Genomic DNA, 72,089 nt, shown 5'->3' with positions numbered 1-72,089 from the left:
TTCCCATGGCTTGAAAAATGAAGATGAGCTTTAGATTTTGGCAAAGTTTTATCCAGTTGTGCTACTTTGTCCAAATATCAGTGTCTCCCATTAATTATATACAGGCAGCAAAATTATGTAATCTTTCAGAACTTCAGTTTCCATGTTTGTTAGATGGGCATCAATTCCAACTAGAGGAAGAATTAAGAAATTACAGGGGACATCATATACCAATGTAAATGAGAAGGGTGCCTAATAAGAAGAAAGTGCTCAAAAAGTATTCCTTTTATCCTTACTTCAGAGATTTCTGAGATAACACATGAAAATGATCCTAACATGTCCCAAGCAAAGCAATCTTCTAGATGCAGCCAACACCACCCGGCAGGTGCGGGGTACTGCCTTCTAAACACTGAATCTATCTTCTAGTCCTTCAAAATATGCAAATATTCCTCTTGAAATTCCATTCACTGCTTCTGAACTCAGCAATGCATCACCTTACTTGGCACACATTTTCTCATGATATGCCTTGAAAAGTGCAATATTTTAACTTCTACTTCACCCATTGTTATGCTATTACATTTTATAATACCCTCTTAAGTGCCCCATTGAAAAAGATTATAATCACTAGGCCCTGAATGTTGCAACACTGCTTAGCAATTCCTCACTCCTACTCCATTTCCCCACACCAGCATCCACAATAGTCTCTGCAACCCTATTATTTAGAAAAGCGTGAAGCACTGTATCAGTACAGGCACAGACAGCTGTTTCTCAGGACCCTTTTCAGCTTATTCCAGTGCATGCAGTAACTGAAATCTTGCACAATTACAATTCTAACTACCTACATATACTTACAAAGACCAATCTTTGCTTCACTTTCTGACAAAGGCCTCAGTTGGTACAACACAGATCAATGACTTAATTATACCATTGTTAAATTGAAACAGGGAGGCCAAACATTTTTCAGGTTTATTGCCATTGGTATCACAAGGAAGTGAAGGATATTCAAATGAACTACAAACCACATTTTTATGCTTCCTTTGTATTTGTGTTCAATTTCTCATGTTTCAAATACCATGAGAGGGTATAGAAGTGACTTTTAAAATATTTTTCAGCTTATTTTCATCCTAGTATCTCAATATATTAAAAATGGGGAAAGGTGACTTAAGACCGAAGTCACAGCACCTTCTGATAGTGAATACAGATTTTTGGAAGCATCTTTATTTTTCTTGGAGAAAGCTTCAGGAGTTGCATCAGATTCTCTATTTATAAAACATCCAAAATATTTTTGGGGAAATCAGTTGACTCTTATAAAGAAGTAGTCCTTTAATCATGATAGTCACTGTTTTGTTTTGTTTTTAATAACTACTGTCTTTCAGAATTCTTGAAGGAAGCACTTCCATGCATTGTTACTGAGAATGAAATCTTGTTTATTTTTTTCTTGAACTTTTTAAAAAAGATTTTATTTATTTGACAGAAAGAGAGAGATCACAAGTAGGCACAGAAGCAGGCAGAGGGAGAGAGGAAGCAGGCTCCCTGCTAAGCAGAGAGCCCAATGCCTTCTCCATCCCAGGACCCTGAAATTATGACCTGAGCAGAAGGCAGAGGCTTAATCCACTGAACCACACCGGTGCCCTTTCTTGAACTTTTTAACACTGTTATTAAAAGTTACAGAAATACATATATTTCCTCTCCTTATAGTTTCTTATAGTTTATCCTAATAAAATTATTAGAGATGTAAATAAAACTTTAGCCAAAAGGTTATTCAACACAGCATTCTTATAATAGTAAAAAGTAACAGCAACACACAAAAGAATGGGCCTGGTCCACCTTCTTACATTATACACAAAAATAAACTCAAAATGGATTAAGGACCTAAGAATGAGACCTGAACCATAGAGGAGAGCACAGGCGGTAATTTTCTCTGACATTGGTAGTAGTAACATTCTTCTAGATAGGTCTCCTGAGGCAAGGGCTATAAAAGCAAAAATAAGTCATTGGGACTACATTAAAATAAAAAGCTCTGCACGTTGAAGCAAACAACCAACAAAACTAAAAGACAGCCTACTGAGTGGGAGAAGATATTTGCAAATGACATATCCAAAAAAAGGGTTAGAATGCCCAAGATATAAAGAACTGATACCACAGAACAACACCCAAGACAAACAATCCAATTTTTAAAAATGGGCAGAAGACATGAAAGACATTTCTCCAAAGACATACAGGTGGCCAAAAGACCCATTAAAAGATGCTCAGCATCCAGGTCATGATCCCAGGGTCCTGGGATCGAGTCCTGCATTGGGCTCCCTGCTCTGCAGGAAGCCTGCTTCTTCCTCCCCCACTTCCTCTGCTTGTGTTCCTTCTCTTGCTGTGTCTCCCTCTGTCAAATGAATAAACAAAATCTTAAAAAAAAAAATGCTCAGCATCACTCATCATCAAGGGAAATGCAAATCAAAACCACAGGGAGCCATCAACTCACACCTGTCAGAATGGCTAAAATTAGCAACATGAGAAACAAGTGTTGGTGAAGATGTGGAGAAAAAGGAACCCTCTTACACTGCTGGTTGGAAGGCACACTGGTGCAGCCACTGTGAAAGACAGTATGGAGGTTCCTCAAAAAGTTATAAATAGAACTACCCTATGATCTAGCAATTGCAGTACTGGGTATTTACCCCAAAGAATATAAAAACACTAATTCGAAGTGACTTATGCACTCCTATGTTTATTGCAGCATTATTTACAGTAGTCAAACTATGGAAGCAGCTTGAGTGTCCATCGATATATGAATAGATAAAGAAGAGGTAGTATGTACAAACAATGGAATATTACTCAGCCATTAAGAAGGAATTAGACCTTGCCATTTGCAAAACATGGATGTTTTAGTGAGTATAAGGCTAGGCAAAATATGTCAGTCAGAGAAAGACAAATACCATTTGATTTCACTTTTTTGTGGAATTTAAGAAACAAAATAAACGAATAAAAGGGGGGAAAAAAAGAGACAAACCCAAAACCAAACTTTAACAAGGGTCAAACAGATGGTTACCAGTTGAGAGGTGGGTGGGGGTTGGGTGAAATAGGTGATGGGGATTGAGTGCACTTCTCTTGATGAGCACTGTAATAAAAGTAATATAAGGAAGTGCTGAATCACTAAATTGTACACCCAAAACCAGTATAAAACTGTATTATATTAAAAAAACTATAATTTGGGGTGCTTGGGTGGCTCAATCATTAAGCATCTGCCTTCATCTCGGGTCATGATCTCCGGGGTCCTGGGACTAAACCCCAAGCTCCCTGCTCAGTGGGAGGCCTGCTTCTCCCTCTCCCACTCCTCCTACTTGGGTTCCCTCTCTCTTGCTGTCTCTCTGTCAAATAAATAAAATCTTTAAAATAAATAAACAAATAAATAAATAATAATAGAAAAACAATGTAATTTAATTTTTCTTAAAAAGTAGCAAATTAATTGAAAAATACATCAGGCATAAAATGTAATATTAAGCAGCCACTGATATACTAATAATAGAACATTGTATCTTCCTACTTTAAGATTTAGCAACACGTTTTCTTCTATGCCTAATCTGTCTTTTTTCCAGTTACAATGGAAGTAGTCTGATCTCTTATTTTAGGCCTGTGTTTGTCTCCTTGTTCAGTTGTTCAGATCCTGTCCTACATTACGCCCAATGACAGACAGTTAATTAGTAGAGCTGCAATTCAAACAAGGGATTGTTTGGACTCCAAAGCTCATGTTCTTTTCTCTAAATGCAAATATTCAGAAACTTACTATAATTGCTAAATGTTTGTTTCTCTTCAGGGTGCCTGAGTGGCGCAGTCCTTTAAGTGTCTGACTCTTGATTTCGGCTTAGGTCATGATGTCAGGGCTGTGAGACTGAGCCCTACCTCAGTCTCTGTGCTGGGGGCGTGAAGCCTGCTTAAGATTCTCCTTCTCCGGGTGCGGGGGTGGCTCAGTCTGTTAAGGGTGGGATTCCTGGTTATGGCTCTGGTCCTTGTGGGAGGATCGAGCCCTGCGGGGGACTCTGCACTCAGTGCAGAGTCTGAAGCTTCAGATTCTTCCTCCCTCCTCCCTCCCTCCCTGCCCTTCCCCACTTGAACTGTCTCTTTCTCTCTCTCAAATAAAAAAATAAAATCTTAAAAAAAAGAAAAAAAAAGATTCTCTCATTCTCCCTCTGCCCCCTCCCTTTATCCCCCTTAAAAAAAAAAAAAAAAGTTTGTCTCTCTTCAGTATTTCTTCAAATTGAGATAGGTAAATATCAAAATGAAATCAACAAATCCGTTAATACTCAATTTCTTGTTCTTTTTCGAATGGCATCACTATAGGTATTATCGCTTCTTCTATTTATCAATTTTTCTTGTCAATATGCGACAAAATGAACACCTGTCTTAATCCCAGTATTATTAATTCTGCTATAGCAGGAGTTCTGTGATGCATTTTAAGAGCTGTTCGCACTCCATTCCTTTTCCTCTCACTTCTCTGGAACTCGCTCTGAGTTAGATTCATCTCTACAGCTTTTCCGAACTAACTCTTGTCAAAGTCAACAATAACCTCCAAATCACAACCACCAGTGGCCCTTCTCTGCTTTAAATCTCATTTTGGCTTCTCAGCATTATTTTATACATTTGATTCCCTCCTTCTTGAAATACTATATTCACTTGAGTTTCAGAAAGTAATACCATCCCACTAAATGAAGGAGTTTCATGGGTCAGTCATTGCAGCTTTTCTTTTCCCTCCCTACCTTCAAACTCTAAGCTAGGACTGTCCAGGAAAAATGTCAAACCAGCCACAAATGTGAACCACATTATAATTGTAAAATTTTGTAAAAAGTAAAAAGAGTAGGCAGTCTTAATTTTAATAATTTATTTTATTTAAGACAACATATTAAAACATGATTAAAAATACAATCAGTATAAAAGCATTAGCGAGAGATAGTTTAGATTATTTTTTCACCATATGTTTTCAAAATCCAGGGTATTTTATGCCTACAGTACATCTCAACTCAGACAACTCACAGTTCTCATGTATGAAAGCCCTACATGGCTACGTCTACCATATTGGTCCATATGGCTATAGATGACCTCATTCATGGTTTTAAATGCTATACCTCTGCTGAGTACTGTCAAATTAACATATTCGGAACCATTCCCCTGAAATGCTCTTCTGTAAAAAGCCTATTTGGTATCTCTACTTGGATGTCAAATAGTTACATCAAACTCATGCTCAAAATGATTTCTAGTCCCTACACTCACAAACTGTCATGCCTCCCAAATACACACACACACACACACACACACACACACTTTTTTATATATATATATACAAGCATTTAAGGATCACCTACTATAAAAAGTATACATACACACATATATATACACATATATACAAATAGACACATATACATACATTTATATGTATGTGTGCATATACACATACACTCACACATATACATGGAATTACACTTGAATGTTATTCTTACACCCAGCATTTGATTTGACAGTTAACCCTGTTAGAGCTAGAACTGCTTCAAGGTACCTACGTGGCTCAGTCTGTTGTGTGCCTGACTCTTGGTTGAGTATGGGGTCATGATATCAGAGTCATGGGATTCAGCCCCACATTGGGCTGGGTGTGGATCCTGCTTGGGATTCTCTCCCTCTCCCTGTGCATCCTCCCACTCTCACTATCTTGTGCTCTTTAAAAATATAAACAAAAATCTAGAACTACTTCTATAAAGTGTGTAGAATCTGATCATTCATGTCCTCTACTACAGTATTATTTCCCTGCCACTAGGACCAAGTAGGAGTTGCTATTTTTCATTGTACTTGCACACTTGCTTTTCTACAGTGAAGATTTTTTTTTCTGTTTCTAGAGTGCTATAAACAAATGGAAATAGAAGGACAAATCCACACAGTTGTGTAATTTAATGTTTGCACCTCATCGAACTTATCATTTTTTATTCCCTGCCTGGCCTCTGTAGGCATTTGTGCTTGAAACACTAGATGTGGACCACAACACATGACACACAGGAGGCTTAACATATCTTGACTAGTATCTGCCCTATTTATCACATTAAAGATGTTAGGGATGCTTGCTGGTGTTGTTATTTCTATAAATCATTAAATGAAATAATGATATTTTTTCCTCTTAAGTTCCATAGCTGGATGCTTTCTTTACACTTGAATCTAATAGTATGAGCAACATTTAGGGGACGAATATTTAGGAGAACGTAGACAAATATAATTGAACTATGTTACCCACTACAGTGGTTTCAAACTCAATGATACGTTTTTGATTCCTGAAAAAACAATGTTGAATTACAATATTAAGTGATCATTAGGTCTACTTGAAAATTTTATTTCTGTGAATAAGAAGAGTATTTGTAATGTGTTATTTGTGTTGGGGTCTTATTTGTAATAAACTGAAACTCTTCCTCTTATCTTGCTATTCTGTTATGTAACATAAAAAATAAAATAGCAACAACCACGAAGACAAAAAAAGATGAGTTTTAAAAAGCTCGAAAGGGTTCATTTTCATGTGTATATTTTTTAAATGCCATAATATACAGACAACTTTCAATTTATATGAAATAGAGATGTAGATATGGGTACAAAACTAATCACAAATAAACCATGGAGTTCAATGAATTTGTGGACAAATCAAGTTTTCTTTCAAAGTATTAATTTAAAGTAGTTGAGACCCATGATCTTCTGGTTAAACACATCAGAGCAAAGGGATTTCCACTTCCACTGTCAATTCTGAAATAATCAAAAACAAAGCAGGTAAATATATTTCAGAAACAAACAAAATGTGAAAACACTATTCATTTAAACAAAAAAATTAGGGGATGCCTGGGTGGCTCAGTGGGTTAAGCGTCTACCTTTGGCTCAGGTTGTGATCCCAGAAGTCCTAAGAGCAAGTCCTGCATCAGGCTTCCTGCTCTGTGGGGAGCCTACTTCTCCCTCTCCCTCTGCCGCTCCTCCTGCTTGCACTCACTTTCTCTCTGATGAACAAATAAAATCTTTTTAAAAAATTTAAAAATAAAATTTAAAAATTAAAAAAAATTTAGAAATGGTCACAATACCTATTAACTGGAAAGAATAGTTGTTATAAATCATTAAACCTGGGGTGCCTGGGTGGCTCAGTGGGTTAAAGCCTCTGCCTTTGGCTCAGGTCATGATCCCTGGGTCCTGGGATCGAGCCCCATACCGGGCTCTCTGCTCAGCGGGGAGCCTGCTTCTCCTCTCTCTCTGCCTGCCTCTCTGCCTACTTGTGATTTCTCTCTGTCAAATAAATAAAATATTAAAAAAAAAATCATTAAACCTGAAACTAGTCAAGGACCAATGATAAAGTAGATGAGATAGATGATCAGACTTCACTAGAAGTATCTTTCCCTCTGGGTTATAATTTGATGGTTTGTTCTTCTGGCATTCAGTACAGACAGGGAGGGGCTCAGGTGTGACTGTGCAGAATGTCTCTTTCAGTAAGTTCTGTTTTATCTTCATAGTTTATTACATATTCTGTTAAATGTTTAGTACCAATGGGGGTTTATATCTCATCCTATGGAGAGACAATCTTGTAATTTTCATCATAAATCCATTTTCAGAGTTAAGGATAAGAGCAAATATTTCCATTAGAAAGTTATTTTGTTAATCACTTTTCCTTTTTTTCCTTAGTATTATGCTTGATTAAAGTAATTTGTTGGATTATGGTTAAGATAAGAAAGTATGAAGTTCTACCTGGGTTTAACTATTATGCCAGTAAATATTTCTCCAGTCCTTATGGTGAACTTTTAAATGAAATCTTATATAATAATGATATGGTCCTTGCTAAGTTACATTATATTAGAATAAAATATAATAAGCATAAATGTTTCTTTCAGCCAAGAGTCAAGGACTTGTATTATCAAAATAATTGTGAGAAAGCATTTAATCTGACAAGTAAATATATTTTTAGTGTTGTCCAAAGTAAGCTATGCTATCACATGTGAGAAGGAAGAGGACATTTTCCCAAAGGAATGCCCATTAGACCTTATGATGTCCACATTTCACATGAATGTTAGATGAGTAAGACATTATGACTCTCACTGTTGAATAATTAGTTCAGAGAAGAAATCAGCAATATGCATTCATTAGTTATTTCAGCCAACATTTAATAAGCACCTACCATAAGCCCAGCCCCATTCAGCATCCTAAGTACATAGCAGAGAATAGACAAAGACATATTCTAGAAGGGTGATAGATAATAAGTGCAGAAATAAAGACAGATACAACAATTTTAGGTTCTCTGAAGATAAAGGAAGGCAGAGATGAGAAGAAGGGAGCTGGCTGCTGTTCATGCAGGGGTGAGGGAAGCCTCTCTGTGAGTGGCCATCAAGCAGATGCCTCAGTGGAGAAGGGTGTATATCTAACATACTCGATGAATTGCTTTGAATGCTAAGATTGTGTGAAACCTGCCCACGTTATCAGCATATGGGTTTAGATATTTCATATTCCCAAAATACAAACAGTATTTTGCATCACCATGACCAAAATTGTGAAAGTATGCATTGGCATTGGTAGCAACAACGTAAAAGCAATAGAAAGAAACAATGATGCTACTATCAATTACATTCCCACACTCATGAGAACTTTCATAAGAGAGTATTAATGGTAAAAGAGACGCCAGCCTTTTAATATCCATGTAACAGAAAAACATGCGAAACAGGATTAATTCTCTTAACTTTAATTTACTTAATTCTCTTAATTTTATTGTAACTCCGTTACCTGATTTGTGTAAAGACTTTTTACCATCAAATTCCTTCTTTGAACAATGTATGGGCTTGAACTGACAGATTGCTGGGCACTCAAATTCCTTTGAAATGCAGATTGTTTTGAGGTTCTTGGTTACACAGGGCTCTGTAATTATGCCATAACAACAGGGAATCTCTAACTCCAGAAAAACATTGGACAGCTTCAGTGACTGCGTACAAACGTTTTCTCAAATTTCAGTTCCTAAAACAAACAGAAGTGCACACTGCTCAATGACCTTTATTAGCAGGTTAGCCTCTTAACAATCTCTTTTGGTCTAATTTGGTCTCTTAACAATCTGTCAGTGTTTTATTTAAATCAGCTTTCTAAAAGAAAAAAACTATATATATATATGTTTTATTATATAAATGTATGTATTATATGTATCACATATAATACACGTACGTGTGTGTGTGCATATATATATATATATATATATAATTTAGCCATTTTTAATTCCAGCAAAGATAGTATTTGGCACTTGATCAAGACTATTATTGTATTTCATTTTTCCCTTGCAAAACTATTAACTAATCCTTACAAAAATAGTTATAAAAACATGCATGTAAATACTAAACCTTAATGTACAGTAAGCATACACGTCTTAGAGAGAGTCCCTCTCTATTTATCCTTTTTTCCATCAACCCTGAAGGAATCAGAACTTGTACATAAAACCTCATTAGCCTGGCCTCTCAACCTTGTGTAATGAAGTGGCTCGTTAATTCTAGGAGACAGTCCTGTGGAGTGATTGGAGACAAGGACCCTGGAACATGGGTTCAGATTCTGACTGCCACTAATGAGGTGGGTGGCCATGGACTCGTTACATTTCTGAACTTCAGATTCCTGATGTATAAAATGTGAATGTTAACAGCACGAGCTTCTTAGTGATGCTGAAGTGATAGTGATAAATACATCTGGCTTTAAGAGCGTCACCCGGAAGCGCTCAATGCCTGTTGCTTCCACTTGTTTATGTTCACTGAGGTCCCAGTAGCTATGCTGAGCACAAGCACAGAATATACTCCCCTGTCCAGGAAAATAAAGTGATTCTTCGATATTTGATCAAAGGAGAGATCATCCAATAGTTCTAGCAATTAGGAACATAGGTGAGTGACAGAAAGCTTGACTAATTGGAAGCCGTACATTGCATTCTCACATCACCAGGCTTGGGGAGATACGCTGTTAACTTGTGTAGGTTTAGTTGCACAGTGGTGTTATTTGAGAACCTGGCTGTAGCCTAAGGACTGCAATCATTCACACATGTTCCTAATAACAGATGGACACATCGAGAAAGTCTTCAAGGGAGAAGGGGTATGGGAGTGGAGGCCATCATTTCTGTTCCTTGCTCTTTTATCAGGAAATTAAGATTTTTACAACCTCCCATTAGAATTTTGCTGATGACTTACTGTTATTGTCTGTGTCATATAGTTTATTCTCCGTGGCAAGAAGTACTGAAATAGCAAGCTGGGACCTTGCATTATACAACAAACTTAAGGTTTTATTAATAGGAATGAAGGAGAGAAATACATGTTGGGTAATACTTTAGTGTCTGCCATAATGGCCATCCAGGGAAACATCAGAATTGGGTTAGACTTGCATATATGTATTTTATGGCTTAGTATTTATTGTTTTAATATCCAATTGCCTATGGGAAAGTGATACTATGAACTTTTCATTGCTTAATTCCTCTGAAATTTTAACTTAGCACTCTTATGAAATTTTATTTTGTAACTGAAATGTTTTCATTGTTTTTGTTTGTAGGTTTGTTTTCTTGGAAAACAATCAGCCGTTGGGCAAAGCGCTACTAGAGTTCACTCCGTTCACTTATCACACTTTGGCTACACTGGCTTTCTTTTTATTCCTCAAATATACCAAGGTGAGCCCTACCTCATGGCTTTTCCACTCATTCTTGCTTCAGTTTTGGAATCTTCCAGCCCACACCTGCTCTTATCACTACCATCTTCCCCCATCTGGTTCCTCCTGTAGGTTTGGTTCAAATTTCCCCTCCTCGGAGACTCCTCCAATCAGATGTCCCTTCTTATCAGACTCTATCTCATTAATCCTATATTATTTTACTCATTTTCCAGCTTTAATTTTCTTCCTTTAAAGCTGTCTTACTTTTAATGCACCTATTTGTTAATCTGATGCTTCCAAATTTACTGTAAGTTCCTCTAGCTGAGGAACATTCATCACTGCATTTTCTCAATCAAAAACAGTGCTTAATACATTGCAGCCACTTAATAAATACTTGTAAAACAAATGAAAGCCTTCTTAACATAGGGTTCTTGATTAAAACAAGGGGAGTAATTTAAATATTAAACACTTAAAAATATTTGATAGCAACAGGAGAAAATGGGTTAAGCTCTCCAATCCAACAATTGGAATGTACTTGAGAATAAGTCTTCTTACACCTAAGAGAATCTGAATGGACATGGTAACAGCTCTCATTCATATTACATCATGGCTGAAAAACTTCCTTTAATTGACATAGACTTTCATTATTCAGTCATCTACTCCTGGTCAAATCTTACTGACTTGGGCATCATTGTCTTTGCCTATGTCTATCCTGAGCACTAAATATTAACTTAAAAATACAATTCTCTCTAAAAGATGGGCAAAATATCTGAACAGAAGTCTCACCAGAGAAGATAAAACAGATGACAAATAGACATATGAAAAGATGCTCAACTTTATATGTCACTAGGAAATTGCAAATCGGAGCAATAGTAAGATACCACTACTTACATGTAAGAATGGTGAAAATCCAAAACACTAACAACGCCAAATGCAGATAAGGATGTGGAACCACAGGAATTGTCATACGTGACTGATGGGAATGCAAAATGGTATGCCCACTTTGGAAGACAGGGTAGCAGTGTCTGACAAAACAAAATAATTTCACCATACAATCCAGCAATCAAGTTCCATGGTATTTAACCATATGAGTGGAGAACTTATGTCTCCTCAAAAACCTGTGTGTAAGTATTTATAGCAGGCTCATTCATAACTGCCCAAATGTGGAGGCAACCAAGATGCTCTTCAGTAAATTAATGGAGAAACAAACTTTGGTACATCCACACAATGGAATATTATGCAGCAATAAAAAGGTGAGCTCTCAAGCCCTAAAAAGACATGAGGAACCTTACATGCATATTGTTAAATGAAAGGAGTTGGCGTGATAAGGCTATGTATTGTGTGTGATTCCAACTATTTGACATAATGGAAAAGGCAAAACTATGGAGACAGTAAAAAGATAAATAGATGCCCAGAATTTGAAGGGAAGAGGTTATAAAAACTATATAATGTTCAACATAAAGAGTAAACCTTATTTTACTTTATTTTTTGTACATTATTTAATTTATTTTAAGCTATGGATTTTAGTTAATAACAATGTGTCCATACTCATCGATATTAACAAATATACTACTCTAATGCAAGCTATTAATAATAGCAGAAACTCAGGGCACCTGGGTGGCTCAGTCAGTTAAGCATCTTCCTTTGGCTCATGCCATGTTCTCAGGGTCTTGGGATGGAGCCCTGCTTTGGACTCCCTCCTCTGCAGGGTGTCTGCTTCTTCCTCTCCCCACTGCTTGAGCTCTCACTCTCTCTCTGTCTCTCTCTCTTTCAGATAAATAAATAAAATCTAACAAAAAAAAAATAGAAGAAACTTAAGGAAGGGTGTTGCAGTCCATGGGAACACTTTGTATATTCTAAATTTTTCTATATACCTGAAATTACTAAAATACAAAAAAAACCCCCCAAAAGTAAAGTTTATTTTTTAAGTAATTCTCACAGAGTAATATTTAAATACAGATCACTTGTCTTTAGTGTCTTTGTATTAACAACCTGTAATAAGAAAATTTGAAAGAGTAATTGTCTTGGTCATTCTTATCCACAACAGAATTGATTTGTTCCCTTTCTCCCTTAGGTTAGTTAAATAACTAAAGGCCAAAAACATAACCAAATCCGATTTAATTCTGGGCTCTATGATTCTGTGTTTTTCAAAGTTCTGTCTGGAATAGCTTTTATAAGTATTAACTAAACAAAATGTCAGCCTTTTCAGAGATCAGTATGTCTCAGGAAATGTAATAAAAAATTATTATAATAATTGACTGCATTTTAACCAACAAGTAGATATTTGGTTTTCTTCCTCAAAGAAGAAAAATTTCGGCTTTGAGGAAAAATAAAACTCTCATGTATATTAATAATGTGTACAAAATGAAGTGTCATTTTGTTAGGCAAACAAACTTCAGGCTTACCAGAGCACTAAAATTAAATTAAGATACTTCATTATCTCTTAATGTTTCTGTATTATACGGAACAATATAGCTTATGTTATTCATATATACATGAGAATATTTCTTGTGGGCTTTTGTTTTTTGGCCACAATCAAGGCTGAATCAAGACTTGAAAATCCAAACACATTAAAGAGGATCAGAAATTATTAGTAATCATCATATTATGTAGTTTATCACTGTTACCCAGTAGAGCAGTTTCACAATGGTTTTACTTTCTTTTATTTATTTTTCCTAACAAATATCTACAGTGCAGTAAAGGTTAGAGATCACGAAACTGCCCTGTCATTTACAAAGCCTGAGAGATTCATTGATTGCTGGTCTCTTGACTCACCCTTATAACTAGCTAAAAGGTTATCTTCTCGTTGATGAAAGTCTTTCAGCAGGCAAGACAATAGAATGTATTGATGAAATGTCTAATGGCAAAAAAAAAAAAAATGCAATTGCAATTCTAATTCGAAATCTGCTTTAAGACTTCATAGTTGAGAGATAGTTCCATTTGTTTTCTCCTACTTGTAAGTCAGTGTTTTAGAGAGCTGATTGTTAAAGGAAGCTGCAATGACTTACCCTGAATTACTTTTCTAGTGATCTAATGGCATGATCCAGAAACTAAAAGGTTCTTTCCTGATAATCTTAACTGAAATGTGACTTTTCCCAGGACCACATGCGTTTCCAGCTTTTTTTTTTTTTTTTTAAGATAATGGAAAGTGCTACATATATGAGGACTGCTACTGAGGCTTTAACATAATTTATTTCATGCAACAAGACAGTAACCTTCTGAAATAGACATTACTACCTTGTTGAAAAACTCAAGACCCAGGAATTTAAATAATTTCAAGATTTTGGAGTGCCTGTGTGGCTTAGTTGTATAAGACACCACTCTCGGTTTTGACTCAGGTCAGGATCTCAGGGTCCTGGGAACTGAGCCCGTGTGGAATTCCATGCTCAGCACAGTGTGCAAGATGATTTCTCTCTTTTTCCCTCTACCCCTCTGTCTGTGCTCTCTAATTAAATAAATAAATCTTTTAAAAAAATCCGTTAAAGCTTCCAAAACTAGACAATGACAGCATTTGATTTCTATATCCCTGATTGCATTCCACTGATGTTCCACTCCACTCCCTGTGTACTGCTTCCCTCAGCAGAGGGGAACATGGAAATTCCCTAAGTCACTGTTGCCATTCCCGTTGTCTGTTGCCATATCCTGCTATTTTCATATAGACATACAGTCTTCAAATTCCATGCAATTTTGTTATTCTGCATATCTCTTTATTTTTCATTTTTTAAAAGATTTTACTTATTTTAGAGAGAGAAAGTGAGCTGGGGGAAGAGCAGAGGCGGAGGGACAGACAGACTCTGCACTGAGCTTGGAACCTGCCCCCCAGGGCTCCATCTCACAACCCTGAGATCATGACCTGAGTTAAAACCAAGAGCTGGTCACTCAACTGACAGAGCCCCCCAGGGACCCCAGCATACCTCTTTATTGATATCATTTGCTTGTCTATTGGCTACTTACACCTACTGTGACTTTGACCCTGGACATGGCTGTTTTCAGTATTCCTGTTGTAAACATGTTTTATATTGTCCTCTCAACATTTCTCAATGGCTTGTCCAAGGTCCTTCACATACACTCCAGCAAATCATACTTATGGAGGCATCTGGTCTTTGCTATTGCCCCCAAGTGCTTCATACATGGAACATTAAACTCTGATATCTCTCTTTCACTACTGGCACACGTTCTTACATCTCTCTAAGTCTTAACTATTCTTGCTACCTCATCAATATTCCCATATGCCGACCTCTCAGTCTATTAACTTCCTTGGGTTATCAAGTACTTGTCACTGATGATCCAATAATTGAAGGAGTAAAAGCAACACCATCGATACCGTTTATCACTGTTTAGCAATTATTTGCCACACATCGCAGATAGCACTTTATAGGTTTTGTAAACAGAGTCTCAGAGAAGTAAAGCAGATGACTCAATGCAATAAAGTTAGTAAGTGACATAACTAGGAAAACAGTCTTGCCAATCTCATTCCAAAGGCCCTTTCTTTTTATTAGATGGTGCTGCCTTATTAGCATAGACTCCTCTGACATGCGTCTGCGAGATCACTGTCAGCTCTCTTGTGTGCAAAGCTCTACCTCTGAGTCATCACCGTGCAATTCTGGTGGGTCTCCAAAGCTGCGTAACTATCTTCCTGATGGTAGTCAGCTTCCATTCCTAGCTGCCTCAACTGTGACTGACTATAAACTTCACTTTGCCTTAACTCAAACCCTCTGCTAAACATAAAAGGCTTTACAGAGAAAAAAAATCAGGTTTTCAGGCAAAAGATGTCTCAGCATGTTGTCTCCCCTGAACCCCTTTTCTGAACCTATATTCATCCTGACACCCATCCTTTCTGTCCTAGCAGAAAAGTCATCCTCAGTCTTCTGGCCCAAAACTAATCTCTACCTGGGCTCTTGGAGTCCAACCCCTCAGGGCCTTGTCTCATCAGCATTTTTCTCTTTCATAATTTCATATACTTGTATCTTTTCTAGCTTCTACTGAATTGTATGTGTAATTTTTTTAAGAGTTTTTTGGGTTTTTTTTTTAAAGATTTTATTTATTTATTTGACAGACAGATCAGAAGTAGGCAGAGAGGCAGGCAGAGAGGGGAGGGGGAGAAGCAGGCTCCCTGCTGAGCAGAGAGCCCGATGCGGGACTCGATCCCAGGACTCCGGGATCATGACCTGACCCCAAGGCAGTGGCTTAACCAACTGAGCCACCCAGGCTCCCTGTATGTGTAATTTTTAGGAATGATTTTTGCCTCCAAATAACAGAAACACTTCTACAGATGGCCTAAGAAAGCAGAGGTTACTTTTTTTTTCACAGAGTAGAAAATCTGGAACTAGAATGTTGCTGTCACTGGTTTCATAGCTTAGCAACGGCAGGACAGTATGTTCTTAATTCTCTCAGCTATATCCTGTCCTGTCAATATGCTGCTGTAGTTCCGTGCATCCACCCTTTTAGAAAGCTCCCCAGAAGGCTTCCACTCTGATCATATTGGCTGGAATTTATTGGTCAGGTTGATTTTACAAAGCTACCCCAAATGCTGTAGAGAATGGGAGGGTAGGGGTGTGTGTGTTTGTGTGTGTGTGTGTGTGTGTGTGTGTGTGTGTGTGTGCATGTGTTTTAAGGCTAAATAGTGAAGGCAGGGATGGCTGGGTGGCTCAGTCAGTTGAGCATCTGCCTTCAACTCAGGTCATAATACCAGAGTCCTGGGATCCAGTCCTACATTGGGCTCCCTGCTCAGCAGGAGCCTGCAGCTCCCTTGCTTGTGTGTTCACTCTCTCTCTCAAATAAATCAATAAAATCCTTAAAAATAAATAGTGAAGGTAGGAAAAGAAGAAAGGAGTTGGGAAAACATACTATTTAGGGAACTACAGTGTCTCTCAAAGCCCGCGTGCATATGTCAATGTCTTCTGTCTTTGAAAGAGGAGGGTTATGCAAAAGATAACTGGACAGATCCAGATTTTTCATCTGTGTCCCTGTGTTCCCCTTGTGTCTTGACCCCCTCTGCAGTTCCTGGACTGCTTCAGGCCTAAGCCTCTGCAGGAACTTGTTGACAACCAGTTCCCTAATTTCTAGATCCATCTTCATGAACACTTGGAGCTGCGACCACCTCTGCCCCATAGGAGAGTCCCACTCCTCATCCACTTCTAGTTGAAAACACATGGTGGAGCAATCTTATATGCTCAGTCCTCTTTGAGTTTTCTCTGTAGTTACTAGTTTTTCCTATTTTATTTCTGTAGTATCATTTTAGGACTGCATTTGGAGAGAAATTGAAAAATGTGTTGAAGCTGCCTTCTTTAACTGTGAGCTTTATCTTACTACACTGAGTGATTATTTGTATGTCTATATTGCTACCAGGTTCTGAATTACAGAAATTTGTTTACTTTGTTTCAGTTCCTAGTACCCTGCCTAGTTCTTAAGTACTCGATTATGGATGAATGTGACTAGATAAATTAATTAATTAATCACTAGATGTTCACAAGGATTTGAAAGTCAAATACCAGACTTGGAGGACAGCATTGCCCCTTTACCACCTGCCTGAAGCAGCAAAATTTCGTTTGTATCTCACATCTTCAGCTTCTCAACATTCAAATTAAAGTTAGTTTCTACACTTTGTGTACTTCCTTCATATTCTACCCTAAAGTAAAATCAAGTAGATATAAACATGCTTTGTGAATTATAAAATATCAGAAGTTATTAGTTGACATGTTACTTTTGAGTTATATAGAATCTGATGAAAGGATTAATCAATCCAAAATTAATGTGATGCCAAAACAATGAACACTGTTATGCTGTAAATAAACAAAAAAATTAATGTTCATCAACAATTTATTGAATATTTACTGTGTACCAGTCACTGCTCTTGATACAAGCAACGTAGCGACCGTAAGATCAATTCCTGCTCACATGAAGCATGCTTCCTAGTGTGTGCTGCAAGGCAGGTAGATTCGTTTTCCACTAGCTGCTGTAACAACTCTCCACAGTCTTACTGTTGAAAGCAACAAAACTTGATTCTCTTACATGGCCAAAAGTCTGACAGGTTTCACAGGTTAAAATCCAGATTGGGGGTGCCTGGGTGGCTCAGTTGGTTAAGCTTTTGGCTCAGGTCAGGATCCCGAAGTCCCAGGATCAAGCCCCACATCGGACTCCCAGCTCCACGGGGAGTCTGCTTCTCCCTCTGATCTTCTCTCTCTCATGCCCTCTCTCAGTCTCTCTCTCTCCCTCAAATAAATAAATAAAATCTTAAAAAAAAAAAAAATCCAGATCAAGGCAAAGCTGTTCTCCTTTTTGGAGGCTGGAGAAGAGAATTTGCTTCTTTGTTGCTAACAAACCCCCACTTTTTAACACATTGATCGTGAGAAGCCTGAGTATTCTTTCCCATAAACCATTATGATGGAATGGAAACTGATAAAAAAAAATATATATTAGCATTGGAGTTTTTTTTTTTTCAAAAAAACATTTCTATTCTCCTTTTTTTAATTTCTAAAATGAAATCTCTTTATTTTAAAAGAATTTTATATAAAAAAAGCAGAAGCATCTGGGTGGCTCAGTTGGTTAAGCATCTGCCTTCAGCTCAGTTCATGATCCCAGGATCCCAAGATCATGCCCTGTTTGGAGCTCCCTGATCAGTGGGGAGTCCGCTTCTCCCTCTGCCCCTCCCCCTGCTCATGCTCTCTCTCTCTCTCTCTCTCTCAAATAAATAAATAAAATCTTTTTTTAAAAAAGGAATTATATCTAAAAATTGGTTTACTAAAGTTCCTCTGGGACCAAGTCAAGTAAGGTACATTTATTTCTTCTACAAACCCAAGAAGGTAGTTATAATTATTGTTTCCTCTTAATATATGAGTAAATTAGTAAATGCTCAAAAAATTGTAACTTACACAAGATATGCTACTGGTTAGGGGTTGGCCAGGATCTGGATGGAGGACTTTGGTACCAGCAGACTTTGGTACCAGTTCCGTGGTACATATTATTCAGGCACACCCACTTGCCCAAAGTGTGTGGGCCTTTTCCATGGCATGGAAGAAAATGACACATGTTTAGAAAGAGTAGAAGAAATACCAATTAACACAGAGAATTTACAAACCACACCAGGTTCAAGTTCCTTTTTTTCTAAACTTTCTTTTTGAGAATTTGATAAGATCAAGACCAGATAAGGGGAAGAGCTGGGAAGGCAGATACCATACCATTCTCTTGTGCAATACATCTGTGCAAACAATGGGAATTGCAAAATGTTTCAAAGAGTAAAACCTTAAAAAATGTCACAGACTCAAAAAAGAACAAAAGAGAGAATACTGGAGCTTAAAGCATTCAAGCGTAAGAGTCTTTTTTAACAAATGGCCTGGAGAATCCCAAACCTCAGTGGATTTTGAATTTGATTGCTGGATACAGAACAGAATCTGTGTTGCAAAGATTCGTATGAGATAAACTTCAGAAATGGTTTAAAAAATTCTATCTCACTGGAGAAAACCAAGTCAGAGAATAATGGGGCCACTCAGTGAACCATAAATGCCCATGGGCTATGAAGCTCAGTGGGAATGGAAAGATTTATTCATCACTTCAAATACAGTGTGAGGTCATTGCAAGATATATATTTTGGAATCAGACAAACTCCACTCAAATCCAGACAGGTGTTCTGTGTAATGTTCAACACATCAATGTCTCTCTCTCTCTCTCTCTGAATATCATTGTTCATGTGCCCAAAATAGGAATTAACCAAGATCAAATGCATTTAACCTTCATACATGGTATCATAGATTAAATCTCAACACAGTAAGCCTATTTATTTCATTCATTTGTGGATCATCCGTGAGCACCGGAGAACTCTGCGAAGGAACGATCAGTCCTGGGGATAAAAAACAAGTAATAAGACAATGTATTATGGTACACAGTAATGAATGCTTGGGGTGTACATAGAGGCATCTAGGAAGGGCAACGTTTCATCTTAGATCCCAAGGATGCATAATTGCAGTTCATTCGAGGAGCCTGGAATATATTACAAGACTAGAGAGGAAATTAAGGTCCTGCAACAGCCCAGGAAGGACAGACATGACCAGATCCAGAGATGGGAGCTGCAGAATAAGAAATGTAGAGACCAGAAAGAAAAGACCTGATTAAGGAGCTCATTTTTTTTTTCCTCCTCTATAAAGATCAGTACAGATTAGGAACAATGCACATCTCATTTTTCTCTCTCTCTCTCTTTTAAAAGATTTTATTTATTTACTTAGAGAGAGAACATGAGAGTGGGAGATGGGGTAGAGGGAGAGAGAGAAACTTCAGCAGACCCTTTGCTGAGCATGGAGCCCCAAATGAGGCTCTGCTTCTAAACTCTGAGATCCTAACCTGAGCTGAAATCAAGACTCAGACTTGGGGCGCCTGGGTGGCTCAGTTGGTTAAAGCCTCTGCCTTTCGCTCGGGTCATGATCCCAGGGTCCTGGGATCGAGCCCCGCATCGGGCTCTCTGCTTGGCAGGGAGCCTGCTTCCTCCTCTCTCTCTCTGCCTGCCTCGCTCCCTACTTGTGATCTCTATCTGCCAAATATATAAATAAAATCTTAAAAAAAAAAAAAAAAAAGACTCAGACTTAACTGACTGAGCCACCCAGGCACCCTTCATTTTCTCTTTTACCCTTTTTCTACTTACACAGTTAGGAAAGGTAAAAGTCAAAGATTTATCAAGACACCAGCCTGTTGGAGCAGTAGTTGTCTTGGCAATGGGACAGGGTTCTCCAGGAAAAGAGTAAGAGGGAACATTGACTATTTTTAACTCAAACGGAAGCATAATATCTAATAGCTGGCATGTCCATGCTATGTGTACCATCTGCACTTGAGCTGTGGATCAGGTTAAGCAACTGATAAAATTATCATTTACAGGTTGTTTTTTTTTTTAATGTGAAACTTACTTTGTAACAGGTTAACATCCTCCTCTAACCCGTGTGTGCCCACGCACACATGCAGACACTCTCCAGAACTCCCTTTATCCCAGCTATGAACGATTGGGTCAAATGTGGAAACAAAGCACATTATTTAATTTCATGGAATTAACTGATCAAAAGGTAGTTGATTCTGGCACCATTAAGACAGTGTCATCAATCTAAAATGACCCACAATTCAGAGATGACACCATTAGTATAAGACTTCTCCAGTTTCAAAGCACTTTGACATTATCAAATGTAATACTCACAACACCCCAGTGAGGTAGAGGGAGCAGGAAATAAATCATCTGCAAATGCTCAAGTCAATTTCCACCAGCAGCAATATGACATGGAGCCAAAGAAGCAGGTAGTATCATGATCTATACCTGGAAAATGAGGAAACTGAGACCTAGCAAGATAAAACAGATTGGCTTAAAATAATCTGAGCTACTTCTCAAATTAAAAAAGACAAATGTAGGCAAACATAGAATTTTATTATTAAGGACATTTCACAAGTTTAATTAAAAAGGATTAAGAATGTTAGAATCCAAATGATAGGACTAGTTTTTTTCCTAAAAGCTTTTATATGTAAGCTGTCTGCAATTGCTTAAGATTAAAATTTGGTTTTGGACTCGTTAATTGATGTGTGTCTAGTTAAATCTTCTTTTTCTTAAGACTTATTTAGTTAAATCTTTTTTTAAAAGATTTATTTAGTTAAATCTTAAAATAAAATTTATGAAGCATTTTGATTGGATAGGAGGAATGACACATTTTCCAAATAAGAAAAAAATACTGGAAAATCTGTTGCTTTCTTACCCATAATTGCTCCAAAATATAGTCCAGTTTTTGTTTTTTTTTTTTATAGTCCAGTTTTTGAAAGAGTTACCAGTGATGTAATAGGCTCATCTACACAATTGTGATGTTTTTATATACAGAATGCCAACGTAAAGACAGCATTTCTGAGAGATCAGGGCAAATTTCCTTGGAGGAGTTGGTACCTTGAAGAACGGGCTAAATGAATCCAAGCTCAATTAGCGTCAAAAGCTCTGCTTCCATCTTCTAACACACAGCCTTCAGTTTCAGCAAGCCATTTGCCACAATGAGCCTCAACTTTTCTACAGGATATTTTCTCTCTTGCCTTTTGCCTAGACCACAGTGCAACCTTATCATTTTCAGCCAGAAAAATGAAGATGTTTGTGAACAAATCAAGTATAAAATTGTACTGATTAAGGGAGAATGAATGAAATGAGAATAAAGATATTCCTTTTGGTATCTATTTAAACTTAAATTTAAACTTTATTCTGATTTCTAATACACCCTAAACACAATGCATTCTGGGAGGGATATGTATAGAGGAGACAAAAACATAAATTACATCTAGATCTTAGGGAAATATAACAAAATTAGTCCATTATCTTGAATGATATATTATATTATACAATGTATGTTTATTATATTATACAGTATATTATAATGCATGGTATGGTAGAGAACTGATGAAATGATTTAGGAAGGATCTAAACACATTGCTATAGGATTTCTGACCAGATTAGCCATTCATTTGGCTTAAGTGCCAGAGGTGGGGTAAGTGGCACTAAAAACAGGCGGAGATGGGGAGAAGAAGGCAAAGGATTGCAGATACAATGCACAGTGAAACAATAGGGCAGACATGGGGAAATGCAGGGCAAAGGTCGGCAATCATTTGGCAGGAAGGTTAGGTGGTTAACTTGACAGCGGTGAACTCTGATGTATTGTGGAGACTGTGAAGGACTGTGGGGACTGGATCAAGGAAGGCTTTGAGCATCCTCATTTGGAAAATAACTAACTGGGAGTCAGACAAGTTTTTGGAGGATGGATGGGCGGCATGAGAGAAGCCAAGAGTTTCACTGGGAGAGCAACACCACTGGTTCCCCCCCAAGGCTCACTGAGCGTGAGATACCTGTTAAAACTCTGAATATGTCAAACCTCATAAATGGAATTCTGCTTTTTATTATCACATTTCATTAATTTTCCTAAACAAGAAAACCAGACTCTAAAGTCAAAATGTAGGATTTGAAATAAGTGTCAGATCTGACTGGGGTGAGGGGGAGAACAAAGGCTGGTCAAGGCCAGAAGGCATTGAACAATGGCGGCGTTTGACTTGGATGGATTACTGATGCATGTTTTTAAAAGATGTTATTCTGAAAGGAACAAAGCATTCTGCTGAAAGACTGGCCTCTTTTCTCTCTAATTTTAGTCCCCCTTTTCTATTCTGTTATTGTATTGCTCCAACTTTTAAAAGGAATATTTTACTACCTCTCCTCACACCAGGTAATTCTTTTGCTGCCAGCATATTGAGAAGGTCATTTCTATTGTGCTCTTTTTCAATCACAGAGTGACATCCAGACAAAAGTCTTCCCTCAGCACACTCCCATTGCTCAGTGGCATTGCCCAGGCTGTGCTCAAATGTGTCTCCTGCAACAGTTTACATTTGCAAGAACCTGTCAGGGGCACTAAGCGAGACCAGGAGCAAGGCTTCCTGATATATTCATGGTCATTTATAACATCGGCAGCCATGTCGAGCAATGAGAGCTGAGGTATTTCTAAAACTAAAGAAATCTAAAAACCGTTGCCCTTAAACAGCACGGCTCATGCTTTTGCATGCCTTGTTTTAAGCAAACAATTTCATTCAAGTGCCTTCTATTTCTGACGGTACTCCTCCGGGAGAGTGTTGAAAAATCTAAATCTCAAATCAAGTGTGAAATGTTGCACAATTTCTAATTACCGAGCCCTGTGAAAAGAGTAGATCTGATTGAATGTGACACCAGGAGACTTATGGCATGGTATATTAAGAACACCTGTTGTCAGGCAGAGCGACATTAGAAGTTATTGGCACCATCTCCCATTAAGGTGGTTAATGCTTGCTTAAGGTAAAGCCAGTAAAACTCACAGTAAAACATGCTGTCAGCTGAAAGATAACTGCAGAAATGGGCCTTGCGGGGTGGGGGAGCAGGAGGGAGAGGGGATTGCTGGTTTGTTTTGCTTTTTTCATTTCCTGCCAGCACATGACCACACAGTATATTTTCCCAGTGGCTCCTTGTTCATCAGGTATATTAAAATACAGTCATCCTTTGCTGACCTGGTCTTGAATGAATGCCGGCAGGTGTTTGTTTTTCAGTAAAGGACAATCTGTCTTGAACAACACGTTTCCCAATCTCTTTAGTGAATGTCTTGGAAATAAAGGTTTTTTTAAAAGCTGGTATTGTCATTACTTTTTATGGCACATGGCTCCCGTCTTCTCCCAAGCGCAGACCGCCTTGTAGATGCTAGCGCCTTGGTCTTCACAGTATGGTGCGCAGTCGTCAACGATTCTTCTGGCTTTACAGATGTCAAAACAGACCCGCTGGCAGGTGGTGACTTCGTCAACATCACAGCACAGAACTGAAGCTGCTGTTCTTCCGCGGACCAACTGCTTCACCCATACATTTAAGGAGAAAGGGCGTGAGGCAGTTAGTGAAGAGTCAGAAAAAGAAGATGGGTGTAGCTTTTTTTTTTTAAGATTTTTATTTATTTATTTGACAGAGAGAGAGGTCACAAGTAGGCAGAGAGGCAGGCAGAGAGAGAGGGAGAAACAGGCTCCCCACTGAGCAGAGAGCCCGATGTGGGGCTCGATCCCAAGACCCTGAGATCATGACCTGAGCCGAAGGCAGCGGCTTAATCCACTGAGCCACCCAGGCGCCCCGAAGGGTATGGTTTTTATCACCAACCATAATCTCTATTTTTACAGGCTCATTTAACCTCATTTGTCAGGTGTGCATATGGGAGGACCCAGGGCTTTAAGGGCTTCCACGCCTTATGCATCATCACGAAGCAAATTAAGAGGCAGAGCCGGCTTTTGAACGATGCAGACTCCTAAGACGATTACTGTTGTATTTTAAAGGTAAGTTTGTGATTCCTCACCATAGTTTAGTTTTCTTTATCTGTCAGAGGAGCTGCACAGAAACAACAGCGGGTGCTTAGATAGCTGGGCTATATATGTGTGTAGAGGTAGGGATGAATCCTGGAAAAATGACAGTGACCAGGTCTGGAAAAAGCATGAGGTTCGGGTGTGGACTAATGTGGGCATCAAGTGTGCCTCTGCCCCTCACTCGGTGATAAAATCTTTATCAGGTACTTGAAGTTTGTCTTTCTGTTTTTCCATCTGAAAAGAGGTACAAGCCTTCCTATTTTGAAAAAATTGATATAATAATAGAAGGTAATGTGCTTTTCTAGTACATTTACAAGTTCAAGGAATATCATGATCTCCTGTGTTTCAGATATGTTCATGGATCAAAGAGGGAATGTCACAATTGTGTCTTACAGCCCCAGTGCATGTGAGATCAGGTAATAGGTACGTTAACATATTCTTGGGAAAATATGTTTCGTGTAATTTATTTTAGAAAACATCAATATTGTCATGCATTTCCTGTTCCTAATTTTCTCTTTGCAGTCTTACTTTAGTAAGTCCAACGTTTTGAATTAAAATGACACGTAGAAGATTCAGTTATGGAATTAAATATCCTTTAAGTGGTAATTTATTATGAGAACCAAAGCCAGTGAGAACCCTTGTAAATATGAAGCAGTCAGTGACCATGAAATTTTATCTATCATGAGGTAAAGGTGACAACGAAGCCATTAGAAGTTAAAGTTCCCTTAAAAAGTTCAATAACAGGGGCGCCTGGGTGGCTCAGTGGATTAAGCCGCTGCCTTCGGCTCAGGTCATGATCTCAGGGTCCTGGGATCGAGTCCCGCATCGGGCTCTCTGCTCGGCAGGGAGCCTGCTTCCCTCTCACTCTCTCTGCCTGCCTCTCTGCCTACTTGTGATCTCTCTCTGTCAAATAAAAAAAAAAAAAAAAAAAGTTCAATAACAATGAATTACCTCTTTCTCAATTGAAAGCAAGCCATGGAACAGTAGTATTTGGTGAAGAGATGTATATACATACATATATAAATATATATGTATTTTTTAAAAGATTTTATTTATTTATTTATTTGAGAAGGAGAGAGAGAGAAAGCTTATGCACCATGAGCCAGGGCTAGAGCGAGAAGCAGATTCCTCACTGAGTCTGACGGGCTCGATCCAGGAACCCTGTGAAAACGAGCTGAGGTGAATGTAGACGTTTCATTGACTGAGCCACCCAGGTGCCCAAGATATACATATTTTTATATATAACAGCTTTATTTATAGGAAGATCATCACTTCCACAGCTAAGAAATGGTAAGGCAGAGTGTATGAAGTCCATGACTTCTAAGAATCTTACATGTTGCTAGCTTCTTACGCCTTATTTATTTGAAAGAAGTGGTAAAGTGATACTACCATAAAAATTGTCCAAAAGATTTAATATTTTGTAATGGAATATTGAGTGTCAAAAACACGGAATTGGAGGGTAGGTTTTTTTTTTTTTACTTGTAAATCAAAGAAAAAGACAGGATATTTTTGTTTGTGCATAAACCAAATGATAATATCCTACAGATTAAAAGCATGGTCAAAACACCAAAATGTTGGAAGGTACCCAGTGTTTTTCAAGCCTAATTAGTTCACCTTTGAACACTATAGCTGTCATTTAAAGCCCCAAATTTGTGTCTGAATTAAAAATGTTCAATTTGGGATCAGAGGAACTAAAAAGGTCTTTTTTACAATATCCGTCATAAGCCAATTTGAAATTTTTTAAGGCAATAGGTACAGTTCAGACCAAGCAAGTAAAAGAAATTTTCTATCACTTAGTACTTCTTAGTGGCATAAGGTCCTTAAAAGTGAACTACAATTGTCTACTTAGACTGACTTAGGAAAATCAAACATTTTAGGAAAATCAAACATAAGGTAACCTAAGTAAGAGTTTGAGAAATTAGCCTTCTGGGGGCTTTTAAATTCATTCTGTGCCCTTATTAATTTATGGAATGCTTACTAGAATCTGCCTCAGCATAAACTGAGGTGTTTAAAGTCCAAATCAGGAATTTGAATAGGAAGCTCATAAATTACAGATCATAGAATCATCAATCCACGTGAACTCTAGAGATTATCTTGTCTAGTCCTCTTCAACTGAGAAAGGAGAACATTAAAGAGGTGAAAAACTTCTAAGAGCTCTTGCGTGCATCACTTCATTTGTCCTCACAGCAGATTTGCTACATGGGGCATAGAGAGTGCTCATGTCATTTTACAAATAAGGGAACAACCCACAGAGACTATCTCCTGGTCGGTAGCTGGAGGCCACAGTGACCCCAGGAGACTTAAGAATGCTGCAACTTTGAAGGCATGCACAGAAAATTCAGGAGTGTCTGTAGACGTGAATGGTGATCAGGAATTACCAAAACACCACGGGACCATTTCCAAAGGAGACTCAGGTGGGTTCAGTTGCCTGTAGCACTGTGAGCCCCAGGTTTTGGCAGGGACCGTTTAGCGACTCAGAATGAAATGTGGGCGGAGGACCAAGTTGGTCACGAGTGTCCAGGTAAATTTCAAGTACGGAGAAAGCTGAGCAGCCCTCTTCCCCACCAGCCAAAGGAAGAACCCGAATGATGGGACTGCTTGTTACCGTGTGTCCAGCAGAAGCCCAGGGAGGCTGAAATGCTGTTATTACAAGGAGATGGGAGCCCGACAAACGCAGAAGTGAAGTCAGGCTCTGCCTCTTTCTTTTGACTTTGGACTTGGTGAAAATCACATCTTTCTTTGAGCGTGAGATTTCTGACAATTTTATCTCCAGAGAGTTTGCAGTTCCGATGATATAATTCATGTTCAATGCCTTATTGCAGAGTGCTTAGACCATAAAAGCTTGAAAATAACAAGCTGTTATTATCATTATTGTTGTTGTTTAGAATATACCCCTCCAGTCAAAAAAGTTTGTTTTGCTTTGTTCTGCTTGAATCCCCAGGCCTACAAGTAACATGATGGCATCTCAACGTGGAGTTAGTGGATGGCAAAGGGGTGGAAGAAATTCCTCAAAATGTAAGTGTCTACTCCAAATTATTGGAGAAAGAACAGAAAGCAAGTTTCCTTCCTTCTAAGTCATGCATTTCCCTTTAAATAAGCCCTTAGAGTTTCACAAACTCTTTCTGCGTTTAAAACAAAAACGGCAGTCCCCTTGTTATTCTCAAAGCTCTATTTAAAATAACCCACAAATATGTATTAGAACACTCCTATTTGCTGTTTTTAATTTTATGGAAACCTTACCACTGTTTATGGTGAAGTTGCTAATTTTGTTAAAAAAAAAAAAAGGGAGGGGCGCGCCTGGTGGCTCAGTGGGTTAAGCCTCTGCCTTCGGCTCAGGTCATGGTCCCAAGGTCCTGGGATGGAGCCCCGCATCGGGTTCTCTGCTCGGCAGGGAGCCTGCTTCCTCCTCTCTCTCTCTGCCTGCCTCTCTGCCTACTTGTGATCTCTCTCTCTGTCAAATAAATAAATAAAATCTTAAAAAAAAAAAAAAAAAGGAGGCCCTCATGTCTCTATTTTAATGCTCTGCCTAGTGAGGTCTGTAAACATTCAGGCATGCAGAAGAACCACTCATACTCAATGTTGTTACCTTAAGAGAAAATGCTGAGTCTTCAATTAGGGAAAGTCCCCCCAACCCCTGAAGCAAGCAGTACATTTGACTAAAGCATGAAAGAAAAATCAAGTTTATAAACAGATTTACCAAAGGAAATTCTAAAGATTACTAAAAGCAAAAATTTACTTTGTTGTAACCAATAACACACTAATTTTGGTTTTCCAGCATATATGTCCTGACACCCCTGGTCTTGATAGAGCTTTTTTTCCTACTGATGGCTCATTTGCACATCCTTCCAGAAAACCTACGTTAAGTCTTCAATAAATTAGTTTTGATTGTTCTAGAACTTCAAACAAGTAGAATCATACAACATGTACTTGTTTGTTTCAACTACTTTCATTTAGCACATCTTGTGATATACCCATGCTACTACATGAATAAGCAGTTTTTCCCTTGTTATTCCCAAGTAACACCCCACAATACAGTACGATCAATTTGTTTATCCAGGAACCTCTGGTAGACATTTAATTTGTTTTAGAGTTTTGGGTTATTACAAATTCAGTTTCTCTGGACATTCAGGTCCATGATTTTTTTAAACATACATTTTAATTTTTATTCAGTAGATATCTAGGAGTAGAGGTATTTGGTCATAGGTTTGCTTATGTTTTATAAGAAACACTTAGACCAATGAAATATTAATGAGGTCTCCTAACACTCACTTTCTATTATGATTGTCCAGGTTGCTGTGGACCTAAGTGGGACACAAGTGGAGCTTGGCTCACTTACCAGGCTACACAACATGGTGTGATGCATTGGCAGTAGGAATGGAGTTGAAGGACGATAGGCAGGCATCCTGTGACAAAGACCCTTTGACAACAAAAACGAAGATTAATATGGTAATTATTATGCATAAAGTATTATTCTAAGTACAATACATTTTGTATTATTTACCATGTAGGGTAGCTCTCACTATGCCTATTTGAGAGAGGAGAAAACCATGGCGTGAAATAGGTGAATTAACTTAGCTATATCACCCCAAAGCCAGAGCAGTGTCACCGAGAAACTGGGTTGAGGCATTCCTGCTATTAAATAGTACAATTCTGCCTCTTTTAAAATAGACTATCGATGCACTCCCATGGTCATTGCACAATAGCCGAGACGTGGAAACAACCCAGGTGTCCATCAATGGATGAATAGACTTTTTAGAAATGTAGTATGTGCATGTATATACATGTATGAAATCCAGACATTTATGACAACACGGATGAAACTCATGGGTATTGTTCTAAGTGAAATAAGTCAGACAAAGACAAATTACGGTATAGTCTCACTTATATGTGGAATCTAAAAGAATCAAACTCGGAGACAGAGAATAGATTGACAGCCAGGGACTGGGGGTGGGGACATGAGGAGAAGTAGGTCAAAGAGGATATAATTTTGGTTAGAAGATGAATAAGTTCTGGGGGTCTAGTGTATAGCAGGGTGACTATAGTTAACAACAGCGTATTGTAGACTTAAAATTTGCTAAGAGAGTTCATGTTCTCACCACATACACACAAAAATGGTGACTATGTGAGGTGATGCTATGTTAACTAACTTTATTGTGGTAATCATTTCACAATACATACACATGTCAAATGATTATGTTGTACACCTTACACTTACATGGTGTTATTTGCTAATTATATTTCAATAAAGGTGGACAAAAATGTAAAAATTAAAAAGAAATACACTGTTTATAACAGTGTAAGAAGAACAAAGCCTATAGTAGAGTGAAGAATGAGGAGACAGATGAAAACCAATCTTGCTTGTTGACTAAAAAAAAAAAGTCACATTTTCAGTTGATTATTTAACTGTGAAACATCTTAGTATGAGGCCCGTGCTGGTAGGTACAAACTAGACACAGTTAGCAAATTCTTAATGATGCCAGTTCAAAGTTTGACTTTATTATGTCAGACGAAAAGGAAGGCCAGTAATCAAGAAAGGAGAATGGCCAAGATTTAGCTGCATAAGATTCCATAAAAGCATAATTGGTGCTCTCCTTCATTCTATTATTTTCCCTTTTCCCACTAGGTCAGACCTAGAGACTTGTCCACATATGGTTAGCCTGCACAGATGTTTGCTCCTGCCAACCCCTCCCCCAATATAATTCTGTGAGTGAGTCCAGCCCAGGTTTGTAAATCCTATCATTCCTCTGGGGTTAAGAATGATTTGCCTAATTTGACCATAGTATAAGCAAACACATTCATAAGATATAAGGAAAATACTAGAACTTTTTTATATCTGTAAAATGGGAGTGGTCATGCTGGTATGCTCATTTGTCAGAACTCAGCATTTTGCTAACAAGAACTTTTCAATAAAAATATAGAACAAAATAATGTAATTTGGCATGAAAGTCAATTAGGGAAGCTTATTAAATTCTGTAGATTCGCCAGGAATGCCAAGTATTGAATAATTCATCAGCTGTTTATCACATTTAACCCTCCTCCAATTACTGGAATTTTTTCTTTTCCATTTTAATTTTGTAGCAGGATTACATTTTTTTCAACTGGGAGATGCCAGAAGTTTAATTGCAATTTTATTAACATGAAGCTTTTGTTACCAGAAAGAGCTTTAGCTAACATTATGCTCTGTGCCCAAATTAAGGGACCTCACTACAGCATTAAATAAAGAGTATTTACCAAAAACTCTCAGTCTATTTACTTATAAGACAAGCAATAGAGAAGAAAATGATTCTTAGACAGCTATCTTGCTTCCAATTGTCTGATCAGCAAATTCTGAAACAAATAAAAAAGAGTTAAATAATGTCTTTAAGCTGGACCAGAATAATAAAATCTAAATAAAAATCTAATTTCATTTTATGTAAGTGGACTGGTCTCCCAGAGATGTAAAAAAAAGGAGAAGGATTAGCAACATAAATACATAAACATATATAGATTATGCTAAGATATAATTAAACATTAGGTGACTCAGGACAGCTTATGTTGTACCAAGTACAAATAGTGTTATATTAACGAAGCTATCCTGTGCTTCTGTTAAATATTATACATTTTGACAGTTTAAATCCTCTGTCATCAATTATTTTAAAATGCAAATAATTAACTTATTAATATTTTATATTAATATAATGAATTCCTATTATATGGCAGCAAAAACACTAAATGTTGCACATAACTATGATAAACATGGGCTGTCTCTGGCATCAAGTGTCTGGCAGTCTATTTTATAAGCAAAACAGAATTTCATATGTGACTAAAGCAACAGCTTATAACTAGAACTTAGACTCTGTTTGTAAGGATGATACTCTTACCTAGACCAGAATACAACTCTCTTGATATTTGTGGTATAAATTACGAAGTGGAATGGACTATTCTTTTTTTTTTTTTTTTTAAGATTTACTTATTTATTTAAGAGAGAGAGAGAATGAGAGCACGGGGTGGGAAGGAGCGGCAGAGGGAAAGGGAGAGGAAAACTTGCAGCAAACTCCACACCGAGCACAAAGCCTGATGTGGGGCTTGATCCCGTGACTCTGAGATCACAACCTGACCTGAAACCAAGAGTTGGACACTTAACCACATGCGCCACCTAGGCGTCCCAGACTATCATTTTTAACATGTGTTTGAGATTAATTAAAAACAAAACAAAACAAAAAACCCCAAACCAGGTTTTAAATTGGTCACATTCACCATAATATTTCCTTTATTTATTTTGCAAGATGAAAGTGTCTCAATAGATTTTCTAAACTGTCAACTTCTTAAAGATACAACTGAGTTTCTTCTTTTTTTTTTTTTTTTTTTAAAGATTTATTTATTTGACAGATAGAGATTACAAGTAGGCAGAGAGGCAGGCAGAGAGAGAGGAGGAAGCAGGCTCCCAGCCAAGCAGAGAGCCCAATGCGGGGCTCGATCCCAGGACCCTGGAATCATGACCCGAGCTGAAGGCAGAGGCTTTAACCCGCTGAGCCACCCAGGCGCCCCACAACTGAGTTTCTTCTTTGTCGTCAAAAAAGATTTATTTATCTATACTAGTGAGAGAGAGAACGCGCGCTTGTGTGAGTACACCTGTGGGAGAAGTAGCAGAGCAAGAGAATCTTAAGCTTGCTCCCCACTGAGCACCAAGCCCATTGCAGGGCTTGATCCCACAATCCTGAGATCATGACCTGAGCTAAAACCAAGAGTCAGATGCTCAACCAACTAAGCCACGCAGGTGTCCCTCAGCTGATTTTCTTCTTAATATATATGAGTTCATAGGTTAAAAACAACAACAACAACAACAAAAAAGATAAGTTAGAATAAATTTAGCATTTCAAATTACCTTCCTCCTTGTAATTCTGCACAGAAAGATGTGCATCTCTACGAGATAGGCGAATGAAGATCATAATAAATTAATTTATCTGTTGTGGTCTTGAACTTCAATCAAGCACACAAAGGCAATTTTCTCTTACACCACAGACCATATTTCTCACATCCTTAAAGTTTCAACATGGTGTTTTCGGTAGGGCTATATGTGCTACATTATAAATGTTTTACAAGTTTACAATTATAAGAAAGAAAAAAAAAGACACCTTTCAGATCCATTGTGTCCCACCATATTTTTTAACATTCACCTACTAGAACATTTAGTGTTTACTGAGGCCTACTATAAGCTATTCAAGTTTTTCCACTTGTCTGAATCCCAGGAAATTCAGATCATGCTCCATGATATAGCAACAAATCTCTCTAGATTAGGCTTAGACAAATTTGGCTCCAAGTAATTGTTCAGTCATTCAGTAACTGAGGACTCCAATTTCTGGCTTCTTTAGGAAAAAAATCTCCCCTTTCTTCTTCACTTTATGTTCTCCCTTTAAATCTTCTACACTATACCTCCTTATTCTAATGATAGCAAAGGTCTTATATAAAAATCGGCATTTCCCAACTTTCTTTTCATGTAACGGTGAACATATGATGTAGTATTTTTGGCCAATGAGATGTGAGTGTTGTTTGATGAGGCTTCCAGAAGCTTCTCTTAAAATGGAAAAGGGGACTCATCTACCTAGAATATTTCAACTTTTGTTCTTTCCATTTTCCTCTCTATAAAGAAAACTAAATTCTAGAATTGAACATCTGTCTTTCCATTATGAACCAAGCATACAGGCTAAAGATAACTGAACTCATAAAAACATAAAAGTCCAGAACCTTGATATTCTCATGGAATCACCACCTTAGTCTGAAATGCTAACTTCCAAACTTCTCTTTCTCTCTCTCTCTCTTTTTTTTAAAGATTTCTTTCTTTCTTTATTTGACAGAGGGAGAGAGAAGGGGAGCACACAAGCAGGGTGAGCAGCAGGCAGAAGGAAAGGGAGAACCAGGCTCTGATCCCAAGACACCAGGATCATGACCTGAGCCAAAGACAGACCCTTAGGGACTAAGCCACCTAGGGGCCCTTAATTCCAAACTTCTATGTGAGAAAAATGAAATTTCTGGGGTGCCTGGGTGGCTCAGTGGGTTAAGCCTCTGCCTTTGGCTCAGGTCATTGTCTCAGGGTCCTGGAATCGAGTTCCGCATCAGGCTCTCTGCTCAGCAGGGAGCCTGCTTCCCCTTCTTTCTCTGCCTGCCTCTCTGACTACTTTTGATCTCTCTCTCTGTCAAATAAATAAACAAAAACTTTAATAAATAAATGAATAAAAAGAAAAATAAAGTTCTGTTTTAAGCCAGTGTTTTCCAGATTTGTTATCTGCAGTTAAACGTAATTTTAGCAAATATGCAAATTATGTCATTATTGTTAGACACCAATTTCACTCTGAAGGTTCTTTTTATTCATTCATAAAGTAAGTGTAATAAATAATGAAAGAAATAATCTTATTGAGTGTGCTGGAAGAATTAAATGAGAACACACATACAAAGTGATTAACCTAATTCTTGGCAGAGAATTTGCACTCAATAGATTGCAAATATTAAAGTTACCTACTGTTCGAGAGGCAATGCTTCCTTTCCTTGTCCTCATCTATTTTCAATATTATTTTTGAAAGGACATATCAGCATCCAAACACTTTAAGATAGAAGTAATCTTGTGTCTTCACATCTCTCCATATTTATAACTTTAACAGTATAAGCACTCAGGAATCAGAGAAATCATAAGAGCACAGTTTTCCAAAATTGCTATGAATCTATGCCCTTGCAAAGTCTCCTTAGCAACATTGCTACTCATGTCAAAATACAGAGGGGAATGCATGCTTTAGAGCTGGATGTAGTAAAACTTTAATGAGAGCAAAATATGAAAAAATAAAGTACAATCCAATATTCCATGCCTTATAAATGAATTAAAGTTAAATGATTTATTTTTACAAGACTAAAAAGGCGGAAGTAATGTTAATTTAGACAGCTGAATTGTTTCAGATAAACAATGACTTAAAGCAATTACCATAGCAAATGCGCTAATGATTTTGAAGACTACTTTAAGTAAAATCCATTTAACTGAGGAAATAAAAATAAAAAGCACTAAATCTTGAGATCAGTCCTCAATAAGTCTTAGATCCTCTTTAACGTGATGCATTACTTATTTATTGCTTTGAGGAGACTTTTCCTCAACAAAGCAATTAATTAATCCTAATTTAATATATAATTAATTTTTTGCATAATTATATTCCTTTCATTTCCATTTTTAAGAAATTACAGAATTTCAAAATTAAAAGTTCATTACAAAGCTAATATTTAACACTTCAAAAATCCCTCTGTGCAAATAACTAAATTAGTTGCTTGGTTAACTCTATTTACCACATTCTTTTTCTATTTCAACCATGCCATTTTTTTTTTCCAGATTCACTCAACAAGTTAATTCTCTATGATTTATTGGAAAAGAAAACATTTTTCTTGGTTTATTTGGTTGACTTGTTTTCATGTGTGAACTTTGCATTTTTATTTTCCTGCTGTCAGTTACTTCCAAAAAGCAATTTTTAAAGTTGTCCGTCAGGCATAAACTGTGCAAATGTATATTCTTCCCATCAAATTCTTCTGAAAATCCTCCATTTATAACCCATTATTTAAAGTTTAAAATGTGTTCTTATAATCTTTATAATATAAAATAAAGGTATCAGATTATAGAATAAAGTTCCAAATGAGAACTGATTTGTTAGAATTCTAAAATATCTAAAATAAAAGATTAGAGAATATTTTTGTATTATATTTTTATATTATATTTATAAGTAGAACAATGGGATGGGGGAAACCGATCCTCTCTTCAGGTTAGGTGGGGGCTCTTATATTTTATTTGTGGCCTTATTAAAAACATTTAACAAATGTTAAATGCATACATAGCACTGTGATTAAATGAAGGATGAGCTCGTGAAGTAATCGAAAGCAAGGTCTCTGCCCAATTCCTTGTTGTCTCCCCCAATCTCCAACATAATAAAGAAAGAGAAAGGAAACATGCCAGGTAGTAGAAAAGAGATGGGAATAAAGGGAAAAAGGAGGGAAAGAAGAAAGACAGCGTTGATTAGAACCATGGCCTGTGGTAGAAAATAAGTCTATCTCCAAGGCTGGCTCTTGTACTTTAGATAAGTGTGCTCCTGGGTCTCATTTTTCCAATCCGAATAATGGGAATAATAGTGTCCACTTCATAGTATTCTGGAGAGAATTAAATGAGATCATCTCTACAAAGTATCTGCCACAGAGATCTGCCCCCTAATATTTGCCATATCTGCCAGAACGTTTCATAGAAATCAATTTGAGTAGATTTTTTTTCTCATATCCTTGCTGAAACGTGAATAAAAGTCAAGCTTATCTCACAATGGGATGGATTAGGTGAGCTCACCTTTTGGTGATTTAAAATCACCTCACCTTTTGGATTTAAAATCCAAATGAATTCACTGATATTACAGAGCCAAATAATGAACTCCAATAGAGCAAGTAAAAATTCAAATATAGAATAAGGAAGAACTGGCTATAGGAATTAAAAAACAAAAACCAAAAAACTAATGTAATAGATTGGGGAAGGAAAATCTGAGTATAATTAGAAAGGAATACTAGATTTGAATATTTAATGATTCAGATGTCAGTCTTCCTGTTTTGTAGTGAGCAATTTTTCCTTAGAACCCTGCATCTTGCCTCAGCCACCTGGATTTAGAAAGGATAAGTTAAAAGTGGAAAATGTCTGAGGATGAATGATAGACATGAAATCAAATCTTTAGGAGCAAAATGGAATGTAGAAAAGTGAGTTATCTGAATGTAACATTGTATATAAAAATAACCACGAACCACTAAAGAATTATGCCATTTATTCTGTGGGCCTTAGTTTTCCAATCATGGAACTTAAATGAATGCATTAGACCAGGTATAAGTGACTTATAAGTCTCCCTAAGATTATGGGGAAAAATAATACAGTAAATGACTGTAACCTGCTTTGAAAGTCAGATAAAATGGCACATGTAAGCATATATAATAATTATAATATTTTTCAAAATCAGACTAACATCGAACAAGAGTGAGAAACAGATCCATTCAGCAGTCAATAAAAAGCAGAAAATCTTGTGGACCTCATTATCTCCTGAGCTATACAGAGTTACATTTGTTGATTTAAATTAGTCATTTAGTACCATTTTTACATAAAATTAATCCTTTTTGTCTGAATTTTATACCTCAAATTTATGTTTGAGTTCTACATCTAAACATTCATTCTATATAAAATATTTTGTATAGACCCTGAAGTATTATAAAACATAATTTGGCAAATATTTATTAGGGTTCTATATATGCATAGTGATATTATTGCCGCTTTAGATACAATGATGATGGGGACAGATAGTCCTGTTCCCAAACTGGGTAAAGGCCAACATTAAATAAACTGATACACAGTAATGTTCCAACTACTAATAAATACTATAAAGAAGAGGAATCATGTGGAAAAGAGACTGGTAGGGCCTCTCTTGAAGCAAACTTTTTTTTTTCAGTAGTTTCAAGCTTTTGTTTAAATTCTACTTAGTTAACACACAGGGTAATATTAGTTTCAGATGTACAATTTCGTGATTTGTCACTTACACACAACACCCAGAGCTCATCACAACCAGTGCCCTCCTTAACCCATCACCCACTTAACCTATACCCTACCCACCTCACTTCAGCAATCTTCAGTTTGTTTCCTAGAATTCAGCATCTTGTAGGGGTTGCCTCCCTCTCTGTTTTTATCTTATTTTATTTTTCCTTCCCTTCTGCTATGTCCTTCTGCTATGTTTCTTATACTCCACATATGAGTGAAATCATATGGTATTTGTCTTCCTCTGCCTGACATATTTTGCATAGCATAAAAGTCTCTACCTCCAACTACGTTGTTGTAAATGGCAAGATTTCTTTTTTTTTTTTTTTTAGATTTGATTTACTTATTTGACAGACAGAGATCACAAGTAAGCAGAGAGGCAGGCAGAGAGAGGAGGAAGCAGGCTCCCCACCGAGCAGAGAGCCCGATATGGGGCTCGATCCCAGGAACCTGGGATCATGATCTGAGCTGAAGGCAGAGGCTTTAACCCACTGAGCCACCCAGGCACCCCAAGATTTCATTCTTTTTAATGGCTGAGTAATATTCCATTATAGATGATATAGATATAGATATAGATATAGATACAGATATAGATATATCATATCTTCTTTATCCATTCATCAGCTGATAGACATTTTGGCTCTTTTCATAATTTGGCTGTTGTTGATAAAGCTGCTATAAACATCGGGAGGCATGTATCCTTTCAAGTTAGTAGTTTTGTATCCTTTGGGTAAATACCTAGAGGGTATTTACCTGGACTATAGGGTAGTTTTATTTTTTAGCTTTTTTTAAAATAAAAAAAAATTTAGAGAGGGAGAACGAGACCACCTCCTGCATGTGTATGGGGAGAAGGGCAGGGGGATAGGGAGAGGGAATCTTAAGCAGGCTCCATGCTCAGTGGGGCCTGATCCCAGGACCCTGAGATCACAACATGAGCTGAAACCAAGACAGATGTTCAACCAACTAGCCACCCAATTTTAACTTCTTGAGGAAACTCCATACTGTTTTCCAGAGTGACTGCACTAATGTGCATCCCCACCAACAGTGTAAGAGAGTTCCCCTTTCTCTGCATCTTTGCCAACATCAGCAAATGTAACTGGACCACTGTCTTATACCATATACAAAAAATAAATTCAAAATGGATGAAAGACCTAAATGTGAGACAGGAATCCATCAAATTCCTGGAGAAGAATACAGGTAGCAACCTCTTTGACATCAACTATAGCAACTTCTTGTTAGATACATTTCTGGAGGCAAGGGAAACAAAAATGAACTCTTGGGATTTCAAGATAAAAAGCTGCTCCACAGTTGATTGAAGGAAACAATCAACAAAATTAAAAGGCAACCTTCAGAATGGAAGGAGATATTTGCAAATGACATATCACAACAAAAGCAACATTGCCACAGGGAACAACAGATGTTGGGAGTAACTTTTGAGTTGAGAACTGATGAGAAGGAGACATCTATCGGATCATCTGGGGGAAGCATTTTAGTGTGTAAGTTTTATGAAGTATAGGTGTGCTGAAAAATTGGAAATGTGTGTGGCCCATTGAAGTGAAAGGAGAAGAAAGTCTAGTATGGCAGGGGACAGTGAAAGAAGTGAAAGGAAAGGGATAGGGAGAAGCAGTCAGAGAGAAAATCAGGGAACAAATAATGTAGGACCGTTGTAACTGAGAAAAAAAAAAATTCTTAACAAGTGGAAGCTGGCTTGGCATTCACAGCTGTCAGTGTGTTTCCCCATTGAACATAATGTCACAGAATATCAGTATCAAACAAGACAACTCTGTGATCACAGGGAATCAAGAAATAAATAGCCCCCTCTGAATGTAGACAAAAAGTGTGAACATTGTCAAACTCCAAAAATTGTCCAACCTTTTATCTGGGCTAATGTGAGTGACTTCTGTTTCTTTCCCAATGCCAGGTTCAGTCTCATTCAGTTCTTCTTGCAGTCTAGATAAGAATTTTTAAGATACATAAGAATGCCTAACAGCATTCAATCTACATCAGTGCTCCACTTCCTTAAGCCCTTTTCAAAAGAAACGAACACGTGCTGAAATTCCTTGTAAGTCACTTCTAATACCGTCTTCTTGAGATGGCTCATCGTTTGCCAATTAGTTACTATCTCTTCCATTGAAGTGAGTCAATAAGCAAACCTTAGTTTAAGCAAGTAAATGCCTAGTGGTCTTTCACTGAAGGGAACTGACAAGACCATTATAAGGAGCATGGCATAGTATTTATCCTGCTTACAAGGAGAAATTTGCAGCACCAAAAACACTTATATTAGAAAAGTAGGAAAGGTTGCAAAACAGTGACATCAACATTTACTTTGAGAGCTGGAAAAAGAATAGCAAATTAAATCCAGAACAAGAAAAAAAAATGCATATAAATACAAAAAGGCACTTGACAAAATTTAATATACATTCTTGATTAAAAAAAGCAACTCTCAGATAACTAGAAAATATGTATTTATAAAAAAGCCTACAGCTATTATCACGCTAATCGTAGAAGACTGAATATTTCATCTGTGAGATCAGAAACAAGACAGATATGCCCAAGTTGATTCAACATTATTGAATTGAAACCTTTTTGAATCTATTAAGATGAACATGTAATTTTTAGTTTTTAAACTATGAAAATATGAAATGCATTTAATTGATTTTTATATGTTAAACCAAACTTGGATTAATAAGATACCAAAGTGGAGGACTTAGTACTGTAAAACAAAGAAATAAATAACAGTATGTAGGATAGGAAGAAATAAATCTGTCTTTATTTGCAAACAGCACATTGCCTAAATAGAAAACACTACCATCTACAAAAATCTACTAGAACTAACACATGTGTTTTCATGGTTTCAGGTCTTAATGTGAACATACACAAATCAGTTATGTCTGTACACTAACAACAAACTATATGGAACTGAATTTTTAAAGAATCAACAGAATTTTTTTTTAAAGATTTTTTAAACTTATTTATTTGACAGACAGAGATCACAAGTAGAGAGGCAGGCAGAGAGAGAGGAAGGGAAGCAGGCTCCCTGCTGAGCAGAGAGCCCGATGCGGGGCTCGATCCCAGGACCCTGGGATCATGACCTGAGCCGAAGGCAGAGGCTTTAACCCGCTGAGCCACCCAGGTGCCCCAAGAATCAACAGAATTTAATAGCATCAGAAAATATGAAATACTTTGAGATAAATATGAGTAAAAATGTACTAGGTCTGTAAATAAAAAAGTACAAAACATTGTTCAAAGAATGAAAAAGAACTAAATAAATTGAGAGAGACACTATGTTCATTGACTGAAATACTCAATATTGTTTTCATGTCAGTTCTCTCCCAATTGATCTATAGATTTAATAAAACCCTCCATCAAATCCTTACCTGAGTTTTTTAGTAGAAATTGGTAAATTGATTATAAGATACATATGAAAATGCAGAGAACCCAGAATAGCTGAAATAACCTCGAAAAAAAGCAAGAATTTTGAAGGATTTATACCGCTTAAGTACAAGCCTTATTATAAAGCTCCAATAATTGTGACAGAGTGACAGTTGTATAAGGATAGACAAAAAGATCAATAGAACAAAATGAGTTTAGCATAACCACAGGCATAAGTTAAGTTGATTTTCAACAAAAGTGCAAAGCCACTGCAATGAATAAAAGATAATCTTCCAGCAATTGATGACTAAACAATGTGGCATCTGTATGCAAAAAATTGAAACTTTGTATTTTGTACAGCATATAATATTAACTCAAAGTGAATCATAAGTTAAAAATAAATTATGTGCTATGGTGAGTGCTGTGCAATGTGTAAGCCTGATGATTCACAGACCTGTACCCCTGGGGCAAATAATACATTATATGTTAATAAAAATAATTTTTAAAAAAGAAAAAAATATAAAATTCCCAGAATAAAGCATAGGGGAAAATCTTCCTAATTTTTGGTTAGGCAAATATTTCGGAGATGTACCACCAAAAGTACTACCCATCAAGGAAATCTTATCAAAATAAATATCTGTTCATTAAAAATATCTGTTCTTCAGAAGATACCACTAAGTAAACTCAAAGACAAGCCACAAACTGAGAGGAAATATTTGAATAGTATATATCTGAATAGAACTTATGCATAGAATATATAAAGAATGATTTAAAAATTTAATAAGAAGAAAATAAGCAAAATAGTTTTATCTACACTTCACCAATTACTGCTGGATTGGCAAATGGATGAAAAAAGCTTGTACACTGATTTCAACACAAAAGGTTTGTACAAGAATATTCATAGCAACTTGATTTATTACAGCTATAAGCTAGAAACAACACAGATGTCCGTCAATAGGTCAATAGATAATTAAATTATGATATAACACTAAAGGAATACTACTTAGCAATAGAAAAAATGATAAATTGTTAGTACATATAATGGTTGAATATCAAAATAAGTTGGCTGAGTGAAAGAGACCAGATTTTAAAAAGTACATAGTATGTGAGTCTAATACATACCTTATTATAAAATGTAAAAGAACCTATTTTGATAGAAAGCAGCCTGGGAAGGAGGAGGGGATAGCTTATTAAGTTCCCCATATTAAGGCCTATAAGTAATTCTAGAATCTGTTCCAGAAGGAAAAAAAAAATCAGATAAATACAAAATTGCTGCAACAGAGACACTTGGGAAATTTTAGACAAATTGATTAGAGGCATCTTATTTCTAGTCTTTGGTCAGAAATCTTATTGCCAGAGAATTTATAATAGCCGTAACTTCTCAGCAAAGCCATGAGCATTCCCAATAAGCAATACCATTACTCCCTCCTCTCTAAGACACCTGTACCAAAGTCATTGTTAGATACTGCCTTCATATTCTGCCCCAAAACTTGACCCTTTCCTCCTAATGTTTGGTTTTATGACTTTGGCTCTCCTGGAGTAGGTCACTTAAGCAATACCGCTGGTACAATTTCCAGCAGTGACTTTCTCCGACACTCATAGGTGAACATTCTTTCCAGGAATGCTCTGATGGGTTTTTTTCATGGAACATGGCTGAATTTGCATAACCTCCACTCATAACCCTTGAGAAATTATGAAAAGTGAGACTAAATATTTAACACAAAGCTATATTAATAACTTTATGTAATATAAAAGTTTGGTTCAGTTTGTATAGTCTATCCTCGTGATTTCCAATACTTTGCTTCTAAGAGCACACTTGAAGAGATTAAAACATTTCCAAAGCAACAGCAAACAAGTCAGACATAATTGCAATTCAATCATTTCCTAATGGTAATGATGTCTCACAGCATCCATGAAAACATCCACTGTTTGTACACTATTCATTTGATTGACTTTCAGTGCCTGTTTGACTAGGACTGTCTACTCTAAATTCCATAGTCCACCTTAAATTCATTTTAAAGTTCTTAATGTTTAAGTAAACATGCTCTTATTTTGATTCATATTTGAGCCATTGCTATAGTCTTCCTTTTATTTAGCAGCAAAATGTACCCCATTCTCTGACCTAATACAACTAGCCTGCTCACTGGCTTCCTTTCTTTGTTCTTTCCTTCCTCCACCCTTCCTTCTTTCCTTCCTTCACATATTTTGCAAAAGTATACAGCAAAAGTATTTTTTACATAAGTTAGAAATTCATAACACTGTTATGAAGAATTCATGATACAGAAATAAGAACCAATTCATGCTGGATATTGTGCATTGTACCCCAAACTAGTTTACTGTAAGAAGTACTATCCTTACACCCATGAAGACTTGCCCTGGTCCAAGTCTCAAGGAGGCCAGTGTTTTGAAATGACTTTTTCAAAATTATCTATGCCACCCCCTGGTGCCTGGTACCAACAGGAAGGTCATTCCCCCACCAGGTGACACATCCCAGACCTAGATTAGGACCCATATGGGATTGAGCCACCGCCAGCCCTCTCCTGAGGTGGGCGGACAGATGGACCGAGGTACAGGCCCCACTGGAGAGGCTGTCCCCGAAGGCAAGCCCTGCCGGACCATCCAGGGCCACTGCCTGGAGAGTGCTTTGTCACCAGCGCAAGAGGGGGCACAGGGTGAGGGAGGGGCGTGTGGCGTTGTCCCCGCGCCGGGGGTCTAAGAGCAGTGCACCCAGTCCCGGGGACACCATCGATTCCGGCTTTTTCTGTCCAGAATGGGAAGGAGTAGGGTGGGACTGGGGTGGAAATCTAAGCAGGAAATGAAGCCAAATTCACCCAAATTCATGGGGAAAGACTATCAGATGTTTAGAGTCACAAGCAGGTGTCCCTCGCCAGATTACACAGTTTAGGGCTGTAGAGAGGGCGTTTACACATATTTTTCTAATTAGAAATGCGTAACTTCCCCCCTATCTCAGGTCAGTGGGTAGCAGGAGTGAGCAGTGTCCAGAAATGCGCCCTGGCCCCATAATGCCGCTGCAGGATTCTTAACGGGTAAATGCGGATTATAGAAAGAATACGGGACAACGAGGACAATTACGCGTTTTGCATCTACGTTTTGAAGATTTCTGATCTTCTTCTGGCTTTAACTCCTCTACTGGCACCAGCGCTGACAGTGGTCTGGAACTGGTGACCAGAGGTCACTCACCTCAGGCGAGGTTCATGAGAGAGACATAAACTTTAGTGAAATCAAGCAAAATGTTAAAAATAATTAACAAGGTTTGGTTCAGTTAAGAAACTGAAGCTCATCAATATGTAGTTTATTTATTTTCCTCTGAAAATCGAGTTATTGGGCTTTCCTGCACCTAAACAAGACTTACTCTTGGGAAAAACACACCTAACCTAGTTCTTGACTGAAAGTTGGGGTTCAGTAAAGATTGCTTTCAAGGGTACACAGATAAATTCGTTAGTAAGAATTCTTGTCCAAAGGGTTCACCCCAAGTTTTCCATCTTAGAGGTATATTATTGACATAAGAATTGTAGATACCATGGTTCTTTTATCTCATCCTTCTGTTATGTATATATGTAAAACTCTTTCCTGCCTTTTCCAAGCCTTATTATGAAGAGAAAGCACATGCACTAACCTATTACTTCCTTCTTTTAAATGGAATTGAAGTAATAAGCATCCTCTCAGAACAGAAATAATATACTTAAACCTCCACCTCACTAAAATAACTGAGAAGCAACATCTGCAAACTGGATACACGCCATTGGCTAATAGTAAGAGTGACACAAATATAAGGCAAATCAACTCATATTTGAATTGCATATCATTTGGTAAGTGAAAATGACAGCCCCCTTTGTTAATACAGGACTTTGACTTTAAGGTTACAAAATACAATTTTATTTTCCCTTAGCTAGAGTTTGCTAACAATAGCTTTCCTGTTCAGTTTGGAAATTAATCATCTGAAATGCATTTTTCTCCAATGACATGTGGCCACTTTCCATTAAAAACATGTTAAGCTATGAAACACCATTCTTATTTGAAGCTATCATTATATTTGCATGGCAAGTTTCCATTTATTATCTCATATGCTCATCAAAGAAGTCAAGTCGATCCAGCAATTTTATAATTCCTCTCTTTTTTGAGGAGTAGGTGGTCACAGAGAGATCAGGTAATTTCACAGTCACTTAATTCAAAAAAAAAAAAAAGAGATAAAGAGACTGTATTCCTACTCCGTATCATTTTACAACCTGTTGTGCTAAAGATTCCTCTGAAACCACAGAAAGGGAAAAAACTCTTGCCTCTACTCGAATTTTATTACTTTCTTTTAGACATATTAGCATAAAGCAGCAATCCTCAACATCTTTATCAATTTAGGAAAAAAAGATGAAAATAAACTTTGTGTAGACATATTCACACAAAGTCAGTCCTGCATTGTCTTTGCAATTTATATCCAAAAGTAATCTCCAAGTTTAACTGACCTGCTGTTCATGTTCTGTAGGGGAAAAAAAATTATCTAGCTTAGATGTGTGTCAGCAAACTTTATCTTGGGAATGAACCTGTGTAAGATTTTGGAAACCCTTATAGAGTTTAAGAATTATATCTTGAATTGTCATTGTTCGATCACACATAGGAAGTCTTTTCTACTTGTGGAGATTACAGAACCATGGCCTTTCATTGCCCAAGATACTCTCTCTCCTCTGTCACAGAGAAACTACAAATTCAGAAATTGATTTTATGGCTTCAGAGGGCTGATGCATGAATTTTAAAGATCTAGCAGTGCAGACATAAGAATTCTTAGCATGGGGGCGCCTGGGTGGCTCAGTGGGTTAAGCCTCTGCCTTTGGCTCAGGTCATGATCTCAGGGTCCTGGGATCAAGCCCCACATCAGTCTCTCTGCTCAGCGGGGAGCCTGCTTCCCCCTCTCTCTCTACCTGCCTCTCTATCTACTTGTGATCTCTCTCTATATATATCAAATAAATAAAATCTTTAAAAAAAAAAGAACTCTTAGCATGGAACAATCCACAGTGAATTGCAATGGTTGGTGTTGCTACTGATGGAGATATCTATGTATTTGTGCATCCACTTAGATGCATATCTAAGTGGAATCTTATGTATGAATAAACAATCTAACATATGAATAAACAATTTCACTAAAATATCTCACAGTCCAGCTTTTCTTTTCTTTCTGGATTTCTTTCTCTCTCTCTCTCTCTTTTTTTAATCTTATTTTTAAATCATATACCTGTTGTATAGATAAAGAAATTGAGCCTCATGCATATAGTTTATTTTCCTTTGAAAACCGAATTTTGTTTTGTTTTGTTTTACATCTAAGCAAGCCTTATTCTCCAGGAAAATACAATCCTAGCGTTCAGTTCTTGACACATTTCCATGTTTTTAATCTAAGTGGGCTTATTATCTTTCTTATTTTTGACTTCTGCCAATATTAGATAATTCCCCAATACATATAAATCTGAGTGTCATCCATTATTCCTATTTCTTCCTTTCCTTCTATATCATCAAGACCTGAAGGCTTTATCTCCTAAATATTTATTTCATCCAACCTACTACCCCATCTTAATTCTCAAACCAGAGCCCTCATTTAAGTATTCATGACCAGCTGTCTCTAAACTGAACTCCTGCCTCCGTGGAGTGATTTATGTAGACTGCAAATCTCCTCCTTGGTTTAAACATTCTTGGTAATAGCTTCTACTTTTCTTGAGATTATGTGCCTTCCATGTTACATTGGAACATATTCATTCCTCTACTGAAAGTATATTCTAAATAACATTAAAGTGATTGTAAAGATGAAGAAATATAACTTGAGTGACCTTAATTCTTTCCTTCTTTCTCACGTATGGAGCTTTTACTACCCAGACATGTTATACCTTATATTTTTTCTTCGGGATCTATTTGAACAGATTTCAAATGTGTTTTTCTATCTGCCCCGTTAAGGGTAAGCAGAAGGTGATATGGGAACACTCAGAGACTTCAAACAGTCTTGAAGCCAAAGAATGCTTTTCAGAGGATGCAATACCTGATTATATTCTTTAACAAGATAAATGGATTTCCATATAATATTTTATCGGTTACATAATATTTTTCATATATAGGGTATATATTATTCAATCTTCACCAAAATATTATAGAGTAGGAACATTTATCTTAACTTTACTTATGGAAAAAATATGGGCTCAGGAATGTTACATAAGTTGCCTGAAATCATACAGCCAGAAAGTAGTTGAATAGAGCTTGAAATCAGATCAACTTTAAAAAAGAAAAAAAAAAATGAGAAAATAGCAAGCCAGTAATTAGCTCAAGGTCAATAATGTCTGGGGAAAATTCGATTTGATCTTCTGATTTCTTGCTCAATCTCTTCTAACTCTCCTTCTCCCACTCCCATATTTTTCATTGCAACAAATGCCACCTTACATTGACTCTGTATACTTGATTTAAGATACAGCACTACCTAATCCATGTAAACATTTGGAGATCAAAACTAATCTTCTAAAAGTTTTCAAATAGATTAATGTTTATCAAGCACTGTATGTGCCAAGGGTTGGACCAGTAATATCTGCTCTAAACAGCCAGGCTACACAATCGAGGCATTCTCTAACCTACTTAGCTTTTCCAATCTAAATTTTTGCAATGAAAAATGTTGAAACATCATTTTACCAGTTTCCTAGTGGTTAAACTGTCTATTTTCACTTCATTTTTAATGTACTATCTTTTTTTTATTTTAATCCAGTTTGTCATAGAAAAATCTACTGTATTGGGTGAACATCGATAGAGAGTATCGATACATACTATCATTTTTTTTTTCATTGCTGGGGACTTTCATACACTTTCCTTGGGATTTCTGTTATTCTTCTGTAAACTCCTGAAACAAAACTATGACTACGGTTGTTGATTGTGAATTTTACCCTGCAAGGTCAGATTTTTAAAAATGTACAAAAAATCACAATCAAAGTGGCAGAGCTGTATGTCTCATCAAATTGGAACACTCACACCTGCTTCACAGCTACTGACTTCAAAGCTGAAACCTTAAGTAAAACCAAACCAATTGTCATTCACCAAATACTTACTAAATGACTATTTTTATTTGAGTGAGAAATGTGAATTAAAGCTATACTTACACACATGTACACACAAAATTTTGCAAATATATGTACATATAAAATACTATTACACATGAATAAGATATATATATGATCAAAGTAATAGAAAAATGTATAATCAAGATACATATATACAATCAAGATATAGAAATAGATACATGGTTCACTGGGTAGATACGTGCTGCAAATTTGACCAGTTAGTGATGTCATCTCTTGACAAAAGACTGGTGTGAGTACTGAGAGAAATCATGCATGTGAACACGTAGCACAGAAGATCACATCAAATGTGCCATTTGGAGATTTCCCTGATAACATTTGAAGCCCCAATTCACACCATTTCTGTGGCTTCTGTGGACTTTGAAAGCAATGGTAGCTGTCAGTCATTTCATTTTCCATGTACTAGGGATTAGGTGGGATTTTGCACCAAGCCAGACCTTAATTTCATTCACTTTAAACAGACCTCAAAGTTTAGTTCCCCCAGTCTGTGCTGGCTTGATGTTTAGCTGCTACTCTTTGGATCTGCTCTTTAGACTACAGATACTGAGATTTCTAGGAATTGAATGCTATATTTGAATGGTGATATGATCTTTTTACATCTATTGATGCACAGGTTGAAAAGATTTTGTTCATATAATTAGGTAGATGGAGATAAAAAGATAAAAAGGATGTGTTAGCAATGATATTTAATGGCTTAAGCCCTTTTGAAGTCGTATGCTGAGAATCACAGAGTACTCTATCATCAGAATTCTTTAAGTTATGTATCGCAGTTGATGACTCAACTAGACATCCCTTCTAATTTTGCTAGAAGAACATTATATTTTCCTGGTCAAAGCCTCAAAGTGCTTCCCATGTTCTTACAGGATTTGAAATAACCACACAAGGCCAGGCTGTCCCTGGTCTCCTTGACCTCACCTCCTACAATCTCCCCTCACTCACTACACTTTAGTCATAATAAATTGCTTAAACACAGTAGGCACTGCTGCCACTTTAATTGCTTTTATTTTTAAAAGATCTTATGTATTTATTTATTTGTTGTTTTTTTTTTCTGAGAGAGAGAGACAGAGCACAAGCAGGAGTTGGGGCAGGAAGGGACAGAGGGAGAAGCAGACTCCCTCCTGACCAGGGAGCCCGATGTGGGGTTGGACTCCATCCCAGGGCCCTGGGATCATGACCTGAGCTGAAGGCAGACTTGGAACTGACTGAGCCACCCATGCATCCTTAATTGTTTTTATATTCCCTGTTTCTTGTCTCTGAAGTGCTAAAGTATAAATGTTACCTTTTCAGTAAGTACCCTTTCAATGGCTAATGATTGTCCTCTTTACTGTTGAAAACTAGCCTCCCTACCTTGACACAATCCACCTTCTCAATGCTGTTCTTCATTTATTCTACTGTTCTGCTTTATTATTCTACTGCATATTTACCAAAAGAATACAAAAACACTGCTTTGAAAAGATATATGCACCCTTACATTTATTGCAGCATTATCTACAAGAGCCAGGTTATGGAAGCAGTCCAAGTGTCCATCCATAGATGAATGGATAAAACAATGTGGTACACATACAAGGGAATATCTCTCAGCTATAAAAAAGAATGAAATCTTGTCATTTGCTACAACACTGATGGAGCTAGAGAGTATAACACTAAGTGAAGGAAATCAGTCAGAGAAAGACAAATACCATATGATTTCACTCATATATGGAATTTAAGAAAGAAAACAAATGAATATCAGAAAAGAAACAAACAAAAAACCAGACACTTAACTATGGAGAACAAACTGATGGTTGCCACAGAGAAGGTGAGTGAGGGAATGGGTGAAATAGGTGAATGAGGTTAAGAGTACGATTGTCAGGATGAGCAATGAGTATCGTACAGAATTGTCGAATCACTATATTGTACTCCTAAAACTATGCAAATTCCAGGATATTAACTCTACTGGAACCAAAATTTAAAAAATCTTTAGTATTTATTTATTAATGCATTATATGCTTTGTTCTATTTCCTTACTAGACTATAAGCTCCATGAAAGCAGGTAACTTACTGAAGGTTTTGCAGATGGAAGGAGAGAAGAGGATTTCAAATCGGGCAGCCCAGCCCCGTTCTGGGGTCAGTACTTTAAACACCATGTTCTAAGCCAAACTCGAACTTGCCACCTCCCAACATGCCCATTCCCCTCCCAATAAAAACATTCATTTCTCTCATACCTCTTCGGCCTCCTTGCCTGTCAATTATGGGTTTTTTTTCCTCTCTCTCTTCCTCTACTAAAGGGAAGAGGTCCTTAAGTGCATCTTACTTCCTAATACCATGTCTGCCAGTTGACATTGCGATGCAGTGTCACTTTTTAGAACTTTTAATTTTTTTTTTTTAACTCACCAATAGTGAAAATGTATCATCTATAGAGGATCATCCATACTGGTCAGAACAAGGGAGAAAGGTATTACGAAAGGAGACTTTTCATCTCTTTAAAACAGAGCTGTGGTTTTGCAACATTCTGCATGACTTTGGGAAGCCACCTTATTTTCTCCAATCCAGTCCAGTTAGGAAAACAAATTAATCTAGCACAGCTGGATAGGAATTCGTGTGTTGAGAAGATTGAACGTTTATCCCAGGAAATAAGATTGGAGCCAAGAAAGGACTGAGCAAGCTGCTCCAGAACGTTCTGGATCTGGGGGAAATTTATCTAATGGGCTACAATAATAGTTCTGGTTGTGTTTTGGAGTTCAAACTTTTATTTACTTTTTGGAAATGTTCTAGCTTCCTTTGTGGGAGGAGTAAATTTGATAAATGCTGTTTCCTGGGGCTAACTTGTACTGGGGGAATCAAAGCAACTCAAGTTTTGATCACTTTCCAGTGGCCCATGGGTGAACACACACACGCTTTTCTCAGACATATAGGGACTGAGCTGAAAACTAGGAGGAAAGCTTTATTCCAATTTCTGTTCTTCAGGGAGCTCCCATCTAACATCCACTTAACTTGACTGGCAAATGGTGTTCTGGTTTTTTAAAGGTATAGGAACAAAGGTAGCATTTGGCCAGGCATTTCCTAGTCATAGAGGAAACAAACGTGTGAATAATACATCTGTAGGGTTTGTCAGTTTGTTTGTATCCTGACTTGAGGCCGGTGTGGTCTAGAGAAAGTGAATTTGCCTTTTAGTAGCATGATCAGAGAATGGCAGTTTTGATGTTGATCTGTGAGACTGTTTTGTTCTGAGGAGGAACACTACGGTCTAGCTTTGGTGTTAGTTCAACTCTGATAGAAAACAGTCAGAGGATGCTCCCCCCCCCTTTCTCAGCCTCAAAATCCAGACATAGTTTCAGCAGTAACATACTCACAAATATATAGATATGGATATAAGCATAACTTGTCCATTTTTAATAATGTAAGAGAATCAGCTTTTCTTATCTTTTGTCTCTTTTTTTTTATAAATTTATTTATTTTTTTTCAGCGTAACAGTATTCATTGTTTTTGCACAACACCCAGTGCTCCATGCAATACGTGCCCTCCCTATTACCCACCGCCTGTTCCCCCAACCTCCCACCCCCACCTCTTCAAAACCCTCAGGTTGTTTTTCAGAGTCCATAGTCTCTTATGGTTCGCCTCCCCTTCCAATTCTTTTTTAATAAACATATAATGTATTTTTATCCCCAGGGGTACAGGTCTGTGAATCGCCAGGTTTATACACTTCACAGCACTCACGATAGCACATACCCTCCCCAGTGTCCATAGCCCCCTCCCCCTCTCCCAATCCCACCTCCCCCCAGCAACCCCCAGTTTGTTTTGTGAGATTAAGAGTCATTTATGGTTTGTCTCTATTTTTTTAAAAACACCCTTAAATGCTTGTGTATAGCATTGACAGAGAATACTTTATTTAGCCAACTGACTTCAAATAAAACATTAACATGCCTTAATTATATTAGATCAAAATTTCTTATTGAAAACTGACCAGGAGCAAAGGTTATCCAATAATACCTTATTAGAGTGTGCAATTTCAAGAATTCAGAAATGAGGGGAAAGGAAATTGAGGCAGGAAATGAAGGAGAGAAAATGTGAGAAAGCCTAGATACCACTTGAATCAAGCGCTAGTGGTGGTTCAATCTCATGGAATTGTCTTCAGATAAACCAAACTACACACTCACTATTACATAATGACTATTTAGTAAATGTTCAGTTACTGTTCCCCATAACAGCTCTTGAAGAGTATACCGCTATTTGGATGATTTTATTTTTCCAATTTAACAACTTCTTCACACACAACCTAGTAAACAAATGCTGTAAGAATTAAGAATTTGACATTATAGTTTCAGACTGTAAAATATACACACAAATATAGTGGATATAACAGTTTCTAGTCTGTGAATATCAACAGGTAATAAATTTGAATTATGTACCATATTTGAATAAGATAAAAATATTTTATTTCACATGCATATGCCAACTGAGTAAGGAAAAGAGGTTGCTTTTTCTAGATCTGTGCATTCCTTTATACACATGTCTTATTTCCACATGTTTTGAAATACCCTGTTTTTAGTCTTTCTTGTGCTCTAAAAACATTCCTTCATAGCTTTATTTTTTAGGTGCAGTTTGAGTGCAGAACATGAGTTCTAATGAAGTTGAAATTTGGTGAAGTTAATAATGCGGAGGGGGAAATGTGTTATCCAAAGAATGGCTCCCAAAAGTGCATGTTCCCCTAACAGTCAGCCACTATCAAGTCTTATTTTCTGCCTTGGCAATAAAGCAAACCTTTATTACATTGTACTATATGTAAACTCTATTCATTTCCCATTTGCTGCTATTGATTACGCAAATTTTATTCATTGTTTTTTAGTTGTTATATTTTTATCTTAAAAAATATGGTAGTGGGGCACCCGAGTGGCTCAGTGGATTAAGCCGCTGCCTTCGGCTCGGGTCATGATCTCAGGGTCCTGGGATCGAGCCCCAATCAGGTTCTCTGCTTAGCTGGGAGCCTGCTTCCCCCTCTCTCTCTGCCTGACTCTACCTACTTGTGATCTCTCTCTCAAATAAATAAATAAAAATCTTAAAAAAAATATGTTAGTAACTTGGATTGAACTGGAATGTGTCATAATTTTGTCAAATACAATTAATGGAAAATATTTCTGTTTTACTTATTGCCATTGTTTTGGGATATAATTATGGCTTTAAACCAAGGATACGCATATTGCATCAGGACAGTCTATTGAAGGGAATAAAAGAATACATCCACTGAATTTTGTTTCCCATTGGTAAATGTTCACCCCCATGGGCATTGGCTGCCCTGTTTTTCCAAGTTGTTCATCCACAGAGCTGGATCCACAGATTCTCATTTGTCAGCAAGTGGGAGGAAATGAGCAAAATGTAAGATGAGAGGTGTGAGCTGTGGTGGGCTGGTAAACTGGCTTTCCAAATAAGAGAACAAGAGAAGGAAGGAAGGAAAGAGAAAGAAAGAGGGAATGAGGAAAGAAGAAGGAAGGAAGGAAGGAAGGAAGGAGAAAAAGAGAATGAAGAAAGAAGAAGGAAGGAAGGAAGGAAGGAAGGAAAGGGAAGGAAGGGAAAGAAAGGGAAGGAAGGGGAAGGGAGGGAGGAAGGGCAAGAGAAAAATCAAAGAATGCCCTGAAATACAGCACTGGTTTCATTTGTCTTAATTGTATTATAGAAAATTTTCCATCAAAGCCAATTTCAAGCTACCAGTGATTTACAACTAGCTCTCAAAGTTCCTGAATATTTGACACCAGCTCCAGGAGCCCATAGGAGTTGCTTCAACAAACAAGTCAATGTGAAGAACAGTCATGAGGTGAAGCATTGTTAGTCTGTGCACAAGCAGTTTTCACTGTGGCTTGGTTAAAACAAGTGGCTAATGGCCTTAGGGAAAGATGCATGCTACAGGATATTTGGTATCCAAGAAGGATGGGATACAGGTCTCAGTTATCTCATATTTAAAGCAGTTTCAGTTCTCTTTGGTCTTGAATTCCATTTTCCACTTTTAACTGTTATAGCTCATGAACATGCGCAATGAAAATTTATACAACATCATCTTCATCATGGTACCATCCTATTCATACATTATTTAGTGGTACTGTACTATGTTTTAATCCCACTTGGACGTGCTGAAATTCATTTTGGCACTGACCATCTAGAATTAGCATAGTTCTCACAAGTTAAGGACTCAGTCCCCCGACAAAAGTGCCCTCACTACTTAATGCCAGCTACATGTGGGTTACCCAGGCCACCTGCACAACTGGTAGACTAGCTACAAATTCCAAGGTTTCTGCAAATGCCCTCAAGTTTGATAATTTGCTAGAATGACTCATAAAATTCAGAAAAGTCTTATACTTCTATAAAGGCTGCAAAGTCAACAAGAGCAGACTAATGAAGAAAAATGAAGTGATGCATCGGACAAGGAATAGAGGGAACCCAGAATGCAAGTACTTCGTGCATCCTTATCTAGACTCTTGTAATTATGTTATGCCTAGTTGTATAGTCCAGCACGATATCCCTTTTTAAGAGTTATTCAATCTGAAACTTTGATTCCCCTTTGCTATGTAATGTAACATATTTATCGGTTCTGGGAATTATGAGGTGTACTTCTTTAGGAGATCATTCATTATTCTACCTGCACACTACTCAATGTCTGGGGTAACACAATTGTAATAATCGTTTTTCCTGAAAAACTAGATGACTTTTCACCATCAGTATAAACATAAGACGGGTAAAGCTTATCTCATCAATTCTCTGTCACTCCCCACCTCACCACCAACTTCCTACTTTTTTTTTTTTTGCCAACTTGGGAAGGCTAGCCATGGTGGGACTTCTTTCTACTTGCAGCCTTCTTCTGAAGGAACCACCTAATCCTATCCCCTGAAGATCTGAGGTAGGAAGTAGTGTCAGTGAATCTCTTGTTGGCAACATTCTTTTTACTATAGCTGCCTGGTATGGTGCTGAACATCTAACAGAAAGATGATTAGTTTAAATGATCATTGGTTCACAAACCTCTAATTGCCTCCCATTACCTATGGCCCATAATCTGACTTAATCATCATTAAACCAAAATTTTTAGTTGTGAGAGTCAGTACAAGTCCCAGGTCTCTACATATAGGTATAGCTATTGACTAGGTTTTGGACAATGGAAATGAGCATTGTGTGGACTTTCTGTTGGTTTTGATTAAAAGGAATTTCCTTCAACTGCTCCCTTTCTTCCTTACTGCTATGTGAAATAACAAAGTAAGGAGTAGAGTCCCATCAACTCTCTAGGACCATTACGTGACCTTGGGAAAGTAGTAAGAGAAAAATATTACTGCTCCTTGATACAATAGCAAAGCTGGGTGCATAGCCGTGCTGGTAAATGCTTAACTACCAGTTCCCAGAGTGAAAAATGCCTCGATTATTTTAGTGTTTTGTGATTTCTGTGACGTAAAGACTCAGAATGAAACGGCGGATCTCAAACTACCATTATGATGTAGAGCTTCACTGAATGTGGAATTGTGGAGACGCACACAGTTGGCTATTGTAAGTCAACTTCAATAAATGCTAAATGTGGGAGAAATAAACTCCTGTCTCATCTAAACCATTATTTCCAGGTTCTTCCTAGTCATGGCCAAAAGAAACCTCAGTGGTATTGCTGGCTATTGGCCTATGAGGCCGCAGTGACAGCAGGGATGATGAAGACCAGACAGGGCCATTCAGATGACTTCTTTAGGGATTTCACACTGAAGGCATAGAAAGAGGATCATTGTCTTGTAGTTGGGTATTCACAAAATAATGCAGTAGGATGTGCAAGGACAAAGCTGTTGTGTCATGTTAATTTGGAGACCTATAAGGAAGGGCAGCTCCTCCTGCCTGTAGACACCTGTAACACTACCAGGTCTCCAGCACAGCCTTGGACCATGAACAGTTCTTGCTGTCAGTTATGAATCCTTTTTACTTCTTTTGGTTTCATTATTTTCCTTGCTTTTCTGTTTTCTATTTCATTGGTTCCCAATCTAGTCTTCATTATTTCCCTCCTTCTGCTTTAGGTTTAATTTGCTCTTCTTTTTTCCAAATGCTTAAGGTGGAAACTTCAGTTATTGACTCAAGACTTTTCTCTTTTCTACCATTAGAATTTAAAGCTATATCTTTTTCTCTAAACATTGTTTTAGCTGAATTCCATAAATATTGGTATGTGGTGCTTTAGTTTTCATTCAATGCAGACTATTTTTTATTTCCTTTTTTGTTTTTTTTTTTTGTTTTTTTGACAAATGTGTTATTTAGAAGTAGATTCTTTGCCACATACTTGGATACTTCTCAAAATTCTATTTATGATTTCAAATTTTTCCTTTGTGTTTGGAGAACATGCTTTGAATGATTTTAATACTTTTGAATTTATGGAAATTTATTTTATTGCCTAGCATATGGTATCTCCTGGAAAATATTCCTTGTGGGCTTGAAAATAATATGTATTCTGCCTTCATTGGCTGGCATATTTCATAGATATCAGTTAGCTGAAGTGAGTTGGGAGTTCATTCAAGTGTTCTATATCCTAGCTGAATTTCTTCCTAGTGATCCCATCAACTATTGATGGTAGGAATCTGAAGTTCTCAATAATCAGTGTTACTCTGTCTTGTTAACAAATGTTGTTGTAGAATTTATTTTATCTAATATTTGTCTTGTTTCTGAGTTTGTTTTTTATTTTTGTTTTAGAAATTACCCCAGTGTTGGAATAACTTGGTATAAACCAATGACTGGTCAGACTGAGCTCAAAGCACCTTGACTTAGAAAGGTTCCACTTTACCAATGCAACCATGGTTGGGTGTACATTGGGTTGGGTGTACATTCAAAGTTCAGGCAGATTTTGAGTCTGCCACAATTTTTGCTTTCACTCAAGCCCTCTTAAGTCTCTCTTATGCATGCCTGCAACCACCCAGTCAGCCAGGGTTTGATGCAGGATGTGGTCTCCCTCAGACCTCCCCCACATTAATCTGTAGTCTCCCAGTTCATCAGGTATGTGTGGTGAAGGTATCAAACCAGCCCCTTCCCCACCCAATTGTCTCATTGTGTCATATCCAACATCTCCCTTTTAAATTTCTAAGCATAGGTCAATTTTCAGAAAAGAAAAGCTGAAGGGTGACATGTTATAGTTGAAGTACCCAAATTACCAAATACATAGAAGTATAGCCCATGCTATATGAGGCTTGGATAGTGAATTCGTGGCAAGAATACTTAACTGAAGAAAGTTTCATAAAATTAAATCATTCCAAAAAAGAGAAGACAGCTTTCTTATCTGCCATGATTCACCAAGTCTGGACAAAAAATTCCAGTGCTAAGTATCACTTTTCTTCTAGAGTCTCTTCTCTTGTGTAATAAATCATTTATTCCTTTCAACCATTGTTCTTTTTTATTCTCCTTGCAGAGAATTCTTCAAATGAGACAGAGATTTACTCAATAGCAGCTTATCATGGCATGTGGCTTTGAACATTTTACTTTAAATACATTCTTGTTTCTTCCTTACAGGCCTTAAAAATATAAGTGATCATAATGAAATCCTGCTGCTGCTAAAAGTCTTACATGCCCCCTTGGTCCTATTTAAATAACAAGTTTCTAGAATCTTATCTTTTATGGCAAGTAGGCTTTTTTTTTAAAGAGTTTTTTAGTTTTGGGGGCACCTGGGTGACTCAGTGGGTTAAAGCCTCTGCCTTTGGCTCAGGTCATGATCTCAGGGTCCTGGGATCCAGCCCCACATCGGGCTCTCTGCTCAGCGGTGAGCCTGCTTCCCGCCCACCCCCCAACCTGCCTGCCTCTTTGCCTACTTGTGACCTGTCAAATAAATAAATAAAATTTTTTTAAAAAAGAGAGAGTTTTTTAGTTTTTGTCGGTGTTTTTTTACCATTATTTTGAAGAATAGGTCTTCCTAGTATTTTATATATATATATAATGAAATATCTATATATGATGAAAAGAAGGATATTAATAGTGTATCATATGAACAGCACAATGAAATGAGTGACGAGCTCAGCTACACCTGAAAGTCCTCCAGCACACTTCATTTCAGGAGAAAGCTTTTCTCAGAACCCAGCAGAAGTAGCATCTGCAGGCTTTAGCTATGATCATACTTATTTCAAGACATTTTTATTCTCTACCAAATAGGTTCAATCACATTAACCATCAACTTACATAGCATTAATAATTTACATAATGACTTAGAATCTATTATTAATCTTCGGTAGCACCAGGATAATAGTATCACGTTATGAGAACCTGGAATGCATTTGTTAGTTTATGGTTTCCCATTGCTGACTGAGTTATTGTTAGTTTTTTAAAAGGTCCTTAGTGACAAAATGAAATGGGAATATTTTCCATCTACTATAATAAGCCCTTGCATCGAAAAAAGGGCTTTTAACTTCACCAAGTATTATTACTTGCACTGCTTCATTTCATCTAAAAAGCAGCCTTTTTAGGAGGAGACAGCAATTTCCTGATTGCTATTGGATTCAGAGCTCAGAAACTGAGACAGAGAGTTTTAGTGACTTCTCAAGGTCACACTGTTCACATCAGAACTGGGTTGACACCCCAAAATTCATAAGGGAGAAAGAGGACCAAACCGTTGTTTATTAACTAGAATGAGTGAGGCCCTACACTACATGTTTATCTCACTCAAGGGAATGTTTATCTCACTCAAGAGAAAACTCCAGTGAGTAGGAAGTCTTTCAAAGAGATTTCACAAATGAAAATTGGAAGCTCTTAGGGACAAAACAATTTACCCAAATTATATTCCTAACATCGGAGTTGAAATTAAAAACTAAAATTTCTTATTGGCGGTTCAACATGGTTATATACTTCCCACCCCTAACTGCAAGCCAATATTAATATTTCTTTTTTTTTCCATTTTATTTATTTTTTCAGCGTAACAGTATTCATTGTTTTTGCACAACACCCAGTGCTCCATGCAATACGTGCCCTCCCTATTACCCACCACCTGTTCCCCCAATCTCCCACCCCTGACCCTTCAAAACCCTCAGGTTGTTTTTCAGAGTCCATAGTCGCCTCCCCCTCCAATTTCCCTCAACTTCCTTCTCCTCTCCATCTCCCAATGTCCTCCATGTCATTTGTTATGCTCCACAAATAACCCTAAAGATACAAACATAGTGATCCGAAGGGGCACGTGTACCCGAATGTTTATAGCAGCAATGTCTACAATAGCCAAACTATGGAAAGAACCTAGATGTCCATCAACAGATGAATGGATAAAGAAGAGGTGGTATATATACACAATGGAATACTATGCAGCCATCAAAAGAAATGAAATCTTGCCATTTGCGACAACGTGGATGGAACTAGAGCGTATCATGCTTAGTGAAATAAGTCAATCGGAGAAAGACAACTATCATATGATCTCCCTGATATGAGGACATGGAGAAGCAACATGGGGGGTTAGGGGGATAGGAGAAGAATAAATGAAACAAGATGGGATTGGGAGGGAGACAAACCATAAATGACTCTTAATCTCACAAAACAAACTGGGGGTTGCTGGGGGGAGGTGGGATTGGGAGAGGGGGAGGGGGCTATGGACACTGGGGAGGGTATGTGCTCTGGTGAGTGCTGTGAAGTGTGTAAACCTGGCGATTCACAGACCTGTACCCCTGGGGATAAAAATACATTATATGTGTATTTCTTTTTTTTTAAAGACTTTATTTATTTGACAGAGAAAGGGAAAGAGTGGGCCTAAGCAGGGGGAATGGCAGGCAGGAGAGGGAGAGGGAGAAGCAGGCTCACCACAGAACAGGGAGTCCGGATGTGGGGCTCAGTCCCAGGACCCTGGGATCATGACCTAAACTGAAGGCAGATGCTTAACCCACTGAGCCACCCAAGTGTTCCAATATTAATATTTCTAATATGTGTTAAGTACTTGTGATACAACAGACATTGTATGAAGAACTTCTAAATGGGCTATATTTCTAATTAGGGATGCCACAGGAAAATAGAAGAGGCCACATTTGCATTAAGATTTCCTTGCTCTATATATGCTAAATCAATTTCCTTGCGATTTGCTAAAGATGGGGTGAATTAATCAATTTGTGTGTTAAGTCCCTTGGGTAACTGTCCCTTAAATTGGAGCTACAAACAGCTCTGTAACTGCTCATGGCAAAACAATTTCAGGCATATAAATATCCCTATAATGTCTATGTTTTGCTGCTCAATATTTCAACACCTAGCTCTTAAAATCAAACCGACTACGTGAATCTCCCTGGCATTAATGTCACTTTTGTATCCCCTTCAACTGGAAAGGCATTTGTTAATGTTCTCTGGCATCACCACATTATTAATTCACTAACTACAGATTAAGTCTATTTAAATCCTAAGGGAATGGCATTGTTTACTTTTTCTATCTCACTGGAGTCACACACTGTTGGAAAAATAATTTCAGCATCAAAATAAAATTAAAACCATGTTACATTAAATATTAATCAACTTATTAAATTTCTGCAAACATAGTATCACCCCCTAGAATTATTCTTAGGAAGAGTAGGTATTCATATGTTAAGTTAAATCACATTTGATGCAACTTCTTTTCGCTGGTCTTGTTATAGAGGATAATCCTCCCAAAGGAACTGACAGTAAAAGGAAGCTTTTTTATCTGTCTGATGTTGGCTTAGGAAGGCCACTTGGCATTCTGACTTACTAAACTCGAGGAAGCCTCAAAATGGGCCTTTAGAACTGCTGTCGAGGGGTTAAAATAGCATGCATTCTGTTCCAAAATGGTGCCTCTGTTGATGACATTTTGAAGAGATGAAAAATCTTAAGTCTCGCTTTTGAAAAGCAGCTTGCTTAGAACTTTGTGGGGGAAAAGAGCATTTTAGCTTCTAGAAACATCGAACATCAGGTTTTCATTCCCTTGGGCTGAGTGCTTGACTTCAACATGGAATGTCTTCAAAATATAATTTAGTTTTAATAATTTGTTATATTAATGAGGTAGAGATTGAGTCATCAAAGACAGATCCACTGAGTGTGAGTCTATCATCTGAGTTTAGAAGAAAAGCTCTTAAATCATTTTCTTAGATGCGTTCATAAAATAGCATTTCAAAGTTTCTTTATCTTCCTATTGACAATTTTTCAAGTGGACTGGGAATTTGGAATTAATCTTGTATTAAAAAGTATAAAAATAAAAATAGTTCAAATAAAATACTTAAACATTTTCCTTTTTTTTTAAATTTGTTTTTGTTTTCCCTTTTAAACAGCAAATGCAATCAAATGGACCAGAAATAAACTTCCTCAAAGACTAAGATGCACTGAAGCTTTTGTAACTATCAAAAAGTCCTTCTTGGACTTCCTATATCAATTCCCTTACCAATAAAAAACAAAACAAACAAAAAACAACACAGTATTTATTGGAGGAGTGGTTTAATGACTGAAATCTAATAACTGAAATCAGTTAATGGCTTTGGGCTGTTAAAGTTATTATAACAAATCATCCAAATTGATCTCTCTCATCCCCTTCCCTCCCTCTATTATAATATGGTATTTGAGTATTTGTATGAAAATACCTTGCAGATCAGAGTCTGCGCTCCTTGCAATAATGGGGATTTTCTTAGCACTTTTAAAATCTTTATAGCTTCATGGGGCGTCTAGGTGGCTCAGTGGGTTAAGTAAGCCTCTGCCATCGGCTCAGGTCATGATCTCAGGGTCCTGGGATGAACCCCGCATTGAGCCCCGCATCAGGCTGTCTGCTCAGCCCGGAGCCTGCTTCCCCCTCTGTCTTTTTCTCCCTGCCTCTCTGCCTACTTGTGATCTCTCTATCAAATAAACAAAATCTTAAAAAAAAATCTTTATAGCTTCACTTGCGCCTAATTAGAACTCAATAATGTAAAAGTGTATTGATTTTTTCATATGTCAAGGAAATTAGTGTATTTTTTATTTGATTATCTTGAAAGTCATTTGCCTTATTTCCTACATATTAGAGAGAACTTTTTTCCCTAATAGCTATATTTTTATCAGATAAAACAAACCTACAATTATAATCTATTTATTTTATTTGATGCATCTACTGTATACCAGAATTATCATCTATATCCCTCCCTATCTGTGCTTAAATACGTATCTGTCTAAATATAATTCAACTGATCATAACCTGATGAGGTACATCCTACTATCTTCCTTTTATTATCCAATTTCTCTTCGCTAGCAAGGGATAGTGTGCTAGGATCCAAATCGTGTCTTTATGATTTGAAGATTTGCACACTTAACCAGCATGCCTGAGAGAAGAAATCTGAGCAGTGTAGTTATGAATACTTCATCTTAGCTCGCTGTTTTATGCGTTTCTAAAGTTGTAGATGAAAATCTTACATTTGTGACTTACAGAATTTGTAAACCAAAGTGTACAGCACTCCTAATTTTGATGAGGGATATATTAGTATCCCAAATTATGAGTCATGGAGCATTTACCATCTTAGTGGAAGCATCTGTGCATGTATCAATCTACGACATTTTAGGCAATAGGTAAAAATTCTTTTTTTCTTCTGGAAGCTCTTTTCTTCCTAGAACTTCCCACGCCCACTAAGTTTATTCCCAAAGACATGGGTAATGAGAGTTGCTTTAATACTGAAGTTAGTAGTGTAATTGTGAAAAATGAAAGTAAACATGCTTTTAATCATGCTTTACTCAGTGTAAAAATATAACTTACTGATCCGGGAAAGTTGATGTTTGTTATCAGATAACATGATCATATGCCATAATTTTTTTTTTAAGCAGATAATGAGAGTGTAGCATGCTTACAAGGGTTTGCCAAGGGAGTAGTTATTTGCTAACATTAAATTACATATATACTTCAAAGTAATGTGCATTTATAACTGTTTAACAAATGACCAGTGCATTTGTAAAAGTCAATCTCTTCCTTGATCACCCACTTTTGATATAAACTCTGAGCTGATAATTTACTTAAAATAGTAAAAATTGCTCAAATTGCCAATAGTGATTGGGTTATCTTTCTATCCTCCGAGACAACTGCTTTACTGTGGGATCTTTTTTCTCTTCTCTTTGGGCTTTTTTTTTTTTTTTAAATCTAGAAATGGCAAATGGAGAAATTTTTTAAAAATCAGCTAACCAAGCTAAGAGAGCTTATAAGACACTTGAAGAAGCATAGGATACAAAATAATTGGGCCAATATTGAAGATTATTCTATATATTTTTTTCTAAAGCAACTATCCATATGATCTTAACCTCTTCTCTAGAATTATCTGTGTTTAATCAAATTAAGAGTGTAATTCTTGCCAGCAAGACATGTTTTCTTGAAATTAAGTGCAAGCAACACCAAGGAAGAAATCTTTCCTTTTGAAACAAATTATAGACAGTATAATCTATTTTATTGTTATTGTGTTCTATTTTATAGCTTTAGCTTCCAAGTGTTCAGGTTTTAAAATCTACCATTAAAAATGAGATTATTTTTGTATAAGAGTGCTTTGATTTTACCAAATCTGAAGATGCAACGTTTTTCATATGATTTTACAAAATGGTGTCTGGATACTTTTTAAAGAGATTTCATTTACTTACTTATTTTAGAGGGAGAGAGCATGAATGAAAGGAGAAACAGAGAGAGAGGAAGAGAGAGAATCTCAGGCCAACTCTGTGCTGGGGAGCCCGACATGGGGCTCACTCTCAGGACCCTGAGATTATGACCTGAGCTGATATTTAGTTGGATGCTTAACCAACAGAGGCCCTAGGTGCCCCTAAAAGTGTGTTTAAAAACAGTTCTTTTCAGGGGCACCTGGGTGGCTCAGTGGGTTAAGTGTCTGCCTTCAGCTCAGGTCATGATCCCAAGGTCCTAGGATCGAGTCCCACATCGGTACCCCTGCTCAGCCAGGAGCCTGCTTCCTCCTCTCTGCCTACTTGTGATCTCTGTCTGCCAAATAAATAAATAAAATATTAAAAAAAACCCACAACAGTTATTTTCAGTTGCTGAAGTACTTTGATTTATCATCTCCTTTAAATGTCACAGCAACTTCGAAAGGTGATATTCTTATTTTTGAGAGGACGAAAATGTTTAGGAACGAGTTACTACAGCCATGATGTTAATGAGACCCTGCCCTGGAATTTAACTTCAGGTTTTCTATTTGTAATAGAAATACTTAAGAGTATCAAAGTTGTCCACTCATCTCTCACTAAGCAAAGAAAGAGAGTAAAACTCAGTTATGTTATGTTAATAGCCTTCGCTTTAATTCATTCATTTGTTTCTCTCAACAAATGGCGTCAACTCTGAGTACCTATTATGGTGAAGAGCTGATGGCCAACCTATCCTCTTCTAATTGTGTAGGGAATGGAGAGAAGGTGGGACTGATCCCAGGCCCACCTACCAGCATTGGGCCTCCGTTGACTTAAACAATCAGCAAATACAACTTCAATCTATGTCAGTCAGTGCACAGCATTCCATGACCATAAGGACTTGTTCATCTGTAGGCATCTGAATGGATGAAAATTTGAATTTTTGTTCCAGGGTTGGAGAAGAGAAGCTTGCTCCCTGCCCATTTGGCATCAAAGCTGAGGGCAGTCACGGTGGGACTAAATGGAAAGCAAGCCCTAGAATAAGATGATACACATAAGATGGAATAGAGAGAAAGAAAGAAATGATGCCTCTAATGAATGACATGGATGGACTAAAATGTCAATGAAGCTCCCCCTGACTCTGCAATTGCCAGTTACACGAGCTAGCAAATTCCTTTTTGTCTAAGACAACTTGCATTTGGTTTTCAGGTTACTCATAGCTGAAAACATTCCAACTGATATGCTGTACATATTACATAATCATATCATCAGTTTAAAAATGTTTTGCTGTTTACAAGGGCAAGTTAAATCACCATCTAATTTATAATCACAGAGTTTTCGTGGAATAAACATGGGATGTTGCTGTGTAATTAGCTTTATTTAACTTTGTATCTTGTTATCGATTTTTCCTTAACAGTGTGCACTTCAAGATTAGATAACCAGCTCCATTCCTCATATTATTTTGTGACAAATTCTCAAATGGCCCTTCAGTTGTGATTAAAGAATAGATATATGCAAGAGCTCACCTTCTTGCCAATCACTCTCTCCGACCTCACTGACAACACTCTTTGCCTCAAGATAGTTGCCAGTCTGCCAACTACTGCTCAAAGCTCAAGATGGTCTTCAGAATGACTACAGAATGATGGATGGAGGCTGGTCAATCCATACTTTCTCCCATTTAGGAGAAAAGCCATGAATGGGCTTTGTTGCTGGACAAAATAATCAAGTAGAAGGGAGAGTTGAGGCCATAACCCACCTTACAAGCAGGCAAAGGCAAAGAAGGACCATGTGCTGCCAGTCAGATAGAGCTGAAGCTGTTAACAACTGCAGGAGACCTTCTTCTCAGAATATCAGATTCCAAGGGAGGCGTTGAGCTTGTGAAAAGTGGACCCTAAACAGACTTTCAAGAACCAGATCCATAGAGAAGATGCCCAATTTAAGCCATGATACACATGCAAACTGAGTTAAAGAATTGCAATCCAAATTTAGGTCAGGGAGGTAACCTGAATGAGTAAGGTTAAGAAAGTGGTATGGAAAACATGTACATGGATCCAGCTGATTTTGCTCACCAAGATCTTCCACAGAATGGAATCATTTTATAAGATCTCCACTCTAACCCCTGTCATCATGTTTCTGCTGGCTTACCTTATTACATAGGCATTCTGTACCTACTCCATTCTTCTAGCCCCTCCACTTCCTCTGCTTAAGGCCTGCAGGCTGAAGCAGCCGATTTATATCATGTATTTTGTTTAAGGCAGTGGTTGAGTTGGATGCTGTTGCCGTGGCAGAGTACTGAGAGAAAAGAGAGAAAGGCTTCCCTGCTTCCTACTGTAGGTGTTCTGAATATCCCTGGAGAGTTGAATGTTTGCCTTCCTGAGAATCAGTGACTAAAAGCTTTTGCTTCATTTTGAAAAGCAAATGTCCCTGGGAAATGTAAATTTCAAACAGTTATATTTCATTCATACTTCAGAGAGCAGAGTGCTCAGAGAGAAATTTCTCATAGAGGGCAGGGAAGAAGCATATGGACACATTGCCTATATCTTAGTGATACCATAAGTGAAACACATACTCTATTTTTATGGACATAGAAATTTCAAGAAGAGTACAGGTCATATCACAAACAATGATTTCTAATGAATTGGATGAATAATTACATTTGTAACTTTTCTAGTGCCATAATATCACACTTGCCTAAAGGATGTGTGTTTGAAACGTGTTTGAAAGTAACTAATTGAAAATCAAATGAAAGACATACATGATTTCAGTTAGTAATAATCTGTTTCTAGAGAGTTCACAAATTATCATCTGGATCCCACAGGAATTTGTATAAGACTTCTCGTTTGTGCAGAAGCAGCCTGATGGTCATATATAACATGTACAAGTTGGAAACTGTCTAAAAATATTTGCTGACATAGAGAAGTAATTTGATTAAAAATGTATTGGTAGAAGATTATATAATCAGTTGAAGCTAATGAAATTCAAATATAATACCTATTCCTGTAATAAATAAGCCCAAACCTCTTATTTTGTTTGTTTGAATTTTTGTACATTCTGATTTAAAAAGAATAATCAAGCGGAGCCTGGGTGGCTCAGTCAATTAAGCATGTGCCTTGGGCTCAGGTTATGATCCCAGGGTCCTGGGATCGAGCTCCACATGGGGCTCCTCCACGTGGAGCTCCCTGCTCGGTGCTGAGTCAGCTTCTTCCTCTCCCTCTCTGATCTCTCTCACTCTCTCTTTCCCTCAAATAAATAAAAATCTTGAAAAATTAAAAAAAATGAAAAAAAAATAATCAACTGGATTTGTTTTCTGTTTCATGTATTTTATTTATTTATAGGACAGCAGATATGTTTTTCAGTTGTTATCTATAAGTACACCTCCACATAAATTATAAGAAATATAAGTAAAATGTTAAAGTTACATTAGACACAGTCTTCAATATATTTTAATTTTTTCATTGCTTCTTAATTTGTAAAAAGAAGTTGGTTTGATTACGTCAACTTACCAGATGTGGATATGTCGTCAAGGTATGGTGTTGAAGAATTATTATCATGTTTAAGTTTCTCTATGGTTGGTTACGTATTAGTCTTCTTAGACTGCCATAATAAAATACCATAGACTAGGGAACCAAAACAACAAAAATTAATTTTCTCACAGTTCTGGAGATCAGAAAGTTCAAGTTTCCAGCATATTTAAGTTTCTGATGAGAGCTCTTTCTTTCTTTCTTTCTTTTTTTTTTGAGAGCTCTCTTTTTAGCTTGCATATAAACTGGCCTTCTTGCCTTCTTGCTGTGTCTTCACATGAGAGAAACTCTGGTCTCTTTTCCTCTACTTATAAGGACATCAGTCATCTCAGATTAGGGCCCTATTCTTATGACGTTTTTAAGTCATATTAGTCATAAGTCATATTCTTATGACTTTATTACTCCCTTAAGGGCTCTATCTAAATATAGTTGCATTGGGATTTAGGGTTTCAATATATGAATTTTAGGGGAACACAAGTCAGTCCATAGCAGAGACCTTTCAACATCTGTGTAGCTTTTATTTTTTCTGTTTAATCACTGCTTTGATTTGAATAAAAACTTCAAAATATTTGAATAAATCGATGAGACATAAGCATGCCCATCTTGTCTCCACCTGATTTGTTACTGGGAATTTCAAATCTGTTCCATTTTAAAGGAAAAATATTTAAATATGAAAATATTTAATGCATACAATAAATAAATAAATGTGTAAATATTTAAATATGTAATGGCATTTCTTTATTGAATAACTTGAGCTCCAGACTATACTTTGTGATTTTTTTTTGAGGGAGAAACAAAATGGTAGCCAAATGTGATGTATTTTATAACTGCAGATGCCAGTTACCCTATGATAAGATTGGAGCTTAGGAATATAAATCTATATTATTCTGAACGTTTTTCTCCCTGGTATGTAAATAAGCATATATTAAATACTATGTCTTCCCCTGTACCCTTGTAAAAGACATCTTGTTATTATTTTTTGATGTTACATTTGCAAATTCTGAAGTAGGCTACTTTGTCTTTTCTCTCTTTTCAGCCACTACTGAGTCCTTAGAACTTTTTCTTATTTTCTCAGCCATTTTTTTTAACCATAAGAATATGTATATTCCTTATAACTTGAAGAAGCAGATTTCTGGTACATTGCACTCACTGTATGACATTCACTCAAAATACATTTTAGTAAAATTGAGTTCTACAACTGAGTAGAAACCAAACTGGATAATTGCTGCTTGAAAGTAATCTATTTCTTAGGAAAAGCCAAATATACCCCTTGACTCATTCCCAGTCTATTTTTCTTTATGTTACTTGTATTGAAGAAGCAATGTTTAATAGGACTGGTGGCCTATTGACATCCTTCTATAATTAGAATATTCATAAATAATAAAAATATGAACATAATGACTATTGAAGGATAGACTAGAAAAATGCCAGAAATTCCATGCCACTTTACTGACAATGTAGCAAATTATAGAAAGTGGAAACTGCTTTTCTATTTCTTAGCCACTTTTAATTTTTCTTTTCTTCATTATACTGTGTCTTTCCCTCTAGATAGTGACGACTACCACCAAAATATAGTTTGTGATTTTTTAATTTAGAAGTCTTGTATAATGTGACAATTATATTTCACATATATATAAATTAATAATCAATATTAGATTTTTTCATCAAAATTATTTTTATTTTTTTATTATTTTTTTTTAGATTTTATTTATTTATTTGACAGATAGAGATCACAAGTGGGAGAGAGGCAGGCAGAGAGAGAGAGAGGAGGAAGCTGGCTCCCTGCCAAGCAGAGTGCCCGATGCGGGGCTCGATCCCAGGACCCTGGGATCATGACCTGAGCGAAAGGCAGAGGCTTTAACCCACTGAGCCACCCAGGCGCCCCCAAAATTATTTTTAAATCACAAGATAGAATTGTTGCTACTTCACAGCATTTACTTTTCCAAGTCTAATTCCCCATTACTCCTTATTTGCAGACTGTACTATGCAATTTATATGTTTCCATAGCTTAGTGGGAAGTTTTATGGTTGTTATCAGGACATAAAATAGTAGACTTTTAAAAACAGAGTAAAGAATTCTACCACCCCAATTTTATACGACTGTGATTTTATTGCTTAAAATGTATCTATAAAACATAACACTTTTTCCATCCTAATCTGTAATTTTTATTTCTATTAAATATATTAATCCTTTCAGAGATATTGTAAAAAAGGCCAAGGTCTCTGGTTGTTGGATAGCCATATAACTAACTGTAAAAAGGTCTGTATCTCTGTAGGTACAGAGACAACTCTGTAGTCCCAGAATGAGGGTTGGGACTAATCTGTATTTCAAAATCTTTACAGTAATAGTAACCATGATTGGGCAATACTGAGACACTCTTAGTGAGGTTCCGTTTTCTCATCTGAGTCATTGGCCTATATTAATGAGAAAATAAGTAAAGTGAGGAGTGAGTCTGTGTCAGCAGCAAAGTAGTATCACAGCTCCCTGACAACAGAATATTACTCAGCCATCAAAAGAATGACGCAAATGTATCATTTGCATTGACATGGATGGAACTGGAGGGTATTATGCCAAGTGATATAAGTCAAGCAGAGAAAGACGATTATTATATGGTTTCACTTATATGTGGAACATAAAGAATATCATGGGAGACATTAGGAGAAGGAAGGGAAAAATGAAGGGGGGAATCAGAGGGGGAGATGAACCATAATAGACTATGGACTTTGGGAAACAAACAGGGTTTCAGAGTGGAGAGGGGTGGGGATGGGTGAGCCCAGTGATAGGTATTAAGGAGGGAACGTATTGCAAGGAGCACTGAGTGTTATACGCAGACAGTGAATCATGGAACACTATATCAAAAACTAATGAAGTAACGTATGGTGACTAACATAACAAAAAACAACAACAAAAAAAAGAAGCAACAAAGTAATGTCATAGGCAATGGGACTTTCAAAGGAGTTGCATTGTTTGGCGACTCAATCAATTCTTCGTTTATAGGAGTAACGGGACATTTACCCTACTACGAAACATGAGCCAGTGAAGTTTGTGGAGGGTTTGATGTCTTTTCAGAGCTTGGAGCCGTATAGACAGGCTCAGCTTGGTGTTTCTAATTAAATAAGTGTTCAGAGATACTTCAAACAAATATCTTATGTTGTCTTGGACATTGTAAAATCACATTACTGAAAGGACCATGAAGGTTATTTAGTATTTTAAGCTCTTATTTTGAATCAATATCCCTGAGATATTAGGTAACTTTATCTTTGCTAATAGAGTAAATCAGTGCCATGATACATATCTAGATATATGAATTGTAGAGCAACTCAAAAGAAATTTTTCTTTGTGTTTTAAAAATTTTTATTGATAAAACAAACTCCTTGCTGTATAACTACTTCCAGTAAGATCTTGATGGCTACTTATTAATGTAGAATGACATCTAAACCTAGACTTTGCCCAGTCTGTTCCCTATAGCCCTCAGCCTCCTCCTATATACAAGTGCATGTTTTGCAATTCAGTTATATTTACTTATTCAACAAAATAGACCACTCAGTTTTTTTAGGTTGCTTTGGTGTGACCCTTCAAACTCTAATCTCAATTTATCTTATGGATTTTTATTTTCAACCTTTTCTTCAGTTCCCACAGGGCATCCTGTGAACTTCTAAAATTAGAAAAAAAAAATCCATCCTATATACACTCATTCTCTTAAAAATGAGTGTTTTTTTCTCTCTTATAACTGTTAGAAGGGATTTTCCTTTTTCATTTTTTAAATTGAAGCACAACTTAAATGCCATTTACTTATGGTTTCTTCATTTATCTCAACCATCTGAATCATTGTTCCTTCTTATGGCTTCCTTAGTAATTTGCTTAAATAGTATTATACACAGAAAAATATATAAATAATAAATGGCATTTTCAGATTATTTACCATATTCCAGGTATAGTTTAAGCAACTTTAAACTCTCAGCAGTTTCATGGAGTAGTAGTCAGACAGGAAGATGGCAGCCAGAGGCACCTGGGTGACTCTGTGGGTTAAAGCCTCTGCCTTCAGCTCAGGTCATGATTCCAGGGTCCTGGGATCCAGCCCCTCATCAGGGTTACTGCGCAGCAGGGAACATGCTTCCTCTTCTCTCCCTGCCTGCCTCGCTGCCTACTTGTGATCTCTGTCTGTCAAATAAATAAATAAAACCTTAAAAAAAAAAAAAAAGGTGGCAGCCAACTACCCAGTTGTCATTCAACTGATGAAGAGGCCTGTTTGTTGAGGGACAACTGCATGAATGAGTCATCTTGCAAGCTGATCTTCCAGCACCAGGTAAGCCTTTTGATGGCATGGCTCTGTTCAACATCTCAACTCCAGCTTGATGAGAGACCCTGAAAGAGAATCAGCCAGAAAGGCTAATTCAGGATTTGTAAAGGATTTTCTTTTTCATAAATACTTATATTACTCTTCTAACTGAACTCTCTGCCCTTGCTCTATCTCCTTTTATCTTCACCTGCAAATACTGTGATTTGTTTTCTAAGAAGAAAGCCTGACTCCATTACTCTCTCATTAAAAATTCCTCCGTGATCTCTCATCAACTTTTGATCTAGACCCTCTATATGTCTCTCACCAGACCCTCTATAATTCTTTCCACCAGATTCTCCATCCAATAGGCAAATTAGACCTCCAAAATTGTCCATACCTTACTCCCTACAACCTGTAAATATGTATGCTACCTGAAAAGGTGGACTTTAGAAATATATTTAAGTTTAAGGGCCTTAAAATATGGAGAGCATTGTGGATTATCCAGATAGGCCCAGTCTAATCACATGAGCCTTTAAAAACACAGAACTTTCTTTGGGTGGAGTCAGAGAGATATGGAAAAAGGGAAAATTGAACAAATTCAAAATAAGAAGAGACTTGAGCCACTATTACTATAGGGTGAGGTAGGGAGGGAAAAGGAGGGCAAGTGGAAAGCATGAGAAAGAATGTAAATATTCTCTAGAAGCAAAAGCTAGTTCCCTGACAATCAACAAGGAAACAGGGACCTTAGTCCTCTAATAGGCAGAAATGAATTCAATCAACAACCTGGCTGAGTTTGGATGCAGACTTATAGCCACAGTCTATGGCTTCATGAAGCCATGAAGCTGACACCTTGATTTCAGGATTCTGAGCTAGAATTCTAAGCAGTGGGTCCTGTTGAACCAAGCTACATCCAGACTCTGACTTACAGAACTTACAGAACTGTAAGATAATAAATTGGTGTTGTTTTGAGACACTAAATTTGTTACAGAGCAACAGGACACTAATACTTTCTAGCATTGGAAACCTCATTTCGATTTCAAGAACATGCCTTCCTATTTCTAGCTTCCTTGTTTTTCTCTGTTCTCTTTCCCCTGCCTGTAACTTTTCTCTGTCCTTTATTTATATGAGAGATTCATTTTTCAGTATATATATTCTATAATCTTCCTAACAGAAAGGTTAAATGAGTTTTACATTTCCTAATGTCCCAGCGTGCTGGTGGTTTCTCTGTCTCTCCAGAACAGAGCAGCGGTTAATACTGGAGCTTTAAAGTTAAATGGAATAGA

The sequence above is a fragment of the Meles meles genome, chromosome 8 (assembly GCF_922984935.1).
Source record: "Meles meles chromosome 8, mMelMel3.1 paternal haplotype, whole genome shotgun sequence".
Taxonomy (NCBI): domain Eukaryota; kingdom Metazoa; phylum Chordata; class Mammalia; order Carnivora; family Mustelidae; genus Meles; species Meles meles.
Note: the sequence above shows the minus strand (reverse complement) of the source record.